Source organism: Oppia nitens, unplaced genomic scaffold, assembly GCF_028296485.1.
Source record: "Oppia nitens isolate AA-2021 unplaced genomic scaffold, nextdenovo-longstitch-racon4-pilon3 scaffold1_pilon_pilon_pilon, whole genome shotgun sequence".
Lineage (NCBI taxonomy): Eukaryota > Metazoa > Arthropoda > Arachnida > Sarcoptiformes > Oppiidae > Oppia > Oppia nitens.
This window is the reverse complement of record NW_026533199.1, coordinates 13,241,904-13,313,992: the sequence shown is the minus strand read 5'-3', so window position 1 is coordinate 13,313,992 and position 72,089 is coordinate 13,241,904. Positions and strand designations below refer to the sequence as shown.

Genomic DNA, 72,089 nt, shown 5'->3' with positions numbered 1-72,089 from the left:
GTCTATAAATGTGTTTATAAATATAATAAAAATAAATATATAGTATTTAAATATATACAGTATATATATAGTATTTAAATATATATACAATATTTAAATTTATATTATATACAGTATTTAAATATTATTATATATACAGTATTTAAATATATATACACACTATTTAAATATATATATAGACAGTATTTAAATATATATAGTATTTAAATATATATACAGTATTTAAATATATATATAGTATTTAAATATATATATATATAGTATTTAAATATATATACAGAATTTAAATATATATATACAGTATTTAAATATATATATATACAGTATTTAAATATATATACAATATTTAAATATATATACAGTATTTAAATATATATAAAATATTAATTATTATTAAAATAAATGATCCTAGGGTGTTTACATTATTATGTATGCGTTTCATAATGCCTGTCCAGGTACCATTTACTAATAATGAACCACCAATATCATTATCAAGTTGGATAAAATTTATGCTGATTAAATATATATATATAAAAAATTAATAATAATTATAATTAATTAAAAACATTATTGAAAATTACCTGCAATTCAAATATTTTATTAATATTTCAATAACTAATGCAAATTCATCGCATAGTTCATAATGTTTATCAACAGTTAGACGATAACTCTATAAAAAATTTTTAAAAAAAATTCAATTTAATAAAATATATGATAATAATAATAATAATAATTTTTATATAAAATATATTTAATATTTATTTAATTATTTAAACATAACCTTTAATGAGGCTTTTAAATTGCAATTAAAAATGTTAGTATTATTATTATTATTAATCAGATAATTATTATTATCAATATAATTAATTGAAGTATTATTTGTTTGTGGTATCCATTTAATGCATTGTTTTATCATTGTTTGATATTTTTTTAAAATAATTTTTATATAAATCAAAAAATATAATATATTTAAATAATATAAATAGTTTTAGTATTAAATTTAACACTCTAAAGAAACTAAAAACAATAAATCAAATATAATAATAATAATCAAATAAAACAGTATATTATATTTAATAAAATATGGAAATTTTTATTGATTTACAATTGATTTTTTTTAAATATGTATAACATATATATATATATATATCAATAATAACTGTACTAAAAATACTTATTTTGTTTTTAATAAATATTAATAATCTAATTTTCGATACTTATATCATAATAAAACATTAATATTATTAAATTTTTTATTATTTTCTAACAAATATATTATTATATTATAATTTATAATGCATTATAAAATTAATAGATTTAATAATACAATAATATTTAGTTATTTAAAAAAAATATATATATAAACTATTTTATTTATTTTATATTGTTATTTTTTCAAATTTTTTTTTATTAATTTAATATAAAAAATTTTATTATAACAAATGTTGATTTATTGATCTGTTAGATAAGGGAGGAGGACTGTTAGATAAGTATGACTTATCCAGTGTTAAACTAATACATACTGGAGGTGCAGCCATTAGAAAAGCTATAGTTGATTTTTTTATTGGAAAATTGGGCGTCAAATTTGTTCATTGTAATTATTAATTATTATTAATTATTATTAATTATTATTAATTATTATTAATTATTATTAATTATTATTAATTATTATTAATTATTATTAATTATTATTAATTATTATTAATTATTATTAATTATTATTAATTATTATTAATTATTATTAATTATTATTAATTATTATTAATTATTATTAATTATTATTAATTATTATTAATTATTATTAATTATTATTAATTATTATTAATTATTATTAATTATTATTAATTATTATTAATTATTATTAATTTTTATTAATTATTATTAATTTTTATTAATTATTATTAATTTTTATTAATTATTATTAATTATTAATAATTAACTATGGTTATCAGTGAAAGCTTTAAATAATTTTATAACAAAAATAAAATAATTAAATTTTTTGCTTTTTAATACCAGCTTATTCAATGACCGAATATACACCATGTACATATTGTTATATAGTAAATACTAGCGATTATCAACAGGGTAATGTTGGTAGACCTATAACAGGTGATACCGAAATCAAAATCATCGACCTGTCCATCACTGGTCAACCGGTTGGCGGTCCAGACATTTCAGGCGAAATATGTTTGAGAGGCCAGCAATTGTTTGCCGGTTATCTAAACAATGATACGGCTTATAGACAACAAGCAGTTGATATCGATGGTTGGTATCGTACGGGTGATGTCGGCTATCTTAACCAATCGGGCGATCTGTTTCTTATCGATCGGATCAGACAGGTTGTTATGGTTGGTTCATTGAAATTAAACAATAGAGTTAGTCTAACCGAAATTGAATTGTTTCTATCGGATCATCCATCCATTGGTCAGGTAGTCGTAGTGGGTGTACTAAATGGATCAGGTTTTAATAGTCTACGAGCTTATGTAGTCAGAAAAATTGATGGACAAACAGTTAGTGAAATTAGTATTGAACAATATGTTTCGGGTAATAGTTATAAATAATATAAAATATATTTGTATTTTTTTTTATTTATTTAATTTTTTTTTTTTGTAGAAACATTGTCTAGTGTTAAACATTTGACGGCTGGTGTCGTGTTTGTCGATCAAATAAATCGTACGATTACTGGAAAAATTGATCGAAAATATTATGAAAATCTTGTCAAACATGAAATAATTGATTAGAAAAAATCTTTAAAAAAAAATTATGATGTCTTTAGAAATTTTTTAGTTTAGTTTGTTTTTGTTTTTTTTGCTAAAATTATATTTTATAATAACTATAATAACAATTAAAAACTTACTCAGACTTATAAAGTGATAATAAATTATGTTTACATAACTGTTTCAATAATGTATGTAATCATTGTGTGATTGAAACACACAAATGGGTTCGAGAGAGCAATAAGGAAATCCTGGAAATCTTATACAATGATTAGAGCCCAGACATCCCTGAGTTGCCCCCATACCACTCAGGTTAGCTGTTCGACCTATTTTGCTATTCGAGATATTCGACTTTAAAGTCGAAAGTCAATTTTTTTTTTTTTAATAATAAACGTTATTAATGAACGTTATGATAAATTAGTTAAATGTAGTTTTACAATGCTAATAATTAGTGATGTACCGATTGCAAAATGCGCAATTGCATTGGTCGGAAATTGCGTGAAATTGCCGCAATTGCAAAAAGCTCGATTGCGAAAATCGCAATTGTAAAATAGAACAATTTATAATTTTTTTAAAAATTAACAAAATTTAAATGGTAAAGCAATGTGAATAAAAACATAAATTAATTATATAAATTTTAATTATTTAATCATAAAATGTTGCCATCTAAAAACTATTAGGAAATAATAATATATTAGTAAATTATCTTAATCTATAGTAAACCAAATTTTTAACATTGTCAAAGTTAATTTTTATACATTCCCTCATGCGCGCAATTTCAAGCAATTTCACGCAATTTTCCGCAATTGCGGCAATCGAAATTTGTATTGCGAAAAATTACCAACACTACTAATAATATATGTGAAAACAAAATTTCAATTCAAAAGTTCTAGTATTCGAGATATTCTACTTGTCGATTTTTTTTTTATCTTAAAATATTTTTTTTAGATAATCGAATTAAATCTATATAAATTACATTATCTAATTACAATGTTGTTGTTTTTTTATTTATTGTTATTCGATAAATATTTTTGTTTCTAGAATTAATATAATCATTAAAAACTGCATCTAATAAATATTTAATATACATACACATAATTTTATCTGTGACTATTTTATATAATGAGATTTATATAACAAATTTAAAACAACCTTTAATGAGGCTTTTAAATTGCAATTAAAAATGTTAGTATTATTATTATTATTATTATTGTAATGTAATTTTATATTATTATTATTATTGATAATGTAATTTTTATTATCAATATAATTAATTGCAGTATTATTTGTTTGTGGTATCCATTTAATGCATTGTTTTATCATTGTTGATGAAAAATATTTATTAAAATAATTTTTATATAAATCAAATTAAAAATATATATATATATAACTTTATATTAAATCAAATATATAGTTTTAGTATCAAATTTAAATTAAAGACAAAAAAATCAATAAATCAAATAATAATAATAATAAAAATCAAATAAAACAATATATTTAATTTAATAAAATATGGAAATGTAATTGATTTTTACAATTTTAGTTATATGTATAACATATAATGTAATAACTGTACTAAAATTACTTATTTTGTTTAATGAATATTAATGTCTAAATTAAATATATATATATATATAATATATCATAATAAACTTATCAAACATAAAACATTAATATTATTCAATTTGTATTATTTGTATTATTTTTTGACAACTATATTATAATTTATAATGTCTTATAAAAATTCATTGATTTAATAATACAAAAATATTTTAGTTATTTTTTTTATATAAATTTATATATAAACTACTTAATTTATTTTATATTGTTATTTTAAAAAAAACAATTTATTAATTTAATATAAAACAGTGTATTATTATAAAAAAATGTTGATTTATTATTAATTTATTTTATCTTTTTATATTTAGTTATTATTATTAATTAACTAAATGTTTTAGTCAATCAATATATATTAAATTATTTTAGAAAAAATTGTTTTTTAAAATAAATAAATAATTTATTAATTATATAGAAATAAATTAAACATTTGTAGCAATTTTAGTAAAAAACTGAAATTTTGCTGTTGCCTCAGCTCAGGTAATACTGTTCCCCAATGGTGTCGATGCCCCAGTTGTTTGCCATGCAATTCAAACCTATCGTATTAATTGTCTGCGATTGTCCAGTCTATTGCTTACGGATATTGTCAATAGAGGACTGTTAGCCCAGTATGACCTGACCAGTGCCCGAATGGTACATACAGGCGGTACGGCCATTGGCCGCCAAATAGCCGAAACATTTATTACAAAATTACATGTAGTTTTTATTGAAGGTATTGTCTAATTGTATAAATATTTAATTAGTTATTATTATTATTATTATTTTAGTAATTAACTTTTAGTTAATAAATATATTAAAATATTATATGATTTTAGAATTTTAATATTTTTAGAAATTTTTTCTAATCTTTATTGTTTTAAATAGTTTTTAAAACTACTACTACTACTACTATTAATAGTTACTAATATAGACTAATATATATATATATATATATAATTAATATTTTTTTTAAATTATTAAAATATTCTATAAAAAAAATCAATTGAAATTAAAAAATAATAAATATTTTTATATTATATATATATATAATATATATAGATTATGCGCTAACTGAATATACACCATGTAGTCATAGATAAGCAATACGAATCGGGTAATGTTGGCCAACCGGCCAACACTGGTGTTACCGAAATCAAAATTTTGGACTTGACTACCCATCGGCCAGTTGTCGGCCCTAACTGTTCGGGCGAAATATGTTTGAGAGGCCAATATTTATGTGCCGGTTATCTATCTAACAATGATAAGCGTTTCACGGAATCAATCGATGGAGAGGACGGTTGGTTACGTACCGGCGATATTGGTTATCTGAACCAATCGGGCGATCTGTTTGTTACCGATCGGCTGAAAGCAATGATGAAAGTTTGTTCGGGAAATGTTATCAAAACTATTAGTCCCGTAGAGATTGAATTGTTTTTATCAACCCATCCATCCATTGCTGAAGTGGCTGTCGTAGGCGTAACCAATAGTATCAATGGTTTTCATTTACCCCGAGCTTATGTAGTACTGAAAACAGATGGTCAAACAGTTAGCGAAAATGATATTAAACAATATGTTTACGGTATATATATATATATATATATATATATATATAGTATATTAATTAGGCGTGCTTCACTTATTACGTTCGCACTTGAGAGGAAGGGGGGGGTTACAAACGAGGGGTAAGGGGTGGGTAATGATTTTGAGAACGTTTGCATTTAGATATGTTAGTTTTTAGTAGTGGCGGGGGTGGGTGGGTGGGGATAAGCGGTTATGGGTATGTGAACGTAATTTTTTTTTATAATGAGTATATGCGAACATAGAGGAGGGAGCGAGGGGTCTAGATTTCTTAAAATGTGCGAACGTAATATGTGAACAGCCCCTTAAATGAAATAGTATTTTAAGTTTTAGTTATTATTATTTTTTCTAAATATATTTAGAAGGATTTACAGATACATTGGCCGCTACTAAACATTTGACGGCTGGAGTCGTGTTTGTCGATCGCATAAACCGTACGAGTATTGGAAAAGTTGACCGAAAATACTATAAATCATTGGTTGAAAATTAAAATAATTTTTATTTTATTAATATATAATTTATATATAATTTATTATAATATTGTTGAATAAAATAGTTTTAGTATATATATATGTGTGTAAAAATAATTACGAAATCTAAAATTATTAATTAATAAAACTATCCAAATAAACTAATTTAAATAAAATAGTTGTTTAGTAAATAATAATAATTATTATTTTATTTATTAAGTAATTATTATTAATAATTTTAATTTATTAAATTGAATCAAAATTAAAATAAAATATATTTTAAATTATAGAATTATGATTTAATAATTTTTTTTATTGATTTATTGATTAAACAAGTAGTATATATTATAGTTAAAAAAATAATAATAAAAGTTTTATTTAACAAAAAATTATCAATAGATATGATTTATTTGAAATAAAAAATATAATGTAAAAAATACATACTAAAAAATTGATGGAAAATGTTTTATCCAAAAAAAACTATTGTTTATTTTATAATTTATTTTTAATTTTTAATAATTTCCATTAATTATGATACCTTAGGTATGCAGGTATGTGTAAAATATTATGAATATACAAAAATAAAATTTTATATTATATGAAATGTAATGACACAACAATATATTACAATAGAAATTAATTATTTGAAGAGAGAGAGAGAGAGAGAGAGAGAGAGAGAGAGAGAGAGAGAGAGAGAGAGATGGTGTTAGACATACAGTATATATAAATTGAAATTAAATTGATTTTTATATTTAATAATTTTAATAATAACTAAATTAATATATAGTGTAGTTATTATTTATTTATTGGTTATATTAAAGAAAATAAAAAAAAATTTACTAATTTTTTTAAAAAAAGATGAATCAAAATCAATTAAAACAATTTTCAACTGACCATGAACAATTGTGCAATAAATATAAGTCAGCTGGTCAATATTTATGGGATAAATTGCAAACAATAGACAAAAATCATATTTGTTTAGTATGTTAATTATAATTATAATTATTTCATTTATTTTTTTTTTGTAAATTAATATCAATATATTTAATATCTATTATCTATTGAAGATTGAAGCAAATACTGACAGACGGCTAACAATTGGTCAACTAATACATCAATCGCATAGTACGGCTGTAGCACTGGTAGACAGGGGTCTAACCAAACAGGATAGGGTGGCATTCAGTGGTAATAATACTATCGAACATTCGATACTCCGGTTTGCCATTGAATGGTTGGGCCTAACATTTATGCCGTTTAGTCCGACATTTGAAAAATATGAAATACACGATGAAGTCATTAAAGCAGACATTACTTGTATAATAACATCGGCAGAGGATTTACCAAAATTTCAATGGATTTTCAACGACAACAACGACAACACTAATAGTCAGACAAACAATAATGCAAAACAAGCGGACATTAAACTGGTTGTCGTTTTTGATGGTGTATTGGATAACAACAACAACAATAAAATCAAAAACTATGTAACCTATGAACAGTTAGTAGCTGATGGCGGGAACAGATCCGTGTCGACTATACCCTACTTTGATGTCGACCCGGATATGCATTTTCTGGTACACACATCGGGTACTACTGGCCAACCCAAGTGTGCACTGATACCCCATCGCAATGTCTATGGATTGCATTATTCATGGTTCCCAACCAATGAACAACAAATGATTGTATCGTTTGTCTACCCATTGGGCCATATTTCAGGTACGGTCCGATTGCTTGAGTATATTGCTTGCGGCGCAGCCCAGCTAATAATGTTCCCCATTGGTGTCCGTGCCCCAGTTGTTTGCCATGCAATTGAAAACTATCGGATTAATTATATGCGTCTAACTGCCCAATTGATTACGGATATTGTCAAACAGGGACTGTTAGATACGTATGACTTGTCCAGTGTTAAAGTGTTTCATACAGGCGGTACAGCCATTGGCCAGGATATTGTCAAAACAATTATTGATAGACTAGACGTTCATTTTACTGAAGGTATTATGACCACTACCCCACTACCACTACCACTACCACTACCACTACCACTACTTAATCAATCATTTTCTATTAGCTTATGGACTAACTGAATATAACCCATGTTGTCACCGTAAACTACTGTCACCCTATGAACCGGGTAATGTTGGCCAACCCAATAAGGAAACCGAAATTAAAATTGTCGACTTGACTACCGGCCAACCAGTTGACGGGTCAAACATTTCGGGCGAAATATGTCTGAGAGGCCGGTATTTATTTGCCGGTTATCTAAACAATCCTAAAGCTTATAGTGAATCGTTTGACACATACGGTTGGTTACGTACGGGTGATATCGGTTATCTGAACCAATCGGGCGATCTGTTTGTTACCGATCGACTCAAACAAGTGATGAAAGTTTTTGTCGATAATTTTGTCAAAAATGTTAGTCCCGTAGAGATTGAAATGTTTCTATTAACACATCCATCCATTGCTGAGGTGGCTGTCGTAGGCGTAACCGATAGCATCAATGGCTATCATTTACCGCGCGCTTATGTAGTCCGCAAAAGTTATGGTCAAACAGTTAGCGAAACTGATATCAAACAATATGTTTCCGGTAAATATATATATATATATACAGTATATTAGTTATTAGTTTTAATTAATTTTTTAAATATATTTAATTTGATTTTACAGATACATTGGCCGCTACTAAACATTTGACGGCTGGAGTCGTGTTTGTCGATCGCATAAAGCGTACGAGTATTGGAAAAGTTGACCGAAAATACTATAAATCATTGGTTGAAAATTAAAATAATTTTTATTTTATTATTATATAATTTATTAGAATTTTTATTGTTTTTTTTGGATTATATAGATTTAGTATAAATATAATTACAAAAAAATAATTTCTAAATCTAAAAAATTATTAATATTAGTAAAACTATCACAAATAAACTAATTTAATATAAAATAGTTGTTTAGTAAATAATAATTATTTGTTAAATATTTACTAAATTAAATATAATATGTTTTAACAATAAATAGTATTATAAATTAAAGGTTATATATTAAAAAAAAATATCTATAAATTATTTATTTAAAGTTAGGAAAAATATAATACAATAAATATATCTTTAATAATTATTAACGATTAATATAATTTTTAATTATTTATTATTTATATTATATTAATTATTTAAACAGATATGAACAATTAACTATTGATATACAGATAAATTTTTAAAATTTAAAGATTTTAATTAAATAAAAAAAAATTATCTAGTTAAATCTAATTAATAATTGATTTTTAAAATTTATAATAACAAAAATTAATATATATATATATATATATTGCATTTATTTTTTGTTATATACTATACAGTATAGTAAAAAACAACATTATCAATAATTTATTGTCTATAAAATATGAATCAAAATTAATTATGATAAACATGATCAATTATCTATTTAGTATATGTATATATATCAGCTGGTCTAAATTAACTAATTTGATTTAAACTAAACTAAAATTCTAGTAAATTTTTTAATAATTTTCATTAAAATAATAAATAAATATTCTAGAATTACACAACTAATTTTCCAAATATATCATAATAATAATAATAATAATAATAATAATAAACTAATAAAAATATTTGAAACTTCAATTTCACAACAATCTCATAAAAATTTCTCAGCATTTTTTTAAAAAAAATAATTTATTGATTTATATTACCAATGTCAATGTATTATAGAAAATTTTTATTGAGAAATTAAAAGTGAAATTTTATAGAAATTATATTTTTATACATTTTATTTTTTTAAATTTAATATTTTGCCGCCATGTTGTTGTTGTTGGTGTTATTAATGAATAAAATAAATTTTGGTCATTTAAGATATTAAATAATGAAACTATGAATTTAAAAAAATAAATAAACTTAATGTTAGTCATGTAAGGTATAACATTATACCAGTATATATATATATATATATATATACAGTATTATATTAACAATTACAGTAAATACAATTTATTTTTTATAAAGTATAGTATAGTAGTTAAGTTACTAAACAAATGAAAATATATACAATAATTATTTTTATAAACATAATATTTTTTTTTAATTTTCTAGATAAGCTAATTAACCTATTTTTTTATTAAAAAAAATTAAACAATTGAGTTTTTTTGTATTCTACACTCAGTTAGTTATAAAATCACTATAAAAACATTTCAAAATATAAAAATTATTATCAAAAAGATAAATGATTTATTTTAAATACAAGTTAATGACATTTATTTATTTATTATATTTATGTAAAAAAATAATTAGTCATATAATTAATTGAGATATTTATTGTTAATGAATTGCATACCAATATTAACATAAAAATATATTTAAAATAACTAAATAATAAATTAAGATCATTAATTATATATATTGCTAAATTATATATTAATTAATTAAACTAATAATACTAATATTAATTAAAGTTAGATCGGAGACCTCTATATTATTATAAAGTATATATAAATAGGCAGTCAATTAATCTTGCGTCGCGTAAAACTTGAATAACTTTTGCACAGTTAGAGATAATTTAATTCTGTAAATTACATTTAAGAATATGATATCCACCACACTTAATATACACGCAATCACAAAACTAGGGTGACCAGATATACAAAATATCGGGACCAACGCAGGACACTATGCTACAGGCAAAACTACAACTGACAAATTTATTTTGGTAGTTTTACTTTAATGGTTTATTGAGTTTGTCATAAATCATATTATATAAAATAATCTAAAATAAAAATGACGTAATTTATGACTTGTATATATTTATTAGATGGATTTTTTAATTATATTACTAATTCTAAAAACAAAATTTCAATATGTCGATTAGTTTTTGAAATAATCGAATTACAATATAAAGCACACTATTGTAATTTTAAAGTAAAATTTTTATTGAAATTCAATTATTTCGAAAACTAATTGACATATTAAAATTTTGTTTTTAGAATTAGTAATATAATTGAAATGTTTATCTAATAATCTTATACAAGTCATAAATAATGTCATTTTTATATTAAACTATTTTATATAATATGATTTATGACAAACTTAATAAACCATTAAAGTAAAACTACCAATCCGATTTTGATGATTCTTTTTTTTATAGTAAACTATTATTTCTTGACTACAAAATTTAATTGTCAAAATAAATTTGTCAGTTGTAGTTTTGCTGGTAGCATAGTGTCCTGAGTTGGTTATGATATTTTGTATATCTGGTCATCCTAGTTTTGTGATTTCGTGTATTGTTTTGTGATCTGGTCATCTTTATATTAAGTGTGGTCGATATGATATTCTTAAATGTATTTTACAGAATTAAATTAACTCTAACCGTTTAAAAGTTATTCAAGTTTTACACGACGCAAGATTAATTGACTGACTCCTTATATATTTTTATATTTAATAATTTTAATAACTAAATTAATATTTATTGTAGTTATTATTTATTTATTTATTTTTTGGTTAAAGTAAATAAAATTTTTATTATTAACAAAAATAAACCTCAAATTAATAATAATACTTATTTATTGTTAAATCAAATTATAATTAATTATTATAGAATATTACTGAATTTTTGCTTGATCACACTTTTTAAAAAAAATAAAATAAAATGACATTGATGAAATAATATATAATGACAAAAAAATACTAATAAAAACCACTTATATATTTTATTTTATTTTTTATAGCTATTATACAATGATTTCAAAGTAAAATATACAAAGTATATCTTAATTTAAAAATAAATTTTTTTTATAACATTTCTAAAAACAACAAAAATTTTGAAAACAAATCGTATCAATAATTTATTAGTTAAAATGAATCAAGATCAATTAAAACAATTTTCAACTGACCATGATCAATTGTGTAATAAATATAAATCAGCTGGTCAATATTTATGGGATAAATTGCAAACAATCAACAAAAATCATATTTGTTTAGTATGTTATATATAATAATTATTTTAAATTTTTAAATTTTAATTATCATTTTTTAATTGTAAATTAATATTTAATTAATTTTAATATCTATTCTATTGAAAGATTGAAGCTAATACTGACAGACGGCTAACAATTGGACAACTAATACAACTATCGCATAGTACGGCTGTAGCACTGGTAGACAGGGGTCTCACCAAACAGGATAGGGTGGCATTCAGTGGTAATAATACTATTGAACATTCAGTACTCCGGTTTGCCATTGAATGGTTAGGCCTAACATTTATGCCGTTGAGTCCGACACTTGAAAAATATGAAATACTTAATGAAGTCAATGAAGCGGACATTACTTGCATTATGACATCCGCTGAGGATTTACCAAAATTTCAATTGATTTTCAACGACAACAATACAAGTCAGACAAATAATGCAAAACAACCGGACATTAAACTGGTTGTCGTTTTTGATCGATTGGATGATAACAATAATAATAATAATAATATTATTATTAATAAAATCAATGGTTATGTAACCTATGATCAGTTAGTAGCGGATGGTAGGGACAGATCCGTGTCGAGTATACCCTACTTTGATGTCGATCCGGATATGCATTTTCTGATACACACATCGGGTACTACTGGCCAACCAAAGTGTGCCCGTATACCTCATCGTACTATATATGCCAGTCGATCGGTTTGGACGACAGTTATGGACGACGACAAGTCCAATACACAAATGATATCGGGACTGGTATCACCGTTTGGCCATATATCGGGTACGGCCAACCTGTTAGCCAATGTGTCTACCGGTTCGCAAGTAATATTAATTGGCCATAGTCAGCCACCTGATTTTGTTGGCCAATCTATTCAATACTATCGTATCAACTATTTGCGTACGTTTCCCCAATTGCCAACACAACTGGTCAAACAGGGACTGTTAGCCAAATATGATTTGTCCAGTTTGAAAATATTGCATTTAGTTGGCGACACTATTTGTCCGAATATTTCCCGTATAATTATTGATACATTACATACAAAAATTGTTGAATGTAATTATTATTAGTTTGAAAATTAATAATTAATTTGTGTTTTTTTTAATTAATTTTTTTTTAATTAATTAAAATTTTATGATTTTATTTGTTTGTAAATCTAATCTATATTATAGCTTATTCATTGACCGAATATACACCATGTACCTGTACCTATAATAGTAATAATAATAATAATAATAATATAAATAACCATGATTATCAACCGGGTAATGTTGGCCGACCAATACCGGGTACCGAAATCAAAATCATCGACCCGTCCACTGGTCAATCGGTTGGCGGGTCCGACGACATTTCAGGCGAAATATATGTTAGAGGTAGTCAACTGTTTGCCGGTTATCTAAACAATGATATGGCTTATAGAGAGTCGATAGATGGGAAGGACGGCTGGTATCGTACGGGTGATGTCGGCTATCTGAACCAATCGGGCGATCTGTTTGTTACCGATCGACTCAAACAAGTGATGAAAGTTTTTATCGATAATTTAGTTAAAAATGTTAGTCCCGTAGAGATTGAAATGTTTCTGTTAACCCATCCATCCATTGCTGAGGTGGCTGTCGTAGGCCTAACCAATAGTATCAGTGGTTATCATTTGCCGCGCGCTTATGTTGTCCTGAAAACTGGTGGTCAAACAGTTAGCGAAACTGATATCAAACAATATGTTTCCGGTATATATATATATATATATATAAATATATATATATATATTATGTATATATAATACAGTATATTAGTTATTAGTTTTAATTAATATTTTAAATATATTTCATTTGATTTTACAGATACATTGGCCGCTACTAAACATTTGACGGGTGGAGTCGTGTTTGTCGATCGTATAAACCGTACGAGTATTGGAAAAGTTGACCGAAAATACTATAAATCATTGGTTGAAAATTAAAATAATTTTTATTTTATTAATATATAATTTATTAGAATTTTTATTTATTTATTTTTTTTGGATAATATAGATTTAGTATAAATATAATTACAAAAAAGAAATAATTTCTAAATCTAAAAATTATTAATTAGTAAAACTATCAAAATAAACTAATTTAAATAGATATTATTTTATTTATTAAGTAATTATTATTAATAATTTTAATTTATTAAATTGATAATAAAAATTTAATAGATATCTAAAATAATAGAATTATGATTTAATTATTTTTGTTTCTATTTATTGATTAAACATTTAGTATATAGTTATAAAATAATGATATCGTATATATATAGATTTCAGTGAATAACTAATAGCTCGTTAATTATTTGTCTATAAATTTTTTTTTATAAAAATGTCATTAAATTATATTTAAATGAACTTTATTTAAAATAAATCATCATATCTAATGATATTCTATTATTTTTAGATATTTATTAAATATTTAAATTTAAATTTAAAAAAAAATTGTACTTTGGCCGCCATTTTTAAATGTTCATTTAAAATATATCAAAATTTTAATTCTCATTTGTTATTCACTGAAATCTATATCTTTGGGAGAAATCTTAATTAGCGGCGCCAACGCCTACAGCGGATAGACATTTTTATATCAAAAAAATATATATATCGTATATCTAAGCGGCAATGACAGCGGCGATGCTAATAATTTTGATAATTAAATATAGTTAAATAATATATTAATTAAAAAAAAAGTGATCAAGGGCAATAGTAATTAGTCATCTTTTAATTAATTGTATGAAATTAGCAGATAATCGCAGTCTTACAATTTTTATTCAACAGTCGACTGTATATTATACGGACAATTATACAATTAATTTATTTAGTGAACAATTATAATCTTATTTAGTTTAAAATTATCTACAACATTACCCTTGGTCACTTTTAAATCTAATGTATTGTTGACTATATAATTAAAATTATTAGCATCGCCGCTTATATATATTATTTTATTAAAAATGTATCGCCGCTGTAGGCGTCGGCGCCGCTAATTAAGATTTCGCCGATTTTTATTATCAATTTAATAAATTAAAATTATTAATAATAATTACTTAATAAATAAAATAATAATTATTTAAATTATTTTATTTAAATTAGTTTGTTTTGATAGTTTTACTAATTAATAATTTTTAGATTTAGAAATTAATTTTTTTGTAATTATATTTATACTAAATCTATATTACCCAAAAAAATAAATAAATTATATAATAATAAACTAAAAATTATTTTTTTATTTCAACCAATGATTTATAGTATTTTCGGTCAACTTTTCCAATACTCGTACGCTTTATGCGATCGACAAACACGACTCCAGCCGTCAAATGTTTAGTAGCGGCCAATGTATCTGTAAAATCAAATTAAATATATTTAAAAAATTAATTAAAACTAATAACTAATATACTGTATATACATAACATGTATATAATATATATATATATATACCGGAAACATATTGTTTGATATCAGTTTCGCTAACTGTTTGACCACCATTTTTGAGTACTACATAAGCTCGGGGTAAATAAACACCACCCGAAAACCTCGTATCGGTTACGCCTACGACAGCCACTTCAGCAATGGATGGATGGGTTGATAAAAACAATTCAACCTCTACGGGACTAATAGCTTGGATAACATTTCCCGAACAAACTTTCATCATTGCTTTCAGACGATCGATAACAAACAGATCGCCCGATTGGTTACGATAACCGATATCACCCGTACGTAACCAACCGTACGGGTCGAACGATTCACTATAAGCTTTAGGATTGTTTAGATAACCGGCACATAAATATTGGCCTCTCAAACATATTTCGCCCGTAATGTTAGGGCCGACAACTGGCTGGCCGGTAGTCAAGTCGATAATTTTGATTTCAGTGTCACTAGTGTTGGCCGGTTGACCAACATTACCCGATTCGTATGGCTTATGTATATTACTATGACTACATGGTGTATATTCAGTTAGCGCATAATCTATATATTAAATATATAATTATTTATATTAAAAAAATATTAATTCAATATTCAATTGATTTTTTATAGAATATTTTAATAAATTTTTTTAAAAAAAATATTAATTTTATATATAAATAAAACTAGTAGTCTATACCTTCAATAAAAACTACATGTAATTTTGTAATAAATGTTTCGGCTATTTGGCGGCCAATGGCCGTACCGCCTGTATGTACCATTCGGGCACTGGTCAGGTCATACTGGGCTAACAGTCCTCTATTGACAATATCCGTAAGCAATAGACTGGATAATCAAAGACAATTAATACGATAGGTTTGAATTGCATGGCAAACAACTCAGGCATCGACACCATTGGGGAACAGTATTACCTGAGCTGCGGCCACAGCAATATAGTCAAGCAATCGGGCGGTACCTCCTATGTGACCCATAGGCGTTACAAACGATACAATCATTTGGTGTTCATTGGTTGGGAACCATGAATAACGACGTCCGATGATTGTCCGATGCGGTATCAGTGCACACTTGGGTTGGCCAGTAGTACCCGATGTGTGTATCAGAAAATGCATATCCGGGTCGACATCAAATTAGGGTATACTCGACACGGATCTGTCCCCGACATCCGCTACTAACTGTTCATAGGTTACATAGTTTTTAATCTTATTGTTGTTGTTGTTGTTATTCAATACACCATCAAAAACGACAACCAGTTTAATGTCCGCTTGTTTTGCATTATTAGTTGTCTGACTATTAGTGTTGTCGTTGTTGTCGTTGAAAATCCATTGAAATTTTGGTAAATCCTCAGCGGATGTCATTATGCAAGTAATGTCCGCTTCATTGACTTCATCGTGTATTTCATATTTTTCAAATATCGGACTCAACGGCATAAATATTAGGCCTAACCATTCAATGGCAAACCGGAGTACCGAATGTTCGATAGTATTATTACCACTGAATGCCACCCTATCCTGTTTGGTTAGACCCCTGTCTACCAGTGCTACAGCAATACTATGCGATAGTTGTATTAGTTTACCAATTGTTAGCTGTTTATCAGTTTTTGCTTCAATCTTCAAATAGATATTAAATATATTAATTAATTAATTGAATATTGATATTAATTTACAAATAAAATTTTTGTAATAAATTATATAAAAATTAAATTATTATATAACATACTAAACAAATATGATTTTTGTTGATTGTTTGCAATTTATCCCATAAATATTGACCAGCTGATTTAAATTTATTGCACAATTGATCATGGTCAGTTAATTTTTGATGTTAGAAATAAGTTATTAAAAAATTTACTTTTAAATTAAGATATACTTTGTATATTTTACTTTGAAATCATTGTATATTAACTATAAAAGATAAAATATGTAAGTGGTATTTTTTTGACATTATGTATTATTTTATCAATGTCATTTTATTTTATTTTTAAAAAAAGTGTGAGCAAGCAAAAATTCAGTAAAATAGCATAATAATTAAATATAATTTGATTTAACAATAAATAGTATTATTAATTATAGTTTTTTTTGTAAATAGTAGAAATATAATTTTTTTAAAACTAAAAAATATCCAAATAATAAATTAATAAATAAATAATATCTACACTAAATATTAAGTTAGTTATTAAAATTATTAAATATAAAAATTACTCTATAATAATATAAAGATCTCCGATCTAACTTTAAGAAATTTATTTAGCAATATATCATTAATGATCTTAATTTAGTTATTTAGTTATTTTAAATATATTTTTATGTTAATATTGGTATGCAATTCATTAACAATAAATATCTCAATTAATTATATGACTAATTATTTTTTTACATAAATATAATAAATAAATAAATGTCATTAACTTGTATTTAAAATAAATCATTTATCTTTTTGATAATAATTTTTATATTTTTAAGTTTTATGTCTCATTAATTTATTTATAGTATACAATAGCTATAGATATAGGGATCCCATACAGTGTATAACAATAAAGTTAAATTTCTATAGAAATTTTATTTATGAGAAATTTTCTAGAAACTAGAATACTATTACTATTACTATTACTATTACTATTACTATTACTATTACTATTACTATTACTATTACTATTACTATTACTATTACTATTACTATTACTATTACTATTACTATTACTATTACTATTACTATTACTATTACTATTACTATTACTATTACTATTACTATTACTATTACTATTACTATTACTATTACTATTACTATTACTATTACTATTACTATTACTATTACTATTACTATTACTATTACTATTACTATTACTATTACTATTACTATTACTATTACTATTACTATTACTATTACTATTACTATTACTATTACTATTACTATTACTATTACTATTACTATTACTATTACTATTACTATTACTATTACTATTACTATTACTATTACTATTACTATTACTATTACTATTACTATTACTATTACTATTACTATTACTATTACTATTACTATTACTATTACTATTACTATTACTATTACTATTACTATTACTATTACTATTACTATTACTATTACTATTACTATTACTATTACTATTACTATTACTATTACTATTACTATTACTATTACTATTACTATTACTATTACTATTACTATTACTATTACTATTACTATTACTATTACTATTACTATTACTATTACTATTACTATTACTATTACTATTACTATTACTATTACTATTACTATTACTATTACTATTACTATTACTATTACTATTACTATTACTATTACTATTACTATTACTATTACTATTACTATTACTATTACTATTACTATTACTATTACTATTACTATTACTATTACTATTACTATTACTATTACTATTACTATTACTATTACTATTACTGGCCAATCGGTTAACGGCGGCGGCGCGGGGACAGACATTTCAGGGGAAATATGTGTTAGAGGTAGTCAACTGTTTGCCGGCTATCTAAACAACTATAAGTCATATACAGAGACTATCGACGGTGAGGACGGTTGGTTACGTACGGGTGATATCGGTTATCGTAACCAATCGGGCGATCTGTTTGTTACCGATCGACTCAAACAAGTTATGAAAATTTGTTCGGGAAATATAACCAAAACTATTAGTCCCGTAGAGATTGAAATGTTTCTGTTAACCCATCCATCCATTGCTGAGGTGGCTGTCGTAGGCGTAGCCAATAGTATCAATGGTTATCATTTACCCCGAGCTTATGTAGTCCGCAAAAGTGATGGTCAAACAGTTAGCGAAACTGATATCAAACAATATGTTTCCGGTATATATATATAAATACATAAATAGAAAAATTAATAAACAAACTAATAATAATTAATTAATAAAAATAATAAATGTTAATTATTAATTAATTAATTATTTTCAGATACTTTATATAATACTAAGCAACTGACCGGTGGAGTTGTTTTTGTCGATCATATTCAACGTACAATTGTTGGGAAAGTTGACCGAAAATTTTATAGAAATTTAGTTTCAAATGAAATATTAATTTAATAAAAAACAATAATTTAAATACAATTTAATTTATAAAAAATTTTAAGTAATAAAAATATATTATCATATATTAAATAATAATTATGAAATAATTTTTTTTATAAATTATATTATAGAAAATATTTTTAGTTTAAAAACTAAAATTATATTATAATTATTATTTTGTTTAATTTGTGTTAACTATATTTTATTTATTATTTATTAAAAATAGCTTTTAGTTTAAATATTTTTTTCCCATACAATCAATCGTTTTAGACATTGATTTTAATTAATTCATAAATTAATTTATAATCATTAAGTTTAAGCATATTTAGATCGTTATGAAAATTTTCTGAATTCAAAATTTCATCAAATTTTATTAACCATCCATCAGTATTGTCAATAATTTGTGAACAATTAGGTCTATCTAATGGTTTTGTTGATGTAATTAATCGCAATTGTTTAGCTAAATAATTTATTTTATCATATAAATTGTGTCCAATGTAGCTGTTAATTGTTTCGGGTCTAAAATATAAAAAAGAAATATATAATTACTAATAATTACTAATAATTACTAATAATTATCCAAATAATTATCCAAATAATTATCCAAATAATTATCCAAATAATTATCCAAATAATTATCCAAATAATTATCCAAATAATTATCCAAATAATTATCCAAATAATTATCCAAATAATTATCCAAATAATTATCCAAATAATTAATTATCCAAATAATTATCCAAATAATTATCCAAATAATTATCCAAATAATTATCCAAATAATTATCCAAATAATTATCCAAATAATTATCCAAATAATTATCCAAATAATTATCCAAATAATTATCCAAATAATTATCCAAATAATTATCCAAATAATTATCCAAATAATTATTCAAATAATTATCCAAATAATTATTCAAATAATTATCCAAAGAATTATTCAAATAATTATCCAAATAATTATTCAAATAATTATCCAAATAATTACAATTAATTACAAAGAATTACATATATAGTTTATCAATGTTAATTAATTTTTTTTATAAAAAAATTAGTGAAAATTAAATCTATAATTTATATAATATATATATCTACAGTTTAAACTACTTATAAAGTACAATATACTTACTCTGGTATACATATATTGAACAATTGTTCGCCAATAATACCCAGACTATAGACATCGGATTTTTGACTATAGTGTCCATTGCAACGAACTTCGGGTGCCATATAACGTGGTGTACCTTTGAAACAACACTGACTATTATTATCATTGACAACAGTGGCCAGTCCTAGATCGGCCAGTTTTAGCCGATAGTCACGATAATAGCCAATGTTTGACAATTGTTTTTTGCCGCCGACACCAACAATCAATATGTTATCCGGTTTTAAGTCGGTATGTATTAATGGTTTAGGTTTTAGTTGATGTATATAATGGACACACTCTACCAGTTGATAGTATAGTCGACCGGATAGATAATATTCCAAACTAGACATTAGACGCGGGTTGGTTCCGATTGGATATGAATTATTGAAAATTTGATTTTTCTTATCTATGATATTTTTTAAATTATCCAGGCAATATTCCATCTGGATAAAATAGGATTGATTTTCAAACCACGAAAATATATGGTCGACAACATATGGGGAACGGGATCTGATCAACGATTGCATCTCTTTTTGATAGTTTAAGTAATCAGTCAATTGTTTTTCTAGATTAAAATTTTTTAAAATAATATATATAACAAATAATTTGATTAACTAAATTAATTATATAATAATGATAATACCGTTAAACTTTATCGATTTAATAGCATAAATAATGCCATTAGATTTATTTTTCACACGATAAACATTACCAAATGCACCATGGCCAATTGTATCCAAAACTTGAAAATCTCTATCTAGTTTTAATTGTCGACCTAAATTAAAAAAAATATTAAATTAATTATTATTAATTGTTATTAATTATTATTAATTATTATTAACTATTATTAATTATTATTAATTATTATTAATTATTATTAATTATTATTAATTATTATTAATTATTATTAATTATTATTAATTATTATTAATTATTATTAATTATTATTAATTATTATTAATTATTATTAATTATTATTAATTATTATTAATTATTATTAATTATTATTAATTATTATTAATTATTATTAATTATTATTAATTATTATTAATTAATTATTAATTAATTATTATTAATTAATTATTATTAATTATTAATAATTATTAATAATTATTAATAATTAATGTATAATTTTACCTGCTGTTTTACAATAATTATTAGCATCATAATTTGTGACTATTGAAAAATTTTGCAACAACTTATTAATTATTATCATATCTAGATTATTGTTATCATTGAATTGATGAAAACTGTAGGTTCTATAGGTTAAACCTAATTCATTGGAGTAGTAGTCAAAAAAATTTCTATAAACTGTTTGCTTTAGTTGATTACTATCTGTTAATTGATAAACAAAATTATCATTTTCAAACATAACCACCAATATAGTATTAGTATCAACTTTATGATAATATGTTGATAAATTTTCAATAGCTAGTATTTTTCCAGGAGGTAGATTGTCCAATAAAATAGGTTGTATCTGAAATGTATGGTCAGCACCGTTAGCTACTGTAGTCGACAGTTCACCACAATAGTACAATTGGCCTCTAGTTGTTAGGAAATGGGCTTTACGATCGGCCAAACGTATCGATTGTATTTGAATATTAGCTAAACCATCAATTAGTTTAGGTATATAAACATCATCCGAGTGCTGATGACCTAGATGATAATTATAATTTCGACCCCAACTGTATACCCGGCCCGTTCGGGTCAGGGCATAGGATGACCAATCGCAACAGTATATATCCATAATTGGCTCCGGTATGTCTACTTTGACAAGCATATGCATTTTAATATGGTTATTGTTTTCGTTGTTGGCAATGCTAGCGCTACCCAATTGACCATGTTGATTTGTACCGATAGCGTATATTTTGCCTGTAGTTGACAAAATCAGGGCGTGCTGTATGGCCAGGCTAATTTTCTGGACCTTAAACGGAAACTCCAGTACCCGGGGTCGTTTGATAAAGTCATCATCGGTTGGTTCAAAACCGGGATGTAGTATACGATCGAAACGGCCCCACATTAGTACAACACTGTAGTCCTGGCCATCAGGACCACCAATGGCTACCGTATAGTAATCTTCAACTAGTAGCTTATGTATGTTACGATTGCATAGGTCATCGATTAGTACGGGTGTTTCAACCGGGTCAGTATGACCCAGTCCCAGTTTATACCAATAGTTTGAACCGTAACCGTAAACTAGGTCGTCCGGGTGATGATCCAGGTTAAATATTACATTATAACCATTACGATCGCTGAATACGTGAAACCATTTTAGTTTTGCATTTTGATAATTAACTGTAGTCGACATTATAGTTATAACTTTAATTAAATTTTATATATAATTAATTAAATTATAATAATAATAATTAATTAAATTATAATAATAATAATTAATTAAATTATAATAGTAATAATAATTAATTAAATTAAATTATAGCTGTCAAAATTAATTTTCACACAAACCGTAGCTATACTGTACTTTATATTAACTAAACTATATATAAATATACTGATATTAATATAAAATTAATTTAATTAACATAACTACAATAAAAAATTATTATTATTTTTAAAAAATATATATATTTCTCTAACTGTGTGTAATAATTTTTTATTTTTAAGTTCAAATTTATATCACTTATAATCACTTTAAATAACTCTACTTGTAATATTATTGTATATATTGTGTATATATATGTATATTATATATATATATATATATATAAAATATAGTTATTTAAAGTGATTATAAGTGATATAAAGTATTATGATCAGGGTTTTAAGAAAATAAATGCCTGCCCTGGCAATGCCCAAATAGATGCCATAAATGCCTGGCATTTTGGGCATCTATTTTATTTGCCTGCCAATTTAAATTGCTAAAAAGCAACTGTATTTATAAAAATAATGTAATTTAGTGTTTTAATGTGTTAATTAAATTTACAATTAATTTATTTATTTCCAATGATATTACCTTTTAATTAAAGGTATACAAAACAAAAATACAAGCAAATATAGTATAAAAACAATGTTTTATAAATAAATTAATAATATAAAATTAAAATAATAGGTGTCACCACCTGAAAATAGATGCCCAGGGCATGGCAGAGGCAGGGCAGGCATTTGGCAAAATTGGCACCTATTGTTTATGCCTGCCATTTTTAAAACCCTGATTATGATATTTATAAAATAAAAATTTATGTGAATTTATTGATACAGTATATACAGTATATATTATTAATATATTATTATAATAATAGATTTTATCTAAAACAATTAAGTTGAACTATTTTATTTATATTTTAATATACTATATATATATATAAATATAAATAAATTATATATATATATATAAATAAAATATTAATAATATATATATATATATCAATAAATTCACATAAATTTTTCATTTTAGTTGTTAACCTAATTATATCAAAATTTATCAATTATTCAATTATATTCAATTGTGTGAAAAATGAAATTGATTAATTTATTGAAACTGATTAATTAAACACTTAAAATAATATTTATATTACTCTTATATAATAATATCTAATAATATAAAATATTTTCTATTTAAACATAATAGTTTTTTAATTTATATATATATATATATCTCCTAAGTGTTTAAAAATAATACATTAGACTTATGCTAAGTGTTCGAATTGTTGACCAGCGGTTATTCACGCGCGTTTATCAACCAATCAAAATAGATTTCTAATTTTCATTGATTTTGGTATAATGTACAGTGTGTAACAAAAATAATGTAACTAAAAAATAATTTATTTATTTAAATATCTTTAAATATTAAGCGAAGAATTGTGACAATTAGATCCAATTATCATCTAATGGTAAAAATAAGTAAAGAAGTTGAGGAATAAGTATAATTATCATCAAATGGTAAAAACAGTTTAAGAAGTTGAGGAATAGATCCAATTATCATCAAATTGTAAAAATAGCTTAAGAAGTTGAGGAATAGATCCAATTATCATCAAATGGTAAAAACAGTTTAAGAAGTTGAGGAATAGATCCAATTATCATCAAATGGTAAAAATAGCTTAAGAAGTTGAGGAATAGATCCAATTATCATCAAATGGTAAAAATAGCTTAAGAAGTTGAGGAATAAGTATAATTATCATCAAATGGTAAAAACAGTTTAAGAAGTTGAGGAATAGATTCAATTATCATCAAATGGTAAAAATAGGTGAAGATGTTGAGGAATAGGTCCAATTATTATAAGATGGTTATAATAGCTGAAGATGTTGAGGAATAGGTCCAATTATCATTAGATGGTAAATTAACTGATATGTTTAAAAAATGGTCCAAAACATTGAATTAACTTTATAAGTTTTGTAAATTGTTATTATTATTATTATTTAAGAATTGATTGTATTTTCATGTCATTTGTCATTTCTGACTATCAGCAAATGATGTCATTGTTGTTCTCATCAATCGATTAATTCTGCTGTTTAAATGATAATTACCATTTAAATGTTAATAATTCAACTTTTATTAATTGATATTAAAATGATGATTTACAAAACCAATTACTACAAATACAATCTATAATAAATGGACAAGTAATTAGTACAGATTTAACGCCATTACTCAAAACATCGACATCTTGTTATTAACTTCTTCAGTTATTTTTACCATTAGATAATAATTAAATCTATTCCTCAACATCTTCAGCTATTATTACCATCTTATGATAATTGGACCTATTCCTCAACATCTTCAGCTATTATTACCATCTTATGATAATTGGACCTATTCCTCAACATCTTCAGCTATTATTACCATCTTATGATAATTGGACCTATTCCTCAACATCTTCAGCTATTTTTACCATTTAATAATAATTGGATCTAATTATCACTAAAAAAATAATTTTTAATTTAGTTAACATTTTTTTGTCACACACTGTATTAACAATTTAACCGTTAAAAAATTTAATCAATTTTGATTGGTTTGTATGGTTTTAATTTTGATCACATGGTTTTGTGAAAAATTCACAGAATAAGCAGTTAGCGATATATTATTTTTTGTGAATTTTTCACAAATACTATCTCACGAGATATACAGTATATTAGACATTATATATAATTATAATACTATCTACAAAAAATAAATTAGACATTATATATAAATATTATCAAATAATAAATAGTCAATTTGATGATAATATTAATTAATTAATATTGATAGATAAAAAAATATTTATTTTTTTAATTAAAATACAGTATAATGCATTTTAATAAATTTAATAGAAATTATTGTTACCTAGCTAAAATAAAATAATAATAATATACATATAGATATAATAATAAATTTTGATAAAATTAGTAAAATATATATATGAAAAACAGTATTTTGTTGATACAAAAGTTTTAATATTAATTAATATTTTTTTTAAATAGTATTTTTATACTAAATAAATAATAGTAATAATAAAAGTATTATTTTTTTTTGTAAATGTAAAATTAATTAAATTACATTTACAGTGTTTAAAAATAATTGTAAAAAAACATAAAACTGTTGAGCATGTCAATCTAATTATTTTCAATTTTTATTATTTAATAAAATATTTACTAATAATAAAAAATATATTACAGTTTGATAATAAGTTAATAAATTAGCTATAATAACATTTTTAAGAAAAAAAATTGTAAATTAACTATTCAAATTATAATAAAATTATAATAATTTTTATTTAATTGAACTAAATAAAGTAAAATAATTAATATTTGGTAACTTTTCTATAGAAAATATATAATAAACTTTTTAAAATATTTATATTATATTAAATATTATTAATATAATTTAATCTATTTATTTAAAATAAAAGAAATTTTTATTTTTTTTATTATTATTTATTAACATTGATGTTGTTGTTGTTTATTGTCAATTATTTATCAAGGTTAATCAATATATATGCTTATTATATATATATATTTAACTATTATATTAGTTATTTAATATGAATTTCCTTATTATAAAATCAAGTATTCAATATATAGAGTACAGTAATAAATAAATAACAATAGCATAGATTTAATTTTAGTTTTTATATATATATATATATATAAATAACACAAACATTATTGAAATACATAATAAAATTTTATAATATATTTTTATATATCTAATAATAGATGAAATTTTTTATTTGAATATGAATTTTATTTAATAAAAATTTAATATATAGTGTAAAGTATTTATTTGTAGAAAAAAATTAACTAAAAATTATTAATTATTTTTGTAAATAATTTTATTTAATACAAACAAACAATCATATATGTTAATCAATAAATTACATAGATTATTTTTAATAATAATAATTATTATTATTAGTATTATATTAGATATTAATAACTATAGCTTATGTGATGATGATAGCAGTATCATCATGAAACGACGTCTAAAAATTATACCACAACTACAAGTGCCCCAACAGTATGAACTATGGGAATCGCAAGGTGCCCATAGAGGACAGGTAGTCCTACAATTTGATCGTAACAATCATAGTCAGGTACAGTTTGAATTGTTTGGTGATCAACAACAACAACATAGTAGTAGAAAATGGATCATGGTCAATTCAAATGGCGATATTATGGTCAATGAACCATGGGACTATGATCAGCTAGGTACAAATAAATCAATTGTGTTTTGTGTTAAGGAAAGTGATTTTAAATATAAAGGTAGTTTTAAAAAAAATTGATTTTTTAATATGCTAAATTTTGTTTTTTTTTAATTTTTTCTAGTTAAAAAATTATGGCCAATTGTATTCAAAATTAATCGACCTGTACCATTAGAGATTAAACAGCTAGATAAATTAGACAATGATAATCTAATTGTATCAGCATCATCATCATCAAAATTTAATTTTACTAAAATTTGTTTAAATCAAAGTTTTATATTATTAACTATTAATTTTTTATTATGTAATTTAATTGAATGTTTTTAAAAAATTAAAAATTGTTTTTTTATATATCAATATAAAGTAAGTAAAAAAATGGAAAATAAGTTAAATATAAAAAATAACATATGTTTTATTTAAATATTATAATAAAAATTTCAATCATCAATATTAATTTATATATATATATATATATATATATATATATATATTAAAACAGACATCTAAATATTAACTGTAAAAAACAAATAATAATTATAATTAAATATATATTTAAAAAATCAAACGTTATTACTATACAACAAAAAATTAAAATAAATAAATAAATGCCATTTAAGTTATTAAATATTAATTAATAGACTAATTATTATCATTATTATCATTATTAATACATACAGATATTTAGAGAGAGAGAGAGAGAGAAAGAGAGATAAAGAGAGATAAAGCAAAAGTTTAGTAAAACACATAAAAGTATATATATTTATAATTAATAATTAATTTTTCTAATTAATAATTATTTGTATATTTTTTTAACAAAAAAAAATATATTATTATTATTATTATTATTATTAGTTCAACAACAACAATATAGCTATAAAATAAACAATTTTTAACTGGATCATCATGGCTCAATTAATATTATTGTAAACAAGTTTTTTTTTAAAAATAAAATGATTTTTAAATTTAAATCTAGCAATAATACCTGATATTAAAAAAATACAGTATAAATACTATTATATATATATTTACAATAAAAAAATAACTTAATTAAGTTATAATACTTTAATTTTTTGTTTAATTAAATTACTAATATTTTTAGAAAAAAATGATTAATAACTTATTCAAATATTCAAAATATTTTTATGTTTTATTAACACTTGTTTTTTTGTTTGTTTTAGTTTTTATGCAAAATAATGTAATATAGTATAACAATTATAAATATTTAATTTTTAATTTGATTTTAGATTTTATAATTATTAGATAATTTTTTTGTGTATAAAAGATAATAACTTTTAAAAAAATTAATAATATTATAAAATAAATATAATGTACTGTATTTTATTAACAGATATTAACAATTTTTTAAATTTTTAATAAAGTAAAAAATTAATTAATTAATTTATCAAACATGTCTTCTTTATATTATTGAAATTTTTTATAAATATTTTGTTATATATATATATATAAATGTATGTAAATGTTATTATATACAGTATATAAATAAATAACAATAGTTATTATATATATATATATATATATTTTTATTGGCATCATAATTAATATAATGAAATTATCTATATATTTTATTTTAATTTGTAAGTATAATATTAGTTAATTATTTTTATTTAAAAATAAATAAATAAATACATATATGAAATATTTATTGCTGACATTTTTGTTGTTGCAATAATAATAATAAAATAAATAATATAAATAAGCATGCTAAATATTTTTTTTAAATTTTATTTTAAGCTATAATATTTGCCTATTACACTATTGTAAAATGCAATAGTAAGAAAAATAATAAAAATAATGATGATGATGACGATGGTCTGGCCGCTACGGCACCCGATTTACCCGAAGTGGCCCTGAAATCGCCGACTAAATCGCCGACCAAAACTGGAACGCCAGCAACCGATTATACTAGTATTTTAAGCAAAACTAAAACAACAGCAACAACAAAAAAGTCACATCGGGGGGGACTGTTTGAACGTATTTTTCATAAGACCCCCAAAAAATCCCAGACAAATGAGGATGGTGATGTACAATTGAAGGCATTTGTTACCGATGAAACGGAACAGGAGGGTTTTCTTGAGGGAATCAAAAGTTAGTTATTTTTGTAATATTTATGGGTGTGTGTGTGTGTGTGTGTGTTAGTAGGTGCCGGGTTCAAATCCCCACTAAGGCTGTTTTTTTATTATTGTTGTTCTTGCTAACACGTAACACTAGGCATTGTCCCACAATGTTTTTTTTCCTAGCCATTCATAAGTAAATTTAGAAGCATTTTGTTTTTTATACTATTTATATGCGTGCGTGCGTGTTGGTAGGTTCCGAGTTCAAATCCACACTAAGATTGATTTTTATATTATTATTGTTGTTGTTATTGCTAACACGTAACACTAGACCCTTCCCACATATTTCAGTCAATTATAATAATTCATACTCATAGAGAAAAAAAATTAATAAATTATCTAGACAATAACAAAATAAAATAATTGTTTATATATATATATATATAATTGCACTTTGTAGTTTAAATGTGCCTCTCCAAAAAATGAATATATAAATATACAGTCTATAGGCGTTAAAACTGTAGTAATTTTATTTTAATTATACATTTTTATGTAGTTGCATTATCTATTTATATACATATATAGCTTTACTTTATTTTTTATTTACTAGTTTAAATTTTAGTTGTTATATTTATTTAAAAAAAAATTTATTTATTAAAATAGAATCAATAGATAAATATACACAAGTTTACTGATTTTTACACTATTCTAAATTTTAGTTTTTATTTTTTTTAAATATACATTTATTTATTAAAATTTAATCTATAGATAAATTGACAAAAGTCTGTTTCCATAAAAGTATCGGTTGTTTTTATTCGCGTGATTTCAATGAATCGGAACGTATATTACCAATACTACCCCAATCGCCGGATATTATTAAACCAGTTTTTCACATGTATACACCTAATAGCAAGATAATCGGCGAAACGTTAAAATGGAATGCTACCATTGATCAGCTCAGGGCTACAAAATTTGATGAATCTCTGAGGACAGCATTTATTGTACACGGATATCAAAGTGGTTACGCCATGTGGATGGAGGTAATTATATACCTAACCTAACCTAACCTAACCTAACCTAAACCTTTCTCTCTCTCTCTTTCTCTCTCTATCTTTCTCTCTCTCTCTCTTTCTCTCTCTTTCTCTTTCTTTCTCCCTCTTTCTCCCTCTTTCTCCCTCTTTCTCTCTCTCTTTCTCCCTTTTTCTCTCTCTTTCTCTCTCTCCTTTTTCTCTCTCTCTCTCTCTCTCTCACACACACAGATAAATGCATATTTATAAACAAAAACAAAAGATAATTTTTATCTTATTTTTAAATAATAAATTTTTACTAAATTATAATTTAAAAATTTTATTTTAAAATATATATATATATATAATTTATTATAGAATATGAGAGACTATATATTGTATAAATCAAACGATACATACAATGTTGTGGTTGTTGTCTGGGAAGATGGTAATTAAAATAATAATAATAATTAATTAATTAATTTTAATAATAACTTTTAATAAAAAAATAAATACCAGGTGCCCGAACACCTATATACAATCTGGCAGCTACTAATACACGTGTAGTCGGTGCCTGTATCGGATCGTTTATCAATAGGCTGTCCACCGCTTTTAATACGTCAAACGATCGAATCTGGTTGATAGGCCACAGTCTGGGCGCCCATACGTGCGGTTATGCCGGCAAACGTCTAAAAGATCCTAAACTATGGCGAATTACGGCACTGGATCCGGCAGGTTTTTGCCCCCTTCCTATCCACTACTACTATAACGACTTACCCCCCGCTCCCCCTATACCTATTCCATACCTATTCCATACCTATTCCATACATATTCCATACCTATTCCATACCTATTCCATACCTATTCCATACCTATTCCATACCTATTCCATACCTAATTAGAAATTATAAACAATTTGATATAATTAATTATAATTTAATAATAATAAACCCCCTTGACCCATTACCAAACCAAACCAAACACAACACAACACAACCCACCCATATAACCCCCATTTCTAAAAACACACAGGTGTGGCATTTCAGTTTAACAATAGCGTGATGCGCCTGGATCATAATGATGCCCAGATAGTCGATGTTATACATACCGATGCTGCACTATCCTATGTTGAAGGTTTCGGTATTCACGATACACTCGGTCATTATGATTTCTATCCAAATGGAGGTTAGTACAGTATATATATATATATATATATATATATATATATATATAATTATTAAGGGATGGGGGGTTAGGATGTTTCATGCTAAAAAACTAACAATTTATTTTTAATTATTTTTGTGGATAGGTTCATGGCAACCTGGCTGTCCCATATCGCACAGTATTGCCCGAAAGTTTACATCGACAGTATTTGGCGGTGATATTACGTGCTCACATTCACGCGCCTGTCTATTAATGGTTGATCTAGGTATGTACTTGTGTGTGTGTGTGTGGGTGTGTGGGTGTATAATTATGTTTGTATGTATTTATGTATGTATGTGTGTGTATGTGTGTGTGAATATGTAGGTATTTATGTATGCATGTGGGTAGTGTGTGTGTGTATGTATGTATGTATGCATATGTGTGTGTATGTATGTATGTATGTATGCATATGTGTGTGTATGTGTGTAGTTATGTATGTGTGTAGTTATGTATGCATGTGTATGTGTATAAGTATGTATATATGTATGTATGTATGTATGTATGTATGTATGTATGTATGTATGTATGTATGTGTCTCTGTGTGTGTGTGTACTGTGTGTGTGTGTGTGTGTGTGTGGTGTAGTTATTTATGTATATGTTTATATATGTGTTTTATTGTTGTTGTTATTATTATATTATTTTTTATGTCATATAATTACTTAAGATAAACCTGAAGATACCTGTAAAGCAATTGGCTATCAGTGCGAATCGTATAATACGTTTTTGGAGGGCCGGTGCGCTAACTGTGCCCAATCTCGATGCAAACCAATGGGCATTGATCCGGATTATTGGTTAGACGATAAACCAGATCCGTCGGCATTGAATAAAAAATATTTTCTAACAACTGGCCGTTATATTGACTATTGCCGTAAATATATATATATATATATATTTTTAATTAATTAATATCATATGAAAATTTTTAACAATATTTATTATAATATTAAAATATCAAAATTCTAACTAAATTTTGATTAAATTAATATAATTTAAAAATAGTTTTAATCAAAAAAATTAACACATTAGATTCAATTAATCTAATAGTTAATAATTCAATAATATATTGATTAATAATTATTCAATTGTATAGTATTTTTTATAATTTTTTTCTCTATATTTAATTTAATTAAATTAATTTTATAAAAAATTTAAATTTTTGTATATTTAGTTTATCATTATCAAATTGCCCTAGACATATCGGACAAATCGGATTTGGTTTCAGGTAAATTTACTTATTTTAAAATAAACATAAAATAATAAAACGTAATTATTATTATTTTTAAAAAAAATTATTTGATAATTAATATCCTAATAATTATTTTTAATTTTAATTTTATTTATTTTTAAAAAAAATTATATTAGGCCTACTAAATATTACACTAAAAGTTACAATTGACAATCAAAGTATCAGTAGTAGTAGTACTAGTAGTAGTAGTATTAATACTACAAATACTAGTAATAATAATAATAAAAAAAATAATAAAAATAAAAATTTTAAAATTTTTATTAATAAGAAGAATAACAATAATGATGATGATGATAATAATAAAAATAATAATAATAATAAAAATAATAATAATAATAAAAATAATAATAATAATGATAAAAATTTTGATTATAATAAAAGCAACAACGATACAATTGAAACGTTTGAATTTCAGAGAGTAATATCGAAAACTGAACCTGGTAAAATACATACCCTGCTAATGACTAGTGAGGTTAGGATTACGCAATTTCAGTCATTAACTCTACAGTGGTTACGATTTGGCGAATTTGATAGAAATAGACAGAATCGCGGTTATAGGCTATATGTCGAACAAATTGAAATTGCATACATGAGCCATATTGATCAAAGGTTAAGTTAAAACATTTTTTAATTAATAATTAATTAATAATTAATTAATAATTAACTAATAATTAATAATTAATTAATAATTAATTAATAATTAACTAATAATTAATTAATAATTAACTAATAATTAACTAATAATTAATTAATAATTAACTAATAATTAACTAATAATTAATTAATAATTAACTAATAATTAACTAATAATTAACTAATAATTAATTAATAACTAACTAATAATTAATTAATAATTAACTAATAATTAGTTAATAATTAACTAATAATTAATTAATAATTAGTATTATAATTACTATTATTATTACTATTATTATTACTATTATTATTACTATTATTATTACTATTATTATAATTATTACTATTATTATTACTATTATAATTACTATTATAATTACTATTATAACTATTACTATTATAACTAGTATTATTATAACTATTACTATTATAACTATTACTATTATAACTATCACTATTATAACTATTACTATTATTATTATTACTATTACTATAATTACTAAAAAAAAACACTTATTACATTTTGTACAAGCTTAATTTTTTTTTTAAATATTTAAAATTAACAGTGTTAGAAATGATCATAGTGCCGTATTTTGTCCAAAAGATAATATTATGGGACAATTGTTGCCTAATAAAAATGAACTAGATTATATTAGATGCAATAAACAATTGCTTACCTGGGCCCGGGATCGTCCATCTAATAACCTAGTACCATTATCGCATGCCACTGATCTACATAATATTGGTTTGGTTGAAGGTAAAAACCCGGTTTTCAATAAAGTACCTGGATCATATTATTCTGGATTTACCCTAATCTATTAGTAGTTTATTTGTTTAATTGATTATTATTATTATTTTTATAAACCAAATTTTAAATGTGTATAATAAATATTTTTTTTTTTTAAATTAAATACTGTTAATTAAAATAAATAAAATTAAAAACGTTAAAAAAAAGTCATAATTAAAAGTTTTTATAACTAATATTTTGTTTATTGAAAATTAATAATAATTATAATAATTATTTATTAATAAAATTATTTTATTTACATTTTTGTTTAACTTCAAAAATGTTATTTTTTTTTAATTTTAATTATTTAATTTATCAACATAATACAGCATATATTTAACTATAATAATATTACAATACAAACAACAACAATAATAATTATAATAATAATAATAAAAATAATAATAAAAATAATAATAAAAATAATAATAAACTTAATAATTGATACAATAATAACAACAACAACAAAATTTTAAATTATTTAATACCACTAATTATTTAAATATATGTATGATTTTTGTTAAAAATATAACACTAAATATATTTATTTATTTTTTGAATATAATTATATAATTAAAAATTCAACAAAAATAATTGATCTAATAATTTCATTGATTGATTAAATATAATAATAATATAATATATAATAATATAAATATAAAACATAAAAAAAAACTATTTATTGACATTTAAAAAAACTAAATGCTTCGGTAGATGATCGGCACCCCCCCCCCCCGATAGGGCAGGGGGTGGACGGGGTCTCTCATTTATTAAGTTATTGACAGTCGATAGCAGTGTCGGAAACAGTCCTGGGACGTCGCAAACGAGTTGCGCTTACCATCGAAACACTCGTCCAGATAGGCGTAACAACGTTGATCACGTGATGAATAGGACCAACGTTTTGTTTGGATCGGCGATGACCGGTCCCGGACCCGGCACCCGGTAGTCACCGATATCTGTTCACGGGAACAGTAGTCGGGTCGTGGTTCGGTCCACCAGCGTAGACCGGTAACGAGATCTGGTCGTAGTTGATCGAGATTACGTATTTTGGCACGTACCAGAAAATGCGGACGTGTATTGTGCAGCTTCACCGGTAGGTCAATCGTCCCGCCACCACCGCCACCATCATCAGCATCAGGTGCTGTAGTAGTAGTAGTAGCAGTAAGTATGCGTTGATAGTGTTGTTGTTGTTGATGGGATGGCTGGCGATGTATGGGTCCAATCGGTTGGTGATTGTGTTGTTTGTTTGGTGCCACTACTCGACTACTACCACCACCCGGTGCTGTAGCTGTATGGCCGGTGGCCATGGCCTGGTTTGACGGTACGGCCTTATCATAGTATTGTCGGTTGTCATTGTCATCATCGTTGTTGTCATTGTTGTCTGTATAGTATTGGTTTAGATTATAGCCATCTGATGGTGACTGTCCACTAATAGACTGTCCGTTAATAGGCTGACTATTTATAGGCCTTCCACTACTACCACCTCTAACTGCTGGTAGTTGTTTGCCGTCACTAAACTCATGGCCGTCGGCAGCGTCACCCCCGCCGCCGCCGCCGTCCACCATATGCTGTCGGCTCATATACTGTCTGATTCCTAACTGATCGATAGTCTGCGGTAAATGGTAGCCACCACCACCACTACCACCACCATCACCACCACCACCACCAGCAGCGCCATCATCATTGTATGGACGATAAGTTGGTGATTGTGGTTGTGGTGGTGGTTGATGAGGAACGGGATACAGATTATTAGGATTCAAGCGTCTCATATATTGATGATTATTAGCAGCATTATTGGGAACCACTACCTCATATGGATTCAGTGATAGTCGGGGACTGATATTATTGATTCGGCTAACATAATGACCATCGGGTAGTCCAGCAGTAGTTGTTAGCGTATCATAATTGCCGGCACCGTTAGGTTTTTGGTTATGACTACCAGTGATGTCATCGTTGTTGACATCATCATTATCATCGTCATCGTTGTCGTCCAGTTTAGGATTAATTATAAATTTGATTTCATTTGTAGGTCCGGTAGTAGTAGTAGTAGTTGTAGTAGTAGTTGTTAGGTTAGTATTAACCAGTGGTCTACTACTACTACTACTACTACTACTTGGACTGGTAGTACTAGTAGTAGTTGTCATAAACTCTAGCGGACCTAACATTTCCAGTGTATCGGTATCGCCTATGATCATACCGTTGTTGAACTTTGGCCGCTGAACTACTTGATCGTCGATGGATACCTGTTTTATTTGGGCACCGTATGGCTGAAAACTTTTCGGCAGCAATTCAAATCGCGGGTCTACTACTACAGGTGCTATAGTGGTGGCCGGTTGTTCATCATAACCACCACCACCACCACCACCACCACCACCACCGGGTTGTTCATTGGATATTGGATAGTAGCCATGGTTGGGGCGGCGGTATTGTTGGCCACCATTATTGGCGGCCATATATGGGTTCATGATGGGTGTCATCATTTGGTTCAGGTAGGCGTGCGGGCATAGTATCAGATAGGGATAGTTGTTGTTATTATTAACTGGTTTCAGTGGTCCAGCTGTGCTGTTAGCATCAGCAGCAGCACCGGTAGCACCTGGTATTGATGGTTGCATAGGAATGGGATTATAGAAATATTGCTGATTGTAGGCCAATGGATACAATTGACGATAATTATTATTATTATTGTTGTTGTTGTTGTATGGAAAATAGCCCGGAGCTGCAAATGGCGGGTAGTTAGGGTAAGGCATTGGAGGTAGCGGTGGTAGTGGTGGCGGCATTAATACGGGAGCAGCTGCAGCAGCATCAGCACTGGTAGTATTGCTGATTATGGGACTTATAGTAATATCTGAATAATCAATATAGGTGTTGACATAGCTGCCGTTACCTCCCGGTGCGCCAGCTCCTCCTCCATATAGATCATCGGGTACATCATCGTCGCCCGTGTCGACCAACAGGTGCCGATATTTTTCTTCAAGCGATCCTTTTTCCGGCTGAAACTTTGGCCGTCTAACATAGATATAGTCACCGGCGGTCATGTTGTTGTTGTTGGACTTGTTAGTCGGGTGCTGATAGGGCTCCAATGGACCTTCATCGGGGTCATGTATCATAATTTCGGGCGGTTCCTGAAATACGGGAATACCGGGCATTGCCGATATTATTGATGTCAGTTCATAGGGAACTATACTACTACTACTACTAGTAGTAGTAGTAGTAGTATTACTGACTACCGGTGCTTGCGATGTCTCTGTGCTAGCATTAGTAGTAGTAGTAGTGGTAGTATTGTAGGCAATAGTTGTATTTGACGGCTCCTGTATGTCATACATGGATTTGTTGATACTATTGTTGTTGAACAACTGGTAGCTGTTGTTGTTTGCATTGTTGTTGTAGTCATTTGATACCTGAGCCCACGTTATCGTAGTAAAGTTTTTAAGGCTTTCCTCACCGACAGTAGTATTGTTGCCGATAAAAACTACCGGTACCTCAGTCTCTGGTTGCTGCTGCTGTAGTAGCCTATCATCATCACCAGTACCAGTACTACTACTACTAGTAGTGTTAGTGCCAACAACAACAACATGACTGTCCTCCACCACCGCCAATGTATGATTGCCGGTATCATTGACTGTCGCAAACAGTTTAGTTAGATTAGCAGCACTTTCAGTGATGTTATTGTTGATGATGTTGTAGGTGTCGGTGCTGTCATTAGTAATAGTGTTGTTAGTAATAAAAATATCGACAACAATAGTATCAGCACCTGTAGTAGCACCTGTACTACTATTACTACTACCTGTATTGGTAGTGCTAGTGGCAGTGGTACTAATGGTGGTGTCATATAATATTGTATCGTTTTGTTGGACAGGTAGTAGTAGTAGGACTGTTGGTTTTGTTGAGTAGTTAAAATAGTTATAACTATCAGCTACTATGGTATTGTTATTTGAGATACCTTTCCCATTGCTGGTATTACTAGTATTACTACTAGTAGTAGTATTAATGCCATCAATAACTACTGTATTATTGTTATACAGAATCCAATCAATAGCTTAGAAATAAATATTTTAATAAAAATAAATTAAAAACATTTTTTTTCATAAAATTAAATATAAATAATAATAATATATTTTGACTTAACTTAATAAAAATCTTAACTTATTTTAAATATATAATATTATTTGACAACAAAAAAATAGATAATAATTTAAGCATAATTTTAAAAAAAAAAATAAATTAATTAATGTTAAAAATTATTTATTTAAAAAACAACTAAACTGTAAATTAATTACTTATAATATTTAACTATAATTATTTTATTATTAAAATTTATAATATAGTATAACTTTCCGGACTTTTAAAATCATCCCTGTAATTTATAATAATTATTATTTTAAAGTAATAAATTAACAAAAAAAATTTTATTTTATAATATAATTATTTTTAAAAAAAAAAATTTCAAAAATTAAATAATATATTATTAATCTTACCATATACAGTGCTAAATAAAAAATTGATCAAGATTATATGTTTAAAAAAATCTATTGACATTATAGTAAATTACATTAATAGTTATTATTGATATAGTTAATAATTAATTAATTAATTAATTAAATTATTTAAGTTAAACTAATATATATGTATAACATTTATAAATTACATGTTATTGAAACAATAACTTTTACCTTAATAACTATTAAAATAATTATTTTTTATTTTAATTTATATTATATATCAATTATCACTCATCATTATATTACTTTATATCAAATTACCTTGTTAAACTTGCTAACAATTGTTGTATTATATATAGTAATATATAACTGTATCTAAACTTTATTAATGAAACAATTTTTTTAGCTAAAATTTATATTTTAATAATTAATATATTGTTATTTTAAAAAGTAAAAAGATATCGTTGTTATTATATATATTTTTATTAATTATTATATTTAAGTTATTGTTAAAAGTTTGCAAAAAAATATTATATTTATGTCAAATGATATCTTTTTTACTATATATATATAACTTTATATAGTATATGATTATTATTATTATTTATTATGACTAACATTTAAAATAATTTGTTTATAAATTTTTAAAAATAAATAAATATATAAATATATATATATATATATAAATATAAATAACATTATTATAAATTATAAAATATTAAAAAATTTTAGCTAATCTAATTAAATTTATTAAAATAATAATTATTTAGTTAAACAATCCTATATATATGATAAAATTAAATTTTTAAAAAATAAATAAAATTAATAGGTTGTAATTTATTGAAACAAATTATTAATTAAATTATAAATGTTGTTTTATTAAAAAATAAATATTAATAAAAAACACACACACAAATACTAATATTTTTTAAAAAATATTAAAATTTCATTAATAAATCAATTCAATACCATATGGACTAATTAGTCAAAAAAATACACTTAATAATATACTGTATTTATATATACATATATATATATATATATATATATATATATATGCCATCCATTACTATTATATTATATGGCATTTTTTTCCTATAATGATTAATTAATTAAATAAATCATTATTTAAAAACAATAAATAATAATTATGGCCATAAGTAGATTAAAATTATTATTATTATTATGTTTAACAATAATTGTTGGACACATTTCATTGTATTATGCCGATGATAGTGGTATGTATTTTAATTTATATATTATTTAAATATATATATTTAATACTTAATTAATCTAATTATACTAAATGTAATTGATGAGATAAATATTTTATTATTATACACATTCAATTATATGTGTAGTCATAGTCATAAACAGTACTATAATTATAATGTATGAACTATGTAATAATAATAATAATAATAATAAATAAATAAATAAATAAATTGAACTTATAATTTAATATAACCAAAACATAGTTGTAAAAAAACAAATTTTAAACTAGCTAAAATAATAATAATAATAATAATAAAATTACATTAAAAGTATTATTTTTAAAAAAAAATTACAAAAAATATACTAAATATCAATAACTAAACTATTAGTTATATATATATATATATATCAGTATTTATTATATACAATACAATATACTAATTACTATTATTATACTTATATAGAGACTACAGGTGCGGCCGCTGACGATACACCAACAACAACAACGTCAGGAGCACCGGCTGATGATAGTAGTAGTGACAGTAGTAGTAGTAGTAGTAGTAGTGAAGATCATACCCTAAAATCAGCCAATCCTGAGACTAGCAGTGATGGTAGTGGCGGTGATGATACTACTACTGCTGATGCTGCAGAAGCTGACCATAACCTACAGGCCAGCCAATCGGCTGATGATAGTAGTAGTGGTGATAGTAAAGGGGACGGTAGTAGTAGTGGTAAAGGTGCTGCCGATACGGGTCAAGTAATGAAAATAATTAAGGATACCATACGGGAGGTCAATCCTATACGATTGATTAAGGACTTGGATCCCGATCCACTCATTGAAATCGATGGCCTAAATATGAAAATATTGAAAATGCCCCTGAGCTATTTTCCGGGAAATTATTTTAGTAAAATGGAACATAAAACTAAAATGACCAGGGCTGAACTAGGTAAAACGGTAGGTGCCGATCTGGATAATAAAAAAGATGATATATGGGTCGGACTGGAACCGATGCTAAAATTGGGTAAACAAAAACAATTGAAACTGGGTGATTATTTTCATTTTATGGGCCTTAATCTGGATCAATATGAGGATAAATATGAAAATATTATGCTCAATGTAAGTTATTTTTTTTTTGAAAAAATTTTAACAAACAAATAAATCAAAAAAATAATTAAATTTTTTATTATTAGTTATATAATATAATTATTATTAATATAATATAATTATTATTAATATAATATAATTATTATTAATATAATATAATTATTATTAATATAATATAATTATTATTAATATAATATAATTATTATTAATATAATATAATTATTATTAATATAATATAATTATTATTAATATAATATAATTATTATTAATATAATATAATTATTATTAATATAATATAATTATTATTAATATAATATAATTATTATTAATATAATATAATTATTATTAATATAATATAATTATTATTAATATAATATAATTATTATTAATATAATATAATTACAGTAAAATGCATCTATGTAATTTAGTCTATTATTTTGTTTTTAGTTAGCTATTTGTAAATTTTTAGTTGAACACTAAAAAATTACAAATAATTCTAAAAATTTCCAATAAGTTTAAATAATTGTTGTTTTTTTTTATTTATTTTTAAAAATATATTATTATTAATACTAAAAATTTTATCAAAACGCTATTCCTTGCTCTTCCTATAAATTTATTATTATTACTGTAATTATAAAATATTTTCTATTACTTTATATAATTTACAGTTTTTTTTAAATAATAATTTTAACAATCAAAATTAATATCATATTTTCAAAAAAAAAAAACATTACCTTATGACCTTACATGAAATAGTAGTACAGTATTATTACTACTAACACGTATATAAATAACCTTGTTAATTATATATATTTATTTAAACTAATAGGCTGTACGTACGCCAGTAACCTTTATCGACAATGTAGCCAAACATGGCATACAATTGTATATTGATAAAGTTAAAAAGTTTTTCAAAAGTCAAGGGGGCGTTACCGGTGTTGCAATGAATCTATATAAAAATCAGACAGGTGTCGACGTGGCCAAGTATGCCCAACAAGGTAACACCCCTCCCAACCCCTCCTCCCCCACACACACACACCCAATTAATTACCCCACTACCCTCATCCCCCCATTGATAATTGTATAATGTTAATTTTTTAATTTAATTTGTTAAAAAAATTTTCCAACAAACTAGCTGTGGATACAGTTAAAAAATTTGATGTCAATAAGGAAAAACTAAAATTAGAAAAACAATGGGAAACCTATAAAAAAGATGCCGATCTTAAAGCTAAAAAACAATACAAACAAATGTTTGGTAAGGGTGGCCAAGTGGAACAGGTCAAAATGTATGTATATATATACATACATATATATATATATATATATATATATATGTATATATATTTAAAAATATATATTTTATATTTAAATATTTATTACTTTTTATATAACTATATACAGTATATACATGAGTTCATTGTGTGTAATAATAAATTATTATCAACAAAAAAAATATATTTAATATAATATAAATTAAATTAACTAATATTAGTTTGATTTAGTTGTAACTACTAACATATAATTATAAAATTTATTTTTTATTAAAAAAAAATTACATTATTTTATATTATAATTGTTTTACTTAAACAATTTTAGTTCAACTTAATCCTAATCTAATTATCATAAAAACTATTATCAAAAAAAAATAAATAATTTATAAATATTAAACCATAAAAAATATATATAAGTTAAATATTAAAAAATAACCTATTTTTAAAATAAATAAATAAAACAATAAATTTAATTATTACTATTTGTTTTTTTTTTAAAAAAGCAAATCCATTAAGGCATTGAACGCATTGATACATTTTGTTAAAAGTATGAAAGGACAGGGAGGCGATCCCATACACGCACTGTCCGATTTGGTCTACAAAACAATGGGTTTGTTATTATTATTATTATTTTAAAAAAAAATTAAAATAATAATATATTTAATAATACTGTATATACTGTATACGGTATATTGAATATACCTTATTAACTAACATTATTAACTACCCCCTCCCCACCCTCCCCCACCCATTACTACCAACCAGGTCCTCAAGGACGGGCAATAGTCTACATTGTCTACCAGCCTATGGCAACCCTAATGAATCAGGTATTCGGGCCACTGTTGCTGATCGGCAAAGTCCTTAACCAACAGGAAGATCCCTGGGATCTGGTACTGGCATTACCGCCGATTATCATCCAATCGTCGGGCGGTCTATTCAAACCCGTACTGATGGTCGTCGAACCCCTACTCCGATGGTTCCGATTTCTGTCGACCGGCGAATACTATCGTTCAATGTCTTGCGGCCTGGATTTGGCCGCCGCACACGGTGTCAACATTTACGGCGGCGCCTACAAGGCTAAGGTATTGTATGCTAATAAAACTGGCGGCGGCGGCGGCGGCGCCCATACGGACGACCATACTGTCCAATCGGTACTGGGAGACGATGAGACAACCACTAGTGGTAGTAGTTTAGATCATACGGACGGGCCATCGTCTAGTCGTAAGCGTCGTAAACGTGCGGCCACTACTGCCGCCGCATCGCTGACTACTAAAGCGTCGACCGGTGGTGGCGGTAGCGCCGATAGCACTGAAATCGATTTGCCCGATCCGACCGAACCGCCACCAGGTAAAGGCCATTTCGATAGGTATATCAAGGAGAAGCCGCATTTCAATCGTAAAGCCGATAAACGGTTGGCCGATAGCTATCAGGGCGGACCGCCGCCCGGCGGCTACAAAATGGGTCTGAAAAATGATGGTAAACTAGATCTGGACGATGAAGATATGGTTACCCGATTGCTACTGTCACCTGATTTTTTGCTAAAAGTTGGCGGACCAGTGTTCGTACCGATGGCATCGGTATTGGCACCCGTACTCCGGGCTATCAATACAATGGTCAATAGTAAAAGTAGGTATTAGGGGGGGTTGACCACCCCTACCAAACTACACATACATACACCTATAAAACCGATCAAAATCATATCTAATATATACTGGTTTTAACATATATTTTTGTTGTTTGTGTTTGTTTTACAGTCGATTTTAATACCCGTGTCACTGAAATACCCGAAATTTTAAAAGGGGTCGGTTTTGTTGCCCCACTAGCCGATGTTATTCGTATAATGTTGCCGATCATTAAAATCGTCCACGCAGTTAACATAGGTGAGATTGTACACATACACACACATACACACATATACACACATATACACACATATACACACATATACACACATATACACACATATACACACATATACACACATATACACACATATATTACACATACACACATACACACATATATCACATACACATATCAATCATACACTTACATATATCACACACACACATATCATAAACACATACACACATATATCACACACACATATCACACATACACACACACATACACACACATATATCGCACATAGACACACATAGACACACATATATCACACAAACACATGAAAACACTCATATAATCATAAAATCAATTTGTTATTGTTGTTAACCATTACCCCCACCCATCCACCACCACCACCACACCAGGAAAGATAAGTCCCACCCAACTGGGCGTTCAAAGTGGTTCACTGGTCCAACAGTTTACCAATCCTGTACTGCACGAAATTGTACGCAATCCGGGCAAACTGAGTCGGGCAATGCTAGCTTGGCTGCACGGTTCGGGCGGTTTGTTGGCCATGATCCGGATGCAAGTCCAAGGTGACGTACCCCAGACGGCACCGGGAGCCGCGCATGTAGCCCGGGATGAACTGCGGCCGTATTCGGATTTTATTGTACGCGGTTTGGGCGAGTTTATGGGCGGCTGGCTGTTGACGTACGTACAGGCGTGCGGTCCGATCGGGTCGATGATGGGCGCAATGTTTGGCGGATTGTTGGGCAATATTATTGATCCGAAAAAATTCCTGGAAATACCCGGCCATAGGGTCAACCTGAAACAGCAACCATTGAAAAATATGCTAGTTGCACTAGACAATCTGTCAATGATGACCAAATCGGCTCACGATAAAAATACATTGTTGACGGCACTGTTGGGCGGCCAGGATCCCGATGTGCTCCGGATGGTCGGTATTGATATTGGTTAGTATAGATTTTTTTATGTGTGTTGTGTGTATATATATAACTGTGTGTGTGTGTGTGTGTGTGTGTGTGTGTGTGTGTGTGTGTTGTTGTGTAACTATGTGTGTGTATGTGTGTGTGTGTTTGTAACTATGTGTGTGTATGTGTGTGTGTGTTTGTAACTATGTGTGTGTGTGTGTATGTATGTGTGTGTGTGTATGTGTGTACTTATATATGTGTGTGTTGTGTGTAATTATGTGTGTGTGTTTGTAACTATATGTGTGTATAACTATGTGTGTGGTGTGTGTAATTATGTGTGTGTGTGTGTTTGTAACTATGTGTGTGTATAACTATGTGTGTGTATAACTATGTGTGTGGTATGTGTAATTATGTGTGTGTGTGTGTGTGTGTGTGTGTTTGTAACTATGTGTGTGTATAACTATGTGTGTGTATAACTATGTGTGTGTGTGTGTGTTTGTAACTATGTGTATGTATAACTATGTGTGTGTATAACTATGTGTGTGTATAACTATGTGTGTGTATAACTATGTGTGTGTGTTTGTAACTATATGTGTGTATAACTATGTGTGTGTAATTATGTGTGTGTGTGTATATATATATATATATATATATATAACTATGTGTGTGTATAACTATGTGTGTGTATAACTATGTGTGTGTATATAACTATGTGTGTGTATAACTATGTGTGTGTATAACTATGTGTGTGTGTTTGTAACTATATGTGTGTATAACTATGTGTGTGTAATTATGTGTGTGTGTGTATATATATATATATATATATATATATAACTATGTGTGTGTATAACTATGTGTGTGTATAACTATGTGTGTGTATAACTATGTGTGTGGTGTGTGTAATTATATGTGTGTGTGTGTATACAGTATAACTATGTGTGTGTTATAAATTAATAAAACTATTATTATTATTATGATATGTTATACTATATTAGAAAAATTAACCTTGGCCGGCATCGATGCTGGCCTACTATTGGCCGGCGGTAAACAACTATTGTCTAAAGAAGCTCAGGCCAAATTGGCCAGTCCCGAATCGGTTGGCCTAAACGGTGCAGCCATGGCCAAGCTGGGACTGGATACAGCTAATTTATTAGAGTAAGTAATTGGTATTTGTTTTTTAACTATACCCCTACCTGACAAATAATAAATTGGGGGCGATTCACATATTACGTTCACACTTGAGGGGAGGGGGTCGGTCAAAGCGATTTTTTGCGAACGAGGGGGAGGGGAGGATCTTAATTTAGATATTTTATTTTTTAATGGGGGTGGGTTAAGCGGTTAGGGATATATAAACGTATTTTTTATAAATGACTACATCATGCAAACAATTGTTAACATAGAGGAGGGAGGGGTCTAGATATCTTTTTAAAAAAGTGCGAACATAATATGTGAGCAGTCCCTTAATTATTATTAATTATTATTAATCAATAATAATTTAGGTCAGGCCTATTGACGGCCAATGAGGCTAAGCTCAAGGAGGTCGGCGTCGATATCAAACATCTTTTCAATCGCTATATGCGCTACTGTTTGGTGGACGAGAAAAAATTGTCGGCCGCCGGCATCGATATACGTGCGGCCGTCAAACTGGGCATAGATTTGCCGGTGTTGTTGGCCGGCGGTATCGGTGCACTGGGACCGGACCTGCAAAAACAATTGGGCATTCAGGCGGGCGAGTCGGGATCGTTGGACAAACTGGGCATACAGTCGGCCAAATTGAAAGCTATCGGTGCGTTTAGTATACTCTATCATATAGTATACTAGATTATAGCTAACTTATAACTAGATTTCTAACCCACCCGGTGCTATACTATCTATTTTTATAAAATAATAGGAATTGATCCAGTACATTTAGCCAAACATGGGCTCCGGGATCATGAAGATATGAGCGATAAACTGGGTCTGGATGTCGACGATTTGCTAGCATCGGCTTATGTCGGGTTTGAACCAAAAGTATTGGCCAAAGCCGGCATCAATATACCGCTAATGTTGAGCTCCGGTATTGATCCGAAATTGTTGCTAATCGGTGGACTCAAAAGTAAGTATATGTATATATATATATGGAGGGGGTAGTAAAGGGGGAGGGAGGGGGTAAACATAGGGTATCAGTATAATAATACAGTTTATACTAGATATAGAGCTATTTTTTACAAAAAAAAAATAGATTTAATTAATTATTTTTTTCTAATTCAATAGATTTAATCTAAAACTAATATTTATAAATTGTTAGTTTAAATAAAAAATTATTATTAGAAATATTAAAATTTTAATTTTTTATAGATATTATGATATCTCTACAAACTTTTAATTTTTTTTAAATTTTTTTATCTTTATCAATTACATTTTTTAAAAAAATATTAATCAGCATTATATAAATTATATAGGGATGACCCAGTCTAAAATAAATATATATATAATTTATTATAATTTTATTTATTTTTATATTATTATTATAATTATTATTATTATTACTGTAGAACATCTAAATAATGACGTATCGTTGGGAACGTTAGCTAAAATAGGTATCGATGCCAAACATATCAACTCGATTGGCATCAATATTAATTTGATATTGGATCATGGTGTTTCCATATTCAGTCCGATGAGCATGGTCAAATTGGGCGTCGATCCTATGCGCAACATTATTGTAAGTAATTTGAACACCCACTTCTACCTATACACCCACTCCTACCTATCCACCCACCTAACCACTCCTACCTATCCACCCACCTAACCACTCCTACATATTCACCCACTTCTACCTATACACTCACTCCTACCTATCCACTCACCCAACCACTCCTACATATTCACTCACTTCTACCTATACACTCACTCCTACCTATCCACCCACCTAACCACTCCTACATATTCACCCACTTCTACCTATACACTCACTCCTACCTATCCACTCACCCAACCACTCCTACATATCCGCCAACTCCTACCTATACACTCACTCCTACCTATTCACCCAACAACTCCTACATATACACCCACTCCTACCCATCCACCCACTCCTACCTATCCATCCACTCCTACCCTATCCACCCACTCACACACACACACACCTGATTGTATTGTCCTGTATCCACGTAGGGTGTACTATCCCGTCACGGTCTCGATTCGTTGACCAGTGGTCTGGGTCATTCGGCACAAGTATCCTACGGTTTTGTGGCCAATATATTGAAAATCATTGAACACCTAATCGGTCAGTTACCGTCCATCTATCAACTGCCCTATATTGGACCGAAACTACAGAATCCGGATGGTAGCTGGAAGGGACCGGCAGCCATAATCATGCACCAAGTGATTGGCATACGCAACGAAAAGGGTACCCTATTGTATGTATTGAGAAAAGTGTTTGCCGGCCATTGGACCAAAAAAGATACCAGAGAACTGCTGGGACCGTTACAACAAAAATTCAAGGTATGTCGGATGTAGAGAGGGTAGGGGTTATGATTTATTGATTGATAGTGAGATAGGGATAGTTAGATAGGGATAGTTAGATGGGGATAGTTAGATAGGGATAGTTAGATAGGAATAGTTAGATAGGAATAGTTAGATAGGGATAGTTAGATAGGAATAGTTAGATAGGAATAGTTAGATAGGGATAGTTAGATAGGAATAGTTAGATAGGGATAGTTAGATAGGAATAGTTAGATAGGAATAGTTAGATAGGAATAGTTAGATAGGGATAGTTAGATAAGAATAGTTAGATAGATGTCTAGTGAGATAGCGATAGTTAGATATACTGTATGTATAGTGGGATAGGTATTAGTTAGATAGTTACATAAATATTGTAGAATATATGCATATAATAACTCATATATATATATATTAATACATCTATTTGGTGGGGTGGGTCGGGTATTATTATTATTATAGGGCAACAAGACAACAACAACTAGCAAACCCAGGCGCATCAAACCGGACCAGTCTAAGGTCGACCAATACATTAGCAAAGCTGTCCGATTGAAAGTGGGTCAGTCGCGTACAACGCCCAAACCCGGCTCATACATTGCCCTGAACAGCCTAAAACATTTGGCAGTCCATCCCCATAAGCCAATTGAGCCGGACGTTCCCCATAATGAAGTACACGACGAACGGGAGGATAAAGTGCTGAAAACATTCAACGAAGATCTGGGCAGTAAGGATAGTACTGGCGATGGTACAGGTGCTCATCATAGTGGTGATGCTAGTAGTGGGGGTAGTGGTGGAGGTGCAGGTGGGGGTAGTGGTGGTTCAACAGTCAAACCGACTACTAAACCGCCAAAAGGCGGTATGTTTAGTAGTCTAAAACGAATCGGTTAATAACCCCCGCATCCCCGTCAACCCCCCACCCCCGGGATACAGCACCTACATTTTTATATCATAATAATAATAATTAAATACCCCGGGGGTGCAAACTAGTAGCTAATAATTATTTTTTTTTGTTGAAAAATTAAAACACACACATATATATACTGTATTTTATTGTTGTTGTTATTATTATTATTTTCAAAATAGTTTTTAAATGCAACATATTTGTTGTTGTATTTATTTTTTTTTTAATTAATTAATTAATTTGTTGTTTTTTAAAAATCACTTGTATTTTTGTTAATTATATTTAATTTTTTGTAAAATAAAATTTATTTGGTTTTATTCCTGGTTTTAATTATCTGTATTGTATTGAAACTAAATAAATAATAATAATTATTATTATTACAGTTTACTACAAGTTTACTTAAATTAATTATAAAAAATATAATTTAAAAAATTTTATAATAATATAAAATGATAATAATAAATTAGATTAATAAATTTCTATTAAATATATTAATAATTAATAATTATAATAATTATAATGTTATTAATTATTAATTATTAATTATTAATTATTAATTATTAATTATTAATTATTAATTATTAATTATTAATTATTAATTATTAATTATTAATTATTAATTATTAATTATTAATTATTAATTATTAATTATTAATTATTAATTATTAATTATTAATTATTAATTATTAATTATTAATTATTAATTATTAATTATTAATTATTAATTATTAATTATTAATTATTAATTATTAATTATTAATTATTAATTATTAATTATTAATTATTAATTATTAATTATTAATTATTAATTATTAATTATTAATTATTAATTATTAATTATTAATTATTAATTATTAATTATTAATTATTAATTATTAATTATTAATTATTAATTATTAATTATTAATTATTAATTATTAATTATTAATTATTAATTATTAATTATTAATTATTAATTATTAATTATTAATTATTAATTATTAATTATTAATTATTAATTATTAATTATTAATTATTAATTATTAATTATTAATTATTAATTATTAATTATTAATTATTAATTATTAATTATTAATTATTAATTATTAATTATTAATTATTAATAATAGAAATATAGATATATATTAATTGAAATAATTATTAATCAATCAAAAAATTATCCAAAAAAATTTTATTAATTTATTTATTTATAAAAAAATTATTTTTTTTTGTTAAAAAAATATATACTATATATTTATATAAATTTAAATGATTTTTTTGTGTGTACAGCTAGATATAAATTTATTATATCAATTAATTATTAATTGTTATTAATTAATTAATTAATTAATTAATTATAACCTATGAAAAATCGGCTAAATTATTAGTGTCCGGATCGGTACCTTTGAGGCCAAACAAAAATTTATTGGACACTTTTGGCCGATCGGTTAGTCGCGGTTCCGGTTTGTTTGTACACTCGTAGTCTGTATACTTAATCATATGGCTATCGGTTAGCGATGTTAACAATTCCGGTTTCTGTTCACTGGCCCAGTGGTCGACATACGGCACCGATTTGCACGGCTCTAGTGTTAGCGGTGTTTTCAATGTTAAATCCTTGGGTCCCACCGATCGGGGACACAGTTTGTACGAGTTTTTCAATCTTTCGCTGAAAAATTTAATTTTTATTTATGAAATTTTGTTGATTGAAAAAAATATTGATTAAAAATATTAAATATTTTTATTTTTAAAAATTAAAATATCTAAATAAATATATAATTTATATATAATTTTATATAAAAATAAATTAGTGTAGAAAATTTTTTCAGTTAATCTAGATCAATTCAAGTCAGTTATTATAATAATTTAATATAAAATTTATATAAATTAAATTATTAAACTGACTAATTATATTTGTATTATTTATTAGTATTATTATATATTATTTATTAGTATTATTATATATTTTATATATATATATATATTTGCTGTTTATATATTTAATTTCTATAAAAAAACAAAACAATGTTTACTTAAAATAATAATTATTATTAAAAATATTGATTAACTGAAAATTTTTATTTAAAAAAAACTAATCTATAATTACTAACTTTATATAAACCGACTTTAATTTAATTAGTAAACTAAACTATTTTTAAATTTTTTCGACAATTTGTTTGTTAGTATTTAATTAATTAAATAATTAATTTTGTTTGAATAAAAAAAATTTGAAAAATAAAAAATGTTAAATTTTATATACAAAAAAAAAATACATAATAAATTTAATTTTAATTTTTTTTAAAAATAAACTTACGATTCAACAATATGGCTCATATAGTTAACTTCAATGACCATTATACGCATTTTTTTAAATAAATTTGTATCGTTTTGTAGGGGATGCCAGGTTAGGGTCAAGTATTCGAGGTCCAGTTTAAATTGAAATGTTATCAATAAGGTTAACACTTCACCGATTGCTGATCGGCTAATATGTCTAATAAATTTATATTCATTTTTATCTTTAGTTTTCAGATTGAATTCAAGAAAACCTGTATATATATATAGAAAATTAAATTAAAAATAAATAAATATAAATAATTTTTTTTGTATATTAGTTAAAATTGATTTTTTTTTGGTAGATATATATAAATATTAATTAATTAATTATTTTTTTTAATTAAAAAATTATTTTTATTTTGTGTGTGTATATATATATATAATTTATATTGTATTCTAAATTACAATTTAATTTAAATTATTATTTTATAAAATTAATAAAAATTATTATTATTATTATTATTTTAATTATAAATACCTCTAATTGTATTTGAATCCTCTGCTATATGCATAGCAATTTGATAATGATAAACTAAATTAAATTTAAATAAATAAAACAATAATTATTACTAATTAATATTATTATTACTAATTAATATTATTATTACATAATTAATATTATTATTACATAATTAATATTATTATTACATAATTAATATTATTATTACATAATTAATATTATTATTACATAATTAATATTATTATTACATAATTAATATTATTATTACATAATTAATATTATTATTTAATAATTAAAATAATTTTACCGCAAAATTCAGATTTATAATTGGTTTGAATCCAAAATTTATAGTCAGCCGATTCGGGTGGTGGTGTAAAATTTTTATAGTAATCAAAATTCAAGCCCATGGGCTGGCACATGCCGTTCCGGCACTGGTTGCATCGGCCCTCAATAAATAGTTCATAATTTTCACAATCGTAGGCAATCGGTTGACAATAGGTATCTTTATTACCTATATGTGTGTGTGTGTATATGCATAAAATAATAGCATCCCGCCCCCGCCCCAAAATTAGCATGCTAATTAATAATTATTTAATTTTTTTTAAAAATATAAACTTTATTACCTATACTATACGGTAAGATAGTACCCCTGGTATGGGAACATGATAGCTCCTGGCCAGTTTTTATCGAGTTTATTATATGCAATATACCACGTGATAGGGAGCATCCAGGTTGCATTAATCCTATTATTATTATTACAATAGACAGAAAAATAGACATTAAAAAAATATTTTTAATTTTATTTTAATACCGTTATCCCCAACAACAAAATAGTAGACATACACATACACATACACATACACATACACATACACATACACATACACATACACATACACATACACATACACATACACATACACATACACATACACATACACATACACATACACATATACATACACATACACATACACATACACATACACATACACATACACATACACATACACATACACATACACATACACATACACATACACATACACATACACATACACATACACATACACATACACATACACATACACATACACATACACACATCAATACATACCTCCATTAGGATAGAAATCATAGAAACCGCGCTTTTTTTCGGTACCCATACCTTCGTTGAAGGCATAGGCACTGTCCGTATGTATGACGTCGACAAACTGGCCATCAGATCTATCCAAATGCATATTAATATCATCGTAATGAAACCCGGGACCCGCAGGATCCAATCCTGTTATACGTGAAACAGGAGGATTGCGTATAAGTTTCCCAGCATAGCCTACTGTTTGACCTCCGAGACTGTGACCAATAAGCCAATAGCGGTCGTGCGGGAAGTCAAAAGTACGGGCCAACGATTTGGCAAAATAGGCAATCATGGCGCCGACTACACGCGTGTTTGTGGCGGCCAAATGGTACAGCGGTACCATGGCACCTTGGTGGACGGGGGTAGGGTGGGGGGGTAGTAAAAAAAATTATTTAAAAAATTAAAAATTTTAATTTTTAATATATATATATATACCATTTTTCCATACGACAACAATAACATTGTACTCGTTAGTCGATTTAAATATAAAGTCTCTAAGTTCCTATTTATATAGAGAAAAAAAATTGGTCTAGATAAATTTTTCAAAAATTTTATTTTAATTAAAATAAAATTGTTTTAGTTGAAATAAATTAAATATTATTTTATATATATATTATTACTGTAAATATATAAATTAAAAATGTATAAACTTATTAAACTTATACTACCTGGTTAATAATTCATGATTAAAACAATTCACCAAAAACAATTATATATAATTAAATATTATTATTTTTTAAATCTAATTATTGTTTCTATTTTTTCTAAAAAAAAGTTTGTATCACATAAAAAAATATATTAATTAAAAATATTAAAATATTATTATTTAAAATAAATCTAATTATTGTTTCTATTTATTCTAAAAAATAGAATTTTTTCTCATCAATAAAATTAATTTTCTACAATTTTAGTTATCTATATATTTATTTATTTATTTTTTTTTAGAAAATAAAATTTAATAAAAATATACACATTTATATATTATTTTTTTTTTGATACATACTATCATCCAGGGTTCAAATTCACAGCGAAACCCGTGTGTAATAAATATGGTTTTCAATTGGGGTTTGAAACCGGATTTTTTCAGCTGATCATCGGTGGAATTGTAGCTAAAATTTTCGGCCACAAGCATACTGTCCACTGTATATAAATGAAATGTAGGATTGATAGCATCGGGCGACATGGGTAGCAACGGGATGGGACGTTTGCTAAAGTCCTGGTATTCAAGTGCACTAAAACACCCGATATTATCGTAGCAAGTTTCGCCTAAAATGTCTAAAAATTTAATTTTTTTTTTGAAAAAAATTAAAATTAAAATTTTATATAAATTTACAGACAAAATTAAATTTCATGTAATTATTTTAGTTCTATATTTATTTTGTTATTATATTTTTATGGGGTGGGGGTTTGGGGGTATCCTATTATCTTTAGTAAATTATTTTATGTTTTACCACCCCCCACAGTACCCACCTATTTAGTAAAATTATCAAAAGTTTTTAATACTAATACTAAAATGTCTAAAATTTAATTTTAAAAAAATAAAATTAAAATTTTATATAAATTTACAGACAAAATAAAATTTTATGTAATTATTTTAGTTATATAGGGAGGGGTGGGGGGTATCCTACTAATCTAAGTAAATTATTTTATGTTTTACCACCCCAACAAAAAAATTGTCAAAAGTTTTTAATACTAATACTATGTTTTTAATTAAAAAAACGAAAATATTTATTTAGATTTTTTATGTATATAAATATATACTGTATATGTGGGGAGTGATTGTTTAAATTTTATTTATTTATTAAATAAAATAACAAAATTAAAACAATAACATAAAATAATGTATTAGTTAGTTGAATATCCCCCCCCCAAAAAATAAGCTTATTTTATCTATAAAACTTGCACTAGATAATATATATATTTAAAAAAAAAAATAAATTTAATACAGTATATACCAGGCGATATCACGATTATTATACGGTCCCTTACTTAAAAACATAATTACTGACCAAGATAAAAAACAAAAAAAAATTATAATACACAAATTTAATAACCTTTTTTTATATAATATTAAATAAAATATACCACTTAATTAAAATTAATATGTAACAGTGTATTTTTAGCTAGATGAAATATATTATAATAAACCATAAGCTTCGACAGTGCATTTTAATCAAAAGTAATCAGAAATCACTATACTGATAACCAGTGGTATATACTGTATATATATATATATATATATATATATATATATATACATACTTCTCAATAATGGTACATTACTCCATAGGTTAGACTTTTTTTTGCTACCCTTTTTACCAATAGTAGCCAGGTGCCCAATACTATTATTATTATTATTATTATTATTATTAGTATTATTATTATCTTTAAACATATCAGTGTATAGCTTATCCACTTCATCGTTATATTGTTTATAATGTTTGGCATTTTTGTTACCCGATTTGATAGCCTCCTGTGCCTGGACACTACCGTTTTTATTTAAAACTATATAAATATATATATATATATATATATCATTGATGTAGGTGTGTGTGTGTGTGTCGGTATCGGTAATTAGTAATTAGAAAAAAACAAAAAATTAGAAAAAAAATTATAAATATGTAATTATATGTATTATTTTGTTTTGTTTATATAAATAAATTATATATATATATGTATATTATTAAATTAAATTGATAAATAATATTATAATAATATTTAAAATATATACATGGTAGTTTGAATGGTAGTTTTTTAAATGTGCCAGCTAAAACACCGCCAATACCATTATCACTAGTGGTAGCACCAGTAGTAGTAGTAGTTGGAGCACCAGTAGCTGCATCAGCACCTGTAGTTGTTGTTTCACCATCAGCAGCACCACCACTACCAGGACTATCATCACTTAGGACTACATGTGCCGTCCAAATACATGACAACAACAATACTAATAAAATCAGTGATAAAATATACAACAGTTTACCCAACGATAATAACTTCATTACAGTATTTGTTGTTTGTTTTTATCAATAATTTTACTTAAAGTCGACGACATATTGAATTTCAAATATATTTATGATATATATATATATATATAATAAAAAATATTTTATACTAATAATTAATTAATTATATATTTATATCTATATATATTATACATTTTATATTTATAAATTTTCTGCCATTATTAAATAGTATTAATAATAATACTAATTATTATTATTATCATTAAAATTACAATTAAATAAATTATGTCATTTTTTTAATAAAATAAAAATAGTTTTTTTTATAACTAATTAATTGTTGTATTTTGTTGTTAAATATCTACTACCTATTAATTTTTAAAAATGATATTTACTTTTATTAAATTTTTTTTAAATATAAACTTAAAGTTAATTATACAACAGTTTTTTTATAAAATGTCGACTAAAATTAATTTCAAATAATTATAATAATAATAAATTACATAAACTTAATATCATAATATCTATTATAAATAACATAGATTTAAAACATATAATATTTTTTGATAAAAAAAATTACTTGTTTATACATATTATAAAAAAATATTAAACTGTAATTTAAGTTTAAATTATTAAAATAAAATTAGTACAAAATGTCATTTAAAATTATTAGCATAAGTCGAAGTAAAAAATTTTATTATTTTATAAAACAAAATTTAAAAAAAAAATAAAATGTTTAATTTAATATATAATTAATCAAATAAAATATATAAACTCAAAAAATCTTACTTAATGTAATTTTTTTATACTAAATATCTAAAAAAAATTAATAAAAATATTTATTTAAAAATGTTTAAATTTTATAAAAAAAAATTTTGATCATAATAATTTCCATTTAGAATGTTGTAGCCTAGAAATAATTTATTTAATAAAAAAAATAATAAAAAAATTAATTAATTTTTTTGATTACAACAATTATTATTATATTTTTAAAAAATAAAATAAATATTTTGATTAATACTTACACCAAATCCATAGCTATTGAATGGCAACGTTGGTGTTGTATATGACCATAGATTAGTTGTATAATCATATTGCTCTACAGTACCGTTTGCTATATAAATAATTAAATATATTAATTAATTAATTAGATTATATTATTAAAAATATATATATTTTTTAATTAAAAATATATATTTACTTGATTGGCCACCCAGGGCATATAAAACATTATCAATGGCAACCAATTGAAAATCATAACGTTTAGTATTCATCGATGCTAATCAATAAAAATAAAACAATTATTATATAATATTATTATCATTAGTAACTAATTAATTAATTACGAAACTATTATTAATTAATTAGTTATGTAACTATTATTTATAAATTTATTATGAAACTATTATTAATTAACTAATTATAAAACTATTAATTAATTAATTATAAAACTATTAATTAATTAATTATAAAACTATTAATTAATTAATTATGAAACTATTATTTAATTAATTAATTAGTTATGAAACTATTATTAATTTAATTATTTTTTTTAAATAAAATAACCCTAAAATTACCGATTGTTGTCCAATTGTTTGCCCGTGAATCGTATGTTTCGCATGAGGACATGGCTGATGATGATGCCCTATAACTATTGCTATTATTTTCATCATAACCGCCGCACACGTAGATTTTATCCATAAATGACCAGGCACCAAATGCATTTCTAATTTAATAATTATTTTTTTTTTTGTAAAAATAAATATATAGTAAATATTATTATTTATTTAAAAAAATATATTTACCTTTTTGTAGGCATATTAGCCATTGGTTGCCATTGTTTAGTCCTAGTATTATATCTTTCCATTGATTGTATATAGCCTTTATCAAAGTTACCGAAATAGCAGCCAATTGCATACAGATAGTCATTATGGGCTACCAGTGCAAAATCTGTACGTGCCATTGTCATTGTCCAGCCCAGATGCCATTCCCCGGTTTCCATTGAATAATATTCGCACGATGATAATATTGGATCATTTTGATCTATAATATTTTTTTTACAAACAAAAATTAATTTATATATATTATTTTAGCATAATAAAATTATTAAAAATTTTTAATAATATGATCAATACTCGGTTGATAATTATTGCCATCGCAAACATATAAAATATTGTCAATAACTGCTGTACCAAATGAGCTATCGATAAAATAATAATAATAATAAATAGAAAATAATAATAATAAATATATTTTTTTAATAATAATAATTAGTAAAAAATAAAATAAATATATTTTTTTAGTAATAATAATAATAAGTAGAAAATAAAATAATAAATATATTTTTTTAGTAGTAATAATAATAAACTTATCTAGCTAATAATAATAATAATAACTAAAAAAATTATCTAGCTCACTTACTAGCGTGCAATATTCAATGGCGATTGTTTAGACCATAAACGTGTTACTATATTATAGGTTTCAACAGTATCTAGACTTCCAGATAACTATTATAAAAAAAATCGTAAATTTTATTTTTTAAATTTTTCTTATATAGAAAACTAGTCTAGTAAAAAAAATATTAATTAATTAAAAATATTTACAAATAATCACATTACATTTTTGCCGCCAATAGCCCACAATCTATTATCGTATTCAATCAATGCTAAACTTGATCGTTCATTGGACAATGATTTAATTGGTTGCCAAACACGTGTTTCCTGATCATAGCTATTGCACGCGCGTGTTAGCTTTTCAATACTACTATCTTTATAATAGCCACCACACATATAAATGTTAGTATCATTATTTTTTTCGACAAGCTTAATTACAAATTTTTATAAAAAATTAATTAAAAAAATAAATAAATATTATTTAAAAAATTAAATAATTAATATTATTATTTAAAAAAAATAAATAACTAATATTATTATTTAATATATATAAATTATTATTATTATTATTTAATACAACAAATTAATATTATTATTCAAAAAAAAATAAATAACTAATATTATTATTTAATATATATAAATTATTATTATTATTATTTAATACAACAAATTAATATTATTATTCAAAAAAAATAAATAACTAATATTATTATTTAATATATATAAATTATTATTATTATTATTTAATACAACAAATTAATATTATTATTCAAAAAAAAAATAAATAACTAATATTATTATTTAATATATATAAATTATTATTATTATTATTTAATACAACAAATTAATATTATTATTCAAAAAAAATAAATAACTAATATTATTATTTAATATATATAAATTATTATTATTATTTAATACAACAAATTAATATTATTATTTGAAAAAATAATTAATTAATGTTATTATTTAAAAAATTTTAATTTAAAGTATAATTATACTTACATTTTGTTCAAATACACCTAATTTTGTTATTTGTAAACTTGCTTGACATACAATTATCAATAAACTAATAGTTATAATTAGTAATTTAAACATTATTAAAAAAAACTTTTTCATATAATAATTTCAAATAAAATATTAGTTATTTATTTAATTACAAACTAACAAAAAATAATTACTGCTTCTATATAACTGCAATTTTATACTAAATGATAAATATTTTTAAAATAAACATAACAAACAAACAATTTCAGCAAATATTTTATAAATATAGTATCAAAGATTATTAATTATTTTACTTATCATATCTACATTAATATCTAAAATTTATAAATCAATAATAAATGTAAATAGTTTTCTATAGTAGTTATAATTGTATTATTTATTAATAATAATATTATTGCTCATAATTTACACACACATACACACAAAAGTAATATATTAGATAAAATTATAACAAAATAACTATATTTATTTATATAAATAGTCTATCGTTTTAAAGCTTTTATTTTTGTATATAGTATTTCAGATAATAATTTAGTTTATTTAGCAAATAAAATATTATAAATTTACTTAGACGTGGTTCACATAGTACGTTCGCGCTTTTTAAGAAATCTAGACCCCCTCCCTCCCCTATGTTCGCAATTGTTCGCATGGAGTCATTTAAAAAAATTACGTTCGCTTATCCTTAACCGCTACCCCCTCCCCCCCACCACAAGAAATAAGATATTATCTAAATGCGAACGTTCTTAAAGTCTCTACCCCTCCCCTACCTCTCGTTCGCAAAAGTTCGCTTTGGCTAACCCCCCCCTCCCCTCAAGTGCGAACGTAATATGTGAACAACGCCTTATCTTGTTACTAACTATACTAAATATATGTTTGTTTAATAAATGTATATATATATACACAATTTCATTGTTGATTTTATATTTACTATTATTAAATTCTAATAAACAATAATAATTACCTAATCTATCAAATATATATATATATTTTTAATTAATTATACTTATGAACTAAAAAAATTTAATAGATAATAAATAAAATAGTTTTTAAATAACTAAAAAAAATTATATATATAAATATATAGATATAGATATATAATTATTTAACTTTAATATTTTTTTTTATAAAAAAAAGTTTACTGTATTAAAAAAAATATATGACAATTATCTTCTCAAGTAAACAATTTATTTTATACTAAACTGCTAAATAACAGTAAATATAAATAAATTATAAATAAAATATATCTAATATTAATAGCAATTAAAATCTATATGATTACATTAACATAAATTATTATTTATAAACAAAAAAAAACTGTAACTAATTTAAAATTATTTAATTTGATTAAATATCTTAATTAAAGATTTTTTTAAAAAGTTTTGTAGTGGTAGTTGGTTTTTTGTTCAATAATTTATAATAGTCTACTGTAAAATATCTACTGTCTACTGATAGTTAACAATTTACTTTATACTAAACTGTTAATAAATAAATTATAAATAAATATATCTAATATATTTTGTTGTACAATTAAAATCAATATTTTCATTAACATAAATTATATTTTTTTTTAAATAAATTATTTTAAAAGTGTAGATTTAAAAATGTTTATTTATTTTGTAAACTTATTTATAACTTCTATACTAAATTTTTATTATTTAGACATGTTTTTATTAATTGAAAAACTATCTATTTATAATTAATAAATTAATTTCTACTAAGTAATGTATAATGTAATTACTTTAGATAAATTTGTTAATTAATATAATATTTAAAAAATAATTCTTGCAGCTAAATAATTTTAAAAAATAGAAAAAAATTATTAATTAAAAAACAATACTAAAAATCAAAGTCCAATTCAAGCAATATTTAGAGCAAACACAAAATTACTACTTTTTTTTAAAAAAATAAGACTGTCATTTAATCTAGATTAAACTATTAATATAAAATATATATTTTTTAACTGGATAAATATTAGGTTAATTTTTATAACCCTTTTTATAATTTTATTATATTATTTTACAAATAAATTATAATTAAAGTTTAATTTATAATATAATTTGCAAAAATAAATAAATATTCCATCCATACTCGATCTAAAATGATTTCAATGGTTTTGTATATTAAATTTTTAAAAAATTTATTTAAAAAAATTTACAGTTTTTATTTATATTAACCTATTAACAAAAATTTAGTATATAATATTTTAAATTCATTAAAAAATCAATAATATAATTAATAAAGTAATGATATCATTAAAATATTTTACTGTTTATCACCTAAATATATAGAATTTTATTAATAAATTATGAAAAGTGTTTTAAAAAAAAAATAATTTTTAAAAATAAAAACTACAAAAAAATATTGACAAATAAAAGTTTAACGTTTAAACCAATGGAATAATGGCACTGTTTAGTTAATGATATATTAGTTAAAATTATATATATTAAAAATTAAATATAACTATGTCATAATTTTATATAAAATAATATTATATAAAATTATAAAATGGTTTGATTTTATTTCCTAATGATTTTATATTTACTATTATTATATAATAATAAACAATATTAATCAACTAACCTATAATTTATATATTTTTTAGTTAATTATAACTATAAAATTTATTTTTAGATAATGATTTTAAAATTTTCTTTCAAAAGTTCGTGAAAATATTTTTTTTAATAAATTTTATCAATTAATATATACAGCGGTTTATGACGGAGATGATTATTATATTGAATAATTTATAATTAATATTATTTTAAATTTATTAATTTTCTTTGTTTATATAGATGTAACTTAATTTAAACTAATTAAATTAATTTAAATAAATATTTAAAAATTATTATTAAGCTTATATGTCAAAGGACTATTTATTGTAAAATAATTCAACAACAAAAAAACATTAAATTATTTTAACTGCATATGTTAGGTTAATGGCCCAATAGGTATATATATATATATTTAATTATTTACTTATTAATAACAAAATGAATTAGATGTTTAAGTTAATTAAATAGTTTTAGATTTACATTATTAAAGAAAATTATAATAAATTTTATTTAGTATAAAATTTTGTCATTTAATCTAAATTAATTATTATTAAATATGTCTATATTTAAATTCGATATATTTATTATTTTATTATGTATTTTATTATAGATTTATTATGTTGCAAAATTCAATATTCAAATAAAAATAAATTTATAATTTAAAAAAACTGTAATTTATCTAAAAAATTTATTATTAAAAATATATTTTTATATAAAGTTTATTAATTAGAAAATATGATCTGTTCAATATTTTATTGACTAATTTACAATTAATATTAATACTTATGAACTATAAAAATTTATTAGATATTTTATTAGTCTTTTATTTTAACTATTTAACAAATCATTTTAGTAATAAAACTGTAACTTAATTAAAAATAATTATAATTAATAATTTAAAAATAATATATAAATAAACTTTAACAGTACAAATTATTATTTTAATATTAGCATTAATAAACATATAAATAATCTTTTTTTTTTGAAAAAACAAATAATAAAATTAATGTCTCTAGATTAATTTTTACTTATTAAAGTTTTATTTTATTTTTTACAATTTTACTTAATTATTTACTTATAAACTATGAAGATTCAATAGATAATAAAAAATAGCTTTTAAATCACTTAAATTTTTTTTTTAATAATGTTGTTTAAATATCTACTGTTTTGTTTAAATAATGTCAATTATGATAGTAAACAATTTACTTTATTATAAAAACTGTGAATCAGTATTATACAAATAAAAATAAAAATAAATCTAATATAGGGTATTTTATTGTATAATTAAAATCAATATTTACATTAACATATATTAATAGCTTTAAAAAAAACTGTAACATATTTTCAATTACTTTTTTTAATTATAAATTATAAATAAAGATTTATTAAAAAGTTTTAAGTAATCGATTGATTTTTTTTTGTTCAATAATTTATAATTAAAACATTTAAATTTAAGTAAAATGTTATAATTTATTTGCAATTTATATTTATTTATTTTTTTTGTTTACATAACTGATGACATTAAATGTAAACTGATTTGATTAATTAAAATAAATATAATTTTTTTAAAAAATTCGTATATAATCACATTATAATTTTTAAATAAAATTATTTCAAATATTTTCAAATGTTTATTGTTATTACATAGTAACTTATAATATAAAAAAACAAATATATTTAGTTGAAAAATTAAAATCAATATTTATATTAAAATAAATTTTTAATTTTAATTTATAAACAGTAAATTAAATTATAGATAAACATATATAATATATTTTGTTGACCAATTAAAACAATTACAACAAATTATAAATTATTTTCAATTATTTATTTTGATTAAAAATTTTAGTTAAAGATTTATTAAAAAAGCGTGTGGGAGGTTCATTATTTTTTCAATAATTTATAATTTAAATTTAAGTTAAATATTATACAGTAATTTATTTGAATTTTTTACTAATTAATTATTTGTAACTTTTTTGCATACTATAATTTAATTAAAAATATTAATTTTTGTGTTTTAAGTTATAATATATTTATAAATTATTAATTTTAAAATACTTTCTAATACTATTTTATAATTTTTTAAATATTTAATTTTACAATTTACATAATTACTTAAATATATTACTAATATATATTTACTTATAATAATAACATACACATATTTTGTACAATTTTTATTTTGTTCAATCAATATTCAAATTAACTTAAATTTTTATCCATTTTTAATAAATTTTATTCATATTAGAAAATATAAGGCGTTGTTTATTTTATTAGCTAATTAATAATTAATATTAATACTTATGAAGTGTACATGAACAAAATTATTATTTTGATTAAAATTATTATTAAAGATTTTTTTTAAATAGATCTGCGGGAAGTCGATTTTTTGTATAAAAATTTATAATTAAGACATTTTAATTTAAGATAAATATTTTAATTTGCAATTTTTTAAAAATTCTTTTAATATTTATTTTAATAAATCAAATCAGCTTATATTTAAAAGTTACAATTATATAAATAAATATATTTTTTACAAAAAATTTTATTAAAATTTTTAAAAATGTTTATTTATCAATAATGAATTAACAATGTAGAAATGTGTATCACGGGGTATTTCTATACAATAGATTTTATTTAATAAATTAAAATAAATTAATAATTTTTAGCTAATATAAAAACATAGTTATTAAAAAGCATTAAAATAAAATCTATAATTAAAATAATAAAAATAATTTATAATTATAAATTATTGAACCAATAAAATGCCACCTACCTTTCGCCACTTTTTAATAAATCTTTAATTAAAATTTTTAATCAAAATAAATAAATGAAAATAAGTTACAGTTTTTTTAAACAATAATTATTTATGTTAATGTGAATAATGGTTTTATTTGTAATAGTTAATTTATTATATATATTTATTTATAATTAATTTATATTAACTGACTAACAGTTTTTATTATTATAAATTAAATTGTTTACTCTCATAATTGACATCCATTTCAATGTAATTGATATTTAAACAACAATGTTAAAATTATTTAAAAACTATTTTTTATTATTATTTATTAATTTTATTAGTTCATAAGTATAATTAACAAATATATATATAATTGATAGATTATGAAATTATTATTGTTTAGTAGAATTTAATAATAGTAAAAATAAAATCACTATGAAAAAATTCAAAATTTTAATAATATTAATTTAAATTTAATTTATTAATAAACTAATAGTATTAGTAAAATATTATTAAGGCGTTAATTTAATTTAATTATATTTATTTTTATAAATCAAATTAACTTACAATTAAAAATTACTCTTAGATAAATAAAGTTTTTTTTAAACTACAACTAAAATAAAATATTTAATTTATATTTAAATATTATAATCATTTTCATTAATCAATTTAAATTATGACACTATTCTTATATATTAATAAATAATATATTTATTTTAATTAATCAAATCAGTTTATATTTAAAAGTTACAGTTATGTAATAAAAGAAATTTTTTTAAAAATGCAAATAAAATATTTAACTTAAATTTAATGTTTTAATTATAAATTATTGAACAAATAATCATCTTATTACGTAGTACTATTTAATAAATCTTTAATCAAAATAAGTAATTGAAAATAAATTACAGTTTATTAAAAAAATATATAATATATTTTAATGAAAATATTGATTTTAATTATACATCTAATTATATTAGATATATTTATTTATAATTTATTTATATTTACTAATTAACAGTTTTAGTAAAAATTGAATTTTGAAACTAAAGCATTTAAATTATATTTGATAGATTTTGAATTGCATTTTAAATATTACATACTAAATGGTTTATAAGTTATTATTTTTAAAAATGTATACTGTTTTTTTAAATAAAATATTTTATTTAATATATAAAAATATATTATTTTTTTTTTAAAAAAAAACTGTAACTTATTTTTAATTACTTATTTTAATTAAAAATTATGATTTAGATTTATTAAAAGTAGCCTATCGTTCTGTGGTTTTATTTGCTTAATAATTTATAAATAATACATTTAAATTTAATTTAAATATTTTATTTTATTTGAATTTTTATTTATTAAATTTTTTTATTTACATAATTGTAACTTTTAAATATATATTGATTTGATTAATTAAAATAAATATATTATTTATTAATATATAGGAATCCTATATTGAATTGCTAATAGCATTAATAATTATATTAATTAATGAAAATAAGATACATTTAATTAAAATTTAAAAAAATAATTTATAATTGTATAATCAAAAAAAATATATAATTCAATAATTATCTATTTAGTGTAGATATAATTTTTTAATTAGTAAATATTTATTAATAATAATAATTATATAGATATTTCTGATTATTATTTTTTACACAATTTTCAATCAATTTTATAAAATTAACAAAAATTTATAATTCAAAAATAAAACTGTAATTTAACTAAAACATTTTTTTAAATTATTTTTAAGATTAAAGTCTATTATTTTATTGAATAATTTATAATTAATATTTTTAAAATGTAGTTTACGTTGATCTAGTTGAATCTAATTGAATTGGATAGTAATTATTCTAGATATTTGTTTAATTAATTTAATATATAAAAAATATTAATTAAAAATAATGATTAAAACATTTTTACTAAATAATTATTTTCTTATGACTTTTGATATACTTTAATTTAATTATTTATTAAAAATATTAAATTCAGTTAATTTTTAAAGTTATTAATTTTAGAATGTTTATGAATTTTTTATATTTTTATATTTTAGTTATTTAAATTGAATTATTTATAAAATTTAAAATTATTATTAACAGTTAATACTTTTATTTTATATATTTTAATTATAAATATATATATAACTATTTTTTCTATACTTTTGAACTAGTTGAATTGAATAGTAATTATTATAATTATTGGACACCATTTTGTTTTTTTTTGTTTAAAAATAAACTTAAAAAATAAAAAAATCACAAAAAATGCGTAGCTGAGCCTGGATTCGAACCTATGTCCTCGTGGGACAGATAGAATGCATATACGGATTCCTTTCAGGAATTCGTGAATATTATTTTTTTAAAATTAAATAATTACTTTATAGATAATGCTTTTAAAACTGCAATTTTAATTTCAAATGTTTTATTAATTTTAATTTTAATATAGAAATATCTGCGGTAAACATTGTTTCATCGATTATTGATAAATAAATTTTATTTTATATTTTAATTTCTAAAAAAAATTAAATAACAAACTGATAATTAAAATAATAATTAAAAATCTTTACTAATAAATATATTAAAAGTTTAGATCAGGTAGAAATGATTAATTTATTTTATAATCTTATTTATAACTGCTATACAATAAAAAAATTGTTTTATCTATTAATAAATTAATTTCTACTAAATAATATATTTTTGGGAGAGTATGAAAAAAAACAATTTTTTTTTGGTGAAAAGTGGTATATATATAAAACACTTAATTTGTTTATAGTTACAGTCTATAAGTTAATTAAATTTAATTATTTAATAAATTAAACACTAAAATCAAGTCTTTATTATTATATCAATTAAAAACAATTTAATTAAAACAATTATAATTAAATTTTCATAAATATATTTACTAAGTGACCAATGGTCATTTTTTGACCATTAATAATTAAACTGACCATTTAAGTATTATTTTATAAATAAAACGTATTTATAATTAATTAATTAATATGATTTAAATAGATTTAAAAGTTATAATAATAAACAATAATGTATAATTTATTAAATAATTAAATTTAATTACCTTATAGACTGTAACTATAAACAAATTTAATAAAATTTGTTTTTTTTCATACTCTACCTATATTTTTTATATACTGTAATTTAATTCAAAATTTGATGTTTAGTTAATTTATAAATTTTTATAACTAATTAATATTATAGCCTATTAGGAGACGTTTTTTGGTACGACTTAATCGTCATATTTTTTTTAAAAAATTAACAATTTACTTTATAATAAAAACTGTTAATCAGAAAATATAAATAAATTAATAAAAATAAATATATTTAATATATTTTATTGTACAATTAAAATCAATAGGTTAAAATTAACATAAATTATTAGTTTTAAAAAACTGTAACACATTTTCAAATACTTTTGAACGGGGGTAACATTTGGTATACTTTAATTTAGTTAAAAATATTAATTTAATTAGATTTTATAAGTTATTAAATTATTATTGTTTATTATGCCCGTAAACAATTTACATTATAATAAAAACCAGCTGAGAATGCTTTAAAAGCATTTCCATACGAATTCCTTAACTAAAAAAGGAAAAAAAAATTTGTAGCGGAGCCTGGATTCGAACCTATGTCCTCGTGGGACAGACAGACCGACAGACTTTTAGAATGCATATACGTATTCCTTTCAGGAATTCGTGAAAACTGTTAATCAGTAAATATAAATTAATTATAAATAAATAATTTAATTTGTTGTTCAATTATAGACAATAATTACATTAATATATTATTATTTTTAAAAAAAAACTGTAACTTATTTTCAATTACTTATTTTGATTAAAAAATTTAATAAAAGATTTGTTAAAAAGTAATGGATGAGGTCTTTTTTTTGTTCAAAAATTTATAATTAAAACATTTATTTTAAGTTAATTAGATGCAATTATTAACAATTTCTGGACAATATTTTTTTTTAATTATTTAATTGATTTGACATTTTTGATTTAAAATAGTTATATTTAATTTATATATAATTTAATTATAATATATTAGTACAATAGTTTTTACTTAATACTGTTTATTTTAATATGAAAAACTTATTTTAATATAATTCAATTAAATTATTAATTTTAGTATTATTTTTTTAATAATTATTTGTTAACTAAAAATTGAAAAATTTATTGTTATTTAATATATATAATATTATTATAGTTATTTTATTATTTTGAATATTATAATTAAATTTAAGTTTTAGCTAAAATTTTAATTTATAATATAATTAGCAAAATAAATAAATATATATATATGTTCTATAAATAATCAATCTGTAAATTATTTATATTTTATATATTAAATTAAATATTTTATTTTAAATAAAATACAGTTTTTTTACATATTAACTTATAAAACATTTATTATATGATATTTTAAATTCATTTGATAATTTATAATACAAAAAAACTGTAACGTATTTACAATTATTTATTTTGATTAAAAATCTTAATTAAAGATTTATTAAAAAACAATTGTAAGAATATGCTTTTTTTGTTTAATTATTTATAATTAAAACTTAAATTTAAGTTAAATAATTTTTTTTAAAATAATAGATAATAAAAATATATTTTTTAAATAACTTTATTTTCTATATATACAATTATTTAATTTTAACATTTACAGAAAAAAATATTTATGGTATTATTATAATAATTTTAATTAAGACAGTAAACAATTTACTTTATAACAAAAATGTTATTCAATAAATATAAATAAATTATAATTAAATATATCTAATATATTTTGTTGTACAATTAAAATCAATATTTACATTAACATAAATTACAATATATTTAAAATAAACTGTAACTTGTTTTCAATTATTAATTTTGACTAAAAATTTTAATTAATCATTTATTAAAAAGGGCTGGAGAGAAGGAGATTTTTGTTTTTGTTTACTAGTTTATAATTAAAACATTTAAATTTAAGTTAAATTTTTTATTTTATTTGCAATTTTTTAAAAAATAAATCTTTATTTACATAACTGTAACTTTTAAGTGTAAACTGATTTTATTAATTAAAATAAATATTATATATATATTAATTTAGCATATAAGGACACAATCATTTTTTAAATAAAATTAATACGTAATACTATTTGTTTATTAATTAATTAAATTTAGATTATTATTTACTAAATTAATTATTTAATTTTCTATTTATCTAATATGAACTTATTTAATTAAATGTTTTGAAATTATTAATAAAAATAACTATTTAAAGTTATTTACATAAAACTATAATTTATTTTCATTTATTTATTTTGATTAAAAATTTTAATTAAAGATTTATTAAAAAGCAAAGGTGGAAAGCAAATATTTTTTTGATCAATAATTTATAATTAAAACATTTTATTTTATATTTTATTTTATATTTTATTTTAATGCTTACAACAACTGTGTCTTGATTGAGATTAGCTAAAATTTATTTTTATTTTATATACTGTATATATATAATTAATTAAATAGTTATTGTTAAAAAAAAATAAAATAAATTGTTATATTATTTATATATTAGTTTTCGATAATTTCATGTTATCCGAGACCCGTGTTATATATATTTATATATATATACCGATGCTATCAATTGATTCCCGGTTTGTCCGGTCTCATACCCGACTGAATACAATTTTATTTATTTATTTTTTTTTGTATCAAAAACTATTCAATTTATTAAATAGATATATAAAATCAATATATTTTAGGTCATATATATTAAAAGTTTACTAAATTAAATAAGTAAAATCTAATAATAAAAATATATATTTTTGTAATTAAATAATTATTTTATAGACAATGCTTTGAAAACTGCAATTTTAATTTCAAATGTTTTATTAATATATAAAACTTATTAATTTTAATTTTAATATAAAAATAACTGCGATAAACATTGTTACATCGATTATTGATAAATAAATTTTATTTTAAATTTTAATTTATAAACAAAATTAAATAATAAATTGATAATTAATAAAAATAAAAAGTTTAGATTCAGGTAGAAATGATTAATTTATTTTATAAACTTATTTATAACTGCTATACAATGTATAAATTGTTTTATCTATTAAAAATTATCTATTTGTAATTAATAAATTAATGTCTACTTAAATAATTATTAATAATTATGATTTTTTTGTATACTGTAATTTAAATAAAAATAAGATGTTCAAGTTAATTTTTAAATTTTATAACTAATTAATATTAGAGCCTATTAGGATACGTTTTTTTTGGTACACAATCTTAGTTGCCCTATACAAATTTTTAAAAATAAAAAAATGTTATATTTATAAAAATAAGTTTAATTAACTAAACAATTTACTTTATAATAAAAACTGTTAATCAAAAAATATAAATAAATTAATAAAAAATAAATATATCTAATATATTTTATTGTACAATTAAAATTAGATTAAAATTAACATAAATTATTAGTTTAAAAAAATGTAACATATTTTCAATTACTTTGTTTGATTAAAAATTATAAATAAATAATTATTAAATAGTCGTAGGTAGACGGGGGCAACTTTTGGTATACTTTAATTTACTTAAATAATATTAATTTTACTTAATTTTTAGATTTTATAAGTTATTAAATTATTATTGTTCATTATGCCCGTAAACAATTTAAATTATAAAAAAAAATACTGTTAATAATAAATATAAATTAATTATAAATAATCAATAATTACATTAACAAATTTTTTTT

At 23.4% G+C, this 72,089-nt stretch overlaps 7 protein-coding genes across 7 annotated transcripts; 3 read left to right on the top strand and 4 right to left on the bottom strand.

Annotated features, from left to right (window-relative positions):
* Positions 1-20,098: 20,098 nt before the first annotated feature.
* LOC128951598 (interferon-induced, double-stranded RNA-activated protein kinase-like) lies at positions 20,099-21,370 on the bottom strand. The gene is made up of 2 exons (XM_054296846.1): positions 20,965-21,370; positions 20,099-20,351 (listed from the first exon to the last, which is right to left on the bottom strand). The coding sequence occupies exons 1-2, from the start codon at positions 21,330-21,332 to the stop codon at positions 20,099-20,101; spliced, it is 621 nt and encodes a 206-aa protein (XP_054152821.1). The 5' UTR covers positions 21,333-21,370.
* A 932-nt stretch (positions 21,371-22,302) lies between these two features.
* LOC128951597 (probable E3 ubiquitin-protein ligase HERC4) lies at positions 22,303-23,290 on the bottom strand. The gene is made up of 2 exons (XM_054296845.1): positions 22,361-23,290; positions 22,303-22,317 (listed from the first exon to the last, which is right to left on the bottom strand). Exons 1-2 carry the CDS (start codon positions 23,288-23,290, stop codon positions 22,303-22,305), a joined length of 945 nt encoding a protein of 314 aa, XP_054152820.1.
* Positions 23,291-27,388: 4,098 nt separating this feature from the next.
* On the top strand, positions 27,389-33,331 carry LOC128951596 (pancreatic lipase-related protein 2-like; the record flags this gene model as incomplete). The annotated part of the gene is made up of 10 exons (XM_054296843.1): positions 27,389-27,626; positions 29,372-29,725; positions 30,460-30,731; positions 31,077-31,146; positions 31,218-31,433; positions 31,731-31,883; positions 32,008-32,127; positions 32,566-32,769; positions 33,070-33,123; positions 33,264-33,331. Coding segments are annotated over exons 1-10 (1,749 nt in total), but the record flags the coding sequence as incomplete, so codon positions are not given.
* Positions 33,332-33,514: 183 nt separating this feature from the next.
* Positions 33,515-34,632, top strand: LOC128952473 (uncharacterized). Its single transcript, XM_054297875.1, has 2 exons — positions 33,515-33,756; positions 34,350-34,632. The coding sequence occupies exons 1-2, from the start codon at positions 33,608-33,610 to the stop codon at positions 34,603-34,605; spliced, it is 405 nt and encodes a 134-aa protein (XP_054153850.1). The 5' UTR covers positions 33,515-33,607; the 3' UTR covers positions 34,606-34,632.
* A 5,454-nt stretch (positions 34,633-40,086) lies between these two features.
* On the top strand, positions 40,087-49,892 carry LOC128952022 (uncharacterized). Its single transcript, XM_054297345.1, has 14 exons — positions 40,087-40,247; positions 40,689-41,341; positions 42,159-42,327; positions 42,465-42,615; positions 43,104-43,210; positions 43,366-44,226; positions 44,355-44,480; positions 44,871-45,419; positions 46,373-46,532; positions 46,877-47,163; positions 47,269-47,472; positions 47,912-48,081; positions 48,534-48,863; positions 49,323-49,892. Exons 1-14 carry the CDS (start codon positions 40,160-40,162, stop codon positions 49,746-49,748), a joined length of 4,281 nt encoding a protein of 1,426 aa, XP_054153320.1. The 5' UTR covers positions 40,087-40,159; the 3' UTR covers positions 49,749-49,892.
* Positions 49,893-51,068: 1,176 nt separating this feature from the next.
* On the bottom strand, positions 51,069-56,737 carry LOC128951841 (inactive pancreatic lipase-related protein 1-like). Its single transcript, XM_054297123.1, has 10 exons — positions 56,401-56,737; positions 55,932-56,174; positions 54,673-54,944; positions 54,105-54,171; positions 53,649-54,017; positions 53,155-53,274; positions 52,839-53,042; positions 52,550-52,603; positions 52,052-52,283; positions 51,069-51,406 (listed from the first exon to the last, which is right to left on the bottom strand). The coding sequence occupies exons 1-10, from the start codon at positions 56,666-56,668 to the stop codon at positions 51,103-51,105; spliced, it is 2,133 nt and encodes a 710-aa protein (XP_054153098.1). The 5' UTR covers positions 56,669-56,737; the 3' UTR covers positions 51,069-51,102.
* Positions 56,738-57,517: 780 nt separating this feature from the next.
* On the bottom strand, positions 57,518-60,073 carry LOC128952410 (kelch-like protein 17). The gene is made up of 9 exons (XM_054297807.1): positions 60,028-60,073; positions 59,248-59,451; positions 59,051-59,136; positions 58,765-58,829; positions 58,435-58,672; positions 58,207-58,355; positions 57,831-57,908; positions 57,655-57,743; positions 57,518-57,539 (listed from the first exon to the last, which is right to left on the bottom strand). The coding sequence occupies exons 2-9, from the start codon at positions 59,416-59,418 to the stop codon at positions 57,525-57,527; spliced, it is 891 nt and encodes a 296-aa protein (XP_054153782.1). The 5' UTR covers positions 59,419-59,451; positions 60,028-60,073; the 3' UTR covers positions 57,518-57,524.
* Between the last annotated feature and the right edge of the window lie 12,016 nt (positions 60,074-72,089).

Coding starts and splice junctions, on each gene's coding strand:
- LOC128952022 (XM_054297345.1), top strand. CDS start 40,160: ATGGCCATAAGTAGATTAAAATTATTATTATTATTATGTTTAACAATA. Junction 42,328..42,464: donor GGCCAAGTATGCCCAACAAG/GTAACACCCCTC, acceptor CCAACAAACTAG/CTGTGGATACAGTTAAAAAA. Junction 47,164..47,268: donor GGCCAAATTGAAAGCTATCG/GTGCGTTTAGTA, acceptor ATAAAATAATAG/GAATTGATCCAGTACATTTA.
- LOC128951598 (XM_054296846.1), bottom strand. CDS start 21,332: ATGTCTAGTTTGGAATATTATCTATCCGGTCGACTATACTATCAACTG. Junction 20,352..20,964: donor TTCAATATATGTATACCAGA/GTAAGTATATTG, acceptor TTTATATTTTAG/ACCCGAAACAATTAACAGCT.
- LOC128951841 (XM_054297123.1), bottom strand. CDS start 56,668: ATGAAGTTATTATCGTTGGGTAAACTGTTGTATATTTTATCACTGATT. Junction 54,945..55,931: donor TAATGTACCATTATTGAGAA/GTATGTATATAT, acceptor TTAAATTTTTAG/ACATTTTAGGCGAAACTTGC. Junction 53,043..53,154: donor TATCTTACCGTATAGTATAG/GTAATAAAGTTT, acceptor ACACACATATAG/GTAATAAAGATACCTATTGT.
- LOC128952473 (XM_054297875.1), top strand. CDS start 33,608: ATGACTAGTGAGGTTAGGATTACGCAATTTCAGTCATTAACTCTACAG. Junction 33,757..34,349: donor ATGAGCCATATTGATCAAAG/GTTAAGTTAAAA, acceptor TAAAATTAACAG/TGTTAGAAATGATCATAGTG.
- LOC128952410 (XM_054297807.1), bottom strand. CDS start 59,418: ATGTGTGGTGGCTATTATAAAGATAGTAGTATTGAAAAGCTAACACGC. Junction 58,673..58,764: donor TGGCAATAATTATCAACCGA/GTATTGATCATA, acceptor AAAATATTATAG/ATCAAAATGATCCAATATTA. Junction 57,744..57,830: donor TGCCCTGGGTGGCCAATCAA/GTAAATATATAT, acceptor TTATTTATATAG/CAAACGGTACTGTAGAGCAA.
- LOC128951597 (XM_054296845.1), bottom strand. CDS start 23,290: ATGTCGACTACAGTTAATTATCAAAATGCAAAACTAAAATGGTTTCAC.